Here is a 72089-nt window from a genome sequence, read left to right on the forward strand (position 1 = left end):
CGACGACAGAAGATTCCTAACACACCTGGATGACAACTTTAAGGAATAGATCCTAAGGGAGACAACTTGCAAAGATGCCATCCTTGATCTGCTTCCTGTCAAAGGATCTTGTGAGCTAAGTGGAGATTGGCCACAGCACCCATGAAGTGGTCAAGTTTAAAATCTCTTGAGAGGAAGAAAAGTGCCAGCTAAACTTTAACCCTGGACATGAGGGAAGCAGACTTGAGGCTGCTCAGGAAACTAGTGAGTAAAGTACCCTGGGAAAATATTTTTGCAGTGCTGCTCTCTTTTAAAACATTGCCTCTTAAGGGCAGAGCAGCAGGAAATTCCAAAGTATCAGATGTCAAGCAGATGAGGTAGAAGACTGATTTGACTGAACAGGAATCTTCTTTTGCAGATTGGCAAAACCAGAATGTCTATACCCAGTGGAAGCAAGGTCAGGATGTCACTGAAAACTATGCAATAAACTCACTGATAGAAAGTTGGTACTTCTTTATTAGCAGTGCTAGAGGCATGTGGAATTCTCCTGATATCATGGATGCTCAGTAACCTAAAAGACCAGGCTATATTCCTGAAACTAATACACATTTATCGAAATTCCAGAATATCCATATGCATATGTGTTGATTTTTTTCTATGGACTTGTTTGGGTTTGGTTCCAGATATTATATTCTGATGAATCTTTTCTCCTTGAAAATATTTCAAATATGTTGTCAAGTCATAATGTACTTCCCTTACCATTCTTTGATGACACATCTCTGTTCTCAAAACTAAGATGTCAGCTAGTATATATGAAACTGATAGAATTACACAAAGAAAAATCAGCCTACAACAAGACTTAATAGTCACAGATGCAGGGAGCTAACATAAAGCCACATTAATCTCTGGCATTTTTACCAAGTACTGTATGGTACAGAACTAAGAATTAACGATGAATGTAGGGATCATACACTATTGTGCTAAAGTTTAAAGGGTTTTCCAACATCTCCCCTCACTGCTGTGTAGACTTCTTCTTACAGAAATATAAGCTGTTCAGTAACAAGGTGATTTAAGAAGAATACAAAAATGCTGATGCCACTGTACAGAGAAGATTCATATGGCCAAACTGGAGTGGAACTTAGCCAATACTGTGGAGGACAATAAACAGAGGTTTTTTTCAATTGTGTCAGTTACAGAAGGCAATGCAAAAATAATATTGATCCACTTCAGGATGAGGATGGTCACCTCACACACAGAGACAAGGCAGAGGTGTTTAATTTATTCTTCAACACAGTTGATAAACCAGGAGGGTCTCAGTGCCTGAGCTGGAGTACCATGAATATTAACATGGGAAAGCGCTGAATTCTGCACCTAGGACGGGGCAACCCTGGTTGTGTGTATATTCTAGGGAATGAGAGGCGGGAAAAGAGCATTGTGGAAAGGGATCTGGCAGTCCTGGTTGATGGCAAGTTAAATATGAGTCAGCAGTGCCCTAGCAGCTAGGAGGGTCAACCATGTATTGGGGTGCAATCAGGCCCAGCACTGTCAGCCAGGCAAGAGAGGGCATTGCTCTCCTGCTCTGCTCTGCACTGGTTGGCCTCCAATGCTGGGAACAGTTTTGGACACTGCAGTATAAGAAAGACATTAAGCTATTAGAGAGTATCCAAAGTTGGGACATGAGGATGATGAAGGGTCTAGAAGGGAAGCCGAATGAGGAGCTTTTCAGAACAAGGGGGAACCTCCTTGGGGGTCTTCAACAACCTCATGGGAGGAAACGGAGGGGCAGGTCCTGATCTCTGCAATCTCTTGACCAGTGACAGGACTCAACAAAATGGCATGAAGCTGAGTCAGGAAGGTTTCAATTGGATACTACTAAAAGGTTTTTCACCTAGTGGGTGGTTGGGCACTGGAACAGGATCCTCAGGAAAGTAGTCACATCAGCAAGCCTATGAGATTCAAGAAGTGTTCTGACAATCCTCTCAGGCCCATGGTGTGATTCTTTCAGTGTTCTGTGCAGGCCTAGGAATTGAACTTGATGATCCTGAAGGGTTTCTTCAAACTCAACCTACTCTATGAGTCTATCATTTTTATCTATGAAACACCCTGGTGGCTGGCATCCTGTGAGGAAACAAGCAGTTAAAAATATTTGATGAGAACTGTAGGCCATACCTACATGTTTTCCATAATTTCCATATCATTTTCTGAACTAGTCAAAACACATTACAACACATCACAAATCAAAAAGGAAGGTTTGTTATCCACTTGGTTTTTTGTCACTCACACTAGCTATCTCACTTTTAGACAATACAAAGAAAATTTACAGTATTTTATGTAACTTTTCCCTATTCCTGTATTTTTATAGGAATTCCTAAAACTGCTATATCTTTTTGTGTCTGTATGAATGGAAATAAGTTGAAAATAAAGATTTCATCTTAATTTATTCTTAAAATACATTTCATTTTCAAAAATTAGTTTTGAAGTATCACTTTTCAATTTTAGTTAGTGAGTTTTTCACTCTCTCCTAATTTACTGCCTGCATTTCAATCTATTCTTGAAAGAATATATTTACAAACTATCATTTACTGTCATTGTGCAAGCACACCAGAGATATCTGATTTCAGATGCATAAATATAGCTGAAAGAATCACCAAATCTTGCAGAAGTTGCTAAACAATTAGGTATTTTTTAGAAAAAAATCAGTAGCATGCACAAAAGAATTCTGGGCAATTTATTCATGACATAACAGATCTTCAAATATCCCAGCTCAGCTGTAGGAAACAAACCTCCAAAATCTAATCATAGAGTCACAGAATAGTTTGGGTTGAAACAAACTTGAAACATCATTTGGTTCCACCCCCATTGCCATGGGCAGGGACAACCATCCTCAAGACCATGTTGCTCAAAGCACCCCCAAACCTCCCCTTGAACATTTCCAGATGTTCCATGCATTAGAACTGCACAATATGCCAAAAACCAAAAAGATAACCATGTCTCTTAAAGGGAAAAGAAAACCAGGAAAGCAGATGTCAATATAGCCATTTCTTGGAAACCTGCTGCTTCTTTAGTTAACAAATTTTCTCTGTTTCAGATGTCTTATCCACAACTTGAAAAGTAATCCTATCATCTTTTTTTACCTAGAATCTCAAACTCACTGCACCCAAACCACAAATTTTCTCAGATTAGATGAAAACATATCCAGAAGCTAACACTCCAAGGGCTGATGATCTCCATGGCCAGAAGAAATAATTATTTCTGGCCATTCCTGAATGTTTTAAATCATCTCTGCATGCAGAGACTGGAAATCCAAAATGATATATGAGCTCAGAAGATTAATCTGCCTTTTACACAGTCTGAACCAATTTCAGTAGGGCATCTTACTAAAGTGTCAAGTGAGACAAATTGTTATTGTCTTCATCTACATCCCTCACAGGCTGTAATATTCTTAACCTGCCTCTAAATGGCAATAGGTAAGGTGTTCTTCCCTCTAAAAGGCAAACTTCTCTCAAAAATGGTAAAAATTGCAAAAAATGTCTGAGTCTCTTCCACCTGGTTAAATTCTTGTCAACCAGCATAAAGGAGGGAAAAATCCTGACAGGATTGTCAGGTTAGCATTAAACCAAGTCAGGTTGGATCATCAGAAATGAACAATCAGTGAAATTACTTGTGTGTGAAATTTGTGCTGTTGTATAAATATATGCTAATATCAGAATGATCAACACTGACCAAAGGGGACTAACCCCATTGCTCACTCTTTGTGTTATGGGAACAAAAGAGGTCTCTGCTTTCACCAGGTCTTAATTTATACATTTCTAAGGAGTTTTCTCTGACATTTCTGTACAGTAGCATCTCAGAATTATTTGAAGGTGGCAGAAAAATAGTAGTTTGCAAAGTGTCATCTGAAAAAAGAGAAGATCTGGCAAAGAGGAATCTGTATACTAGATGGATGGAAATTTGGCACCAATATCAAAGATATAATCCTGAAAAATATTGTTTCTAACAACAAAGATGTCACATTAAGTTAGCCTAAAAATAGAAGTTGTCCACTCTTCCACTTCTTTTTGAGCTGAAAATGCAAAGCTTTGTCACTCTAGATGGATGCCATTATCACAAGGCTCTTTATGACCTCGCAGACTGAGTAAATACAAACCCCAAGAGCAATAAGCTCCCAGCCAAATTCACAGCTTCATTTGTATAGGTGTGGTGGATAACAGCTGGCCTTAAGGCCTCACAGTTATAAATAATCCTAATTTTATACGTGAAATATAACTAATTATATAACTATCTTAATGTAACTATCTTATGTAACTATCTTAATTATATAACTTAACCAGTCTGGACAACTGGGGAGCGGGTCTAGGCTGTTGGGGACACAGGCAGCTATTGGCCAGTTAGCTGGATGGCAACTAATTCAGCCAATCAGGACTAACTGTGTGGACCTTCAAAACTATATAAGGAGAAGAGCACTCAATAAAAGTTGGCTATTGTTGCATGAACCTCGGTGTGCTCTGTCATGTACCTGTCTCCAACATCAGAGACAAGTGGGGACTGCTGATGTGACACAACAAGCTGCTGTGGGAAATGTTGGGAGACAGAGGGCAGTGGGGATTGCTGCCTGCAGCCTATAGGGCCACAGAGAGCAGTGGAGAGAGCCACCATGGTAGCCCTGGCAGAGCACTGGGTAGAGATGCGATTAGTGAAGAGAGTTGCGGAAGGCAGTGTAGAAAGCTGCATTGGTCCAGACTCTTTGTGAATAGAAGACGCTGCCAGGAAATATGGAATCATGGGCTTCAGTACAGGAACATCCTGGCGTCAATGTATGGACTCTTTAAAGAAATGAGGGATAAAATATGACGAACAGGCTTTCCTAGCCTTGCTAATGTCCAAGAACCCTGGATTTAATGCGACTGAAGGAGCCTCCCTGGACTTAAGAACATGGGTGTGGGCTGGCAGATTTATAATTGAAGCAGCCTCCATAGACGAGGAGACCTCCATTAATGTAATAAAGACCAGGAGGCACATTCTGGAATTATTAGGTAGTAAAAGACCATGTGACATGAGGATGGGGGAGGCGATGCCACAGGTACCGCCTGCCGAAGCAAGTGGTGAGGATGGGGCACTGGGTGGGGCAGCAGGAGGTGTGGACAGTGCACTGGGTGTGCAGGAGAGGAGGATGGGTGAGACAGCCTTATGAAGCCCTGCCTCTGCCCTGTGCCAGCACACATCGCCCAAGGAACGTCCTGCAGCCACGTGAAGCTGCACCGCTGGCCTGTGCTGGGACACATTGCCACCAGCTGAGCCAAGCTGCTGCGATGTTGCACCTAGCTGTGGCGAAGCTGCATCAAACAGTGGAGCCACGTATGCCACTGAGCCCCACCAATTTCTCAATGGTACATTGCTCAAGTATTATCATCAGTAAGAGAACAATTTCCAGGGGCATACTGTTACCATTACATGGATGACATCTTGATAGCAACCCCAACCAAAAAGAGCTTTCACAGATTCAGCCAAGCCTGATGCAAGCATTAAGAACATTTGGGCTGCGAGTAGCATGGGGAAAAGTGCAGCAGCAACCACCCTGGACTCAAAATAATGGATCAGACCATACAGCCACAAACAATTCAACAAGTCTTAACAAAAATTCAAACTTTATGCAAAAACTTTTTGGGTACCATAAATTGGCTCAGACCCTATCTAGGATTGAGCATCTCACAGTTAGCACCCTCATTTAATATCCTAAAAGTTGATCCTGATCTAAATTCTCCCAGAAAATTAGCCACAGAGGCAAAAGTTGCTCTTGAAATAGTAGAGCAGGCTATCACAAACAGACAAGTCCACCAGATATGCCCAGAGCTGTGCATTACCGTATTTATTTTGATAGTCAATTGTGGGAAATACAAGCACAGAAACCTCCCAAGGTCTCAAACATACAAGCTCAGAGATAGTGGTGGATACAGTGTTTGACCTAGGACCTTGGAGAAGGCTTGAAGCTTTAGAATAGAAAAGTGAAACAGACATGAAGTAAGAATAAAGATTTGTAGTTTAAGCAGAAATATGTTTTAAGCAAGTAGAAATATGCCTCATGTAAGTGAATAAATATGTTAAGCAAGATAGTAGAAAATTTTGAAGTCTAGCAATAGAACTTGTTAAAGAGTTAGTAAAAAGTAGAAGATGCAGCAATAAGTTTCTGTAGAGTTATATGAGTGGATAAAAAGAGCTGCATTGCAGAAAAATCATATAATACATAGCAATTGATGACTGGTTTATGGAGGTGCTAGCGAGCTTTGTGGAAGTAGCTGATGGGATAAGAAATTTATAAAAGACATTGTAACTAGAATTAGAATGGCTTCTGATGTGATCGTGTTGAATGTAACCTTGAGGTCTCACCCTTCCATGAATCTGATTTTGCAATAAACCGTCTTTGAATCACCTCATCAGTTGACCCCATCCATTTTGTATCCTGAACAGTCAATATTCATCCTATCAGGATTATTGGACAGTGGGATATTCAGTGGTCTGAGCCTTTACATGTTTTAGAGTGGCTGCTCCTACCTCACAAATCTAAAAAGATGGCACCTGCCATCTTTGAGTTAATTGCACAATTAATCATCAAATGCCATCAGAGATGCTTACAATTAAGTGCAAGAGATTCTTCCAAAATTATTATACCTGTGCCACAAAACAATTTGAATGGTGCTTTGCCAGCAGTACAGCCTTGCAAAGTGCCTTGCAAAATTTCTTGGGACAGATTAGTTACCATCTACCAAGCCATAACTTACTGCAGTTGAGTGGGACCATTGAATTATCCCTAAAACCACTGAACAGTTGCACATCCCTAAAAGGTGTTACAGTATTTACTGATGGTTCTGGGAAAATGGGAAAAGCCATTGTAACATGGAGAGAGTAAAATGAATTGCAAATATTGGAAGGTTGTGAGAGTTGATCACCTCAGCTGGTAAAATGCTGTAGTTATGGCTTTTCAACATTTTCCCCATATTCCTTTAAATATTGTCACTCACTCTGCCTACGTTGCTGATGTCACATAGAGATCAGACTGAACCCTGTTAAAATAAATTGACAATGCACAATTATTTGACCTACTAAAAACTACATGGCATACCATCCAGGCATTAGAAGTCACACAAATTTACCAGGTTTTATTGCAGAGGGTCAATGCTGAGCAGGTTGCCTAGCTAGTCCTGCTTGGACAGCACCACAGCCTTGCACAAGCAAAAGCATCACATGCCTTCTTCCATCAAGATGTTTGAGCCCTGCAGCAACAATTCCTGCTGTCAAACACAGAGGCTCATAATATGGTTAACACCTGTACTGACTGCCAAGGCCACACTGCACCACTGCAGATGGGAATTAACCCTCATGGTCTGAGAGCCTTACAAATCTGGCAAGCAGACATCCCTGAATCTGGACATCTAAAATATGTGCATGTGTCAATTGACACCTTCTCATCAGCCATATGGGCTTCAGTACATACAGAGGAAAGGAGCTGGGATACCATCACACATTGGCAATCAGTCTTTGCTGCTTTAGGTATCCCCCATACCATCAAAACACACAATGGCCCTTGCTTACATTTCACAGAACGTGAGACAATTTCTACAACTCTAGGGTGTGTTACACCACACCAGTATTACCCACTCAGCAACAGGATAGGCCATTGTGGAATGTGCACGTGGCACTTTAAAATGTATACTTGATAAACAGAAAGGGGGAATGAGTGGTGAGACCCCACAGAGTAGAGTGGCTAAAGCTGTATATACTTGGAACCATTTAACAGTATTAGAAAATTCCCAGAATCCAGTAATTTTTAATCACTTTTTATCATTGCAGTCATCTAGTGATGCCAAATCACCTAAATCCAAAGTAATGGTGCAAGATATTATCACTAGGAAATAGGAAGGTCCATGGGATCTGCTTATGTGGGGACGTGGCTACACTTGTGTTTCCACAGACACCGAACACAATGAGTTTCTGCCAGCTGTGTACACCCTGCTCTACATCCTGCTTGGGACCAGAAGCAGCACCTTCCTGATGGCCCTCCAGCAGATGTCATGGAGCAGTGATTTAAACAACTTGTAGACCTGCTACATGGAGATCTGGGACAATCTATTTAAGGATATTTTAATCTATTTAAGGATATGAAAATTTTATCTAGTTAAAGATACAAGGACTTAAGGATTTTATCTATTTAAGGACATGAATTGCAAACCCAAACTAAGACAGATTGTTTCTCCTGTTAGTTGGCTTTCTAACAGTTCTACAGAAAGTTGTAAAATTGTAACTTCTAAGTAGTGAGCCTGCACCATGCCATTTTGAGAATTTATATTACTGGTAATCCCATTTGACAGCTCCTGGATATGAATGTTACATCTCCAATGATACATGGATACATATCACTACTTGATAGGGGCTAGGCTTGTTGAGTTGGGTGGAAATCCTCATTCAACCTAGGCTTTTGTTTGTGTCATCATGATTGTTTTGTACACTGTGCTGTATTTGTAATCCTGAATGCAAGGGCCCTGCAGAGGATGACAGACTTTGTATTTAAAAACAAAATGGGGGAACTGTGGTGGCTAACAGCTGGCCTTAAGGCCTCACAGTTATAAATAATCCTAATTTTATACGTGAAATATAACTAATTATATAACTAATTATGTAACTACCTTAATTATATAACTCGACCAGTCTGGACAACTGGGGAGCAGGTCTAGGCTGTTGGGGACACAGGCAGCTATTGGCCAGTTAGCTGGATGGCAACTAATTCAGTCAATCAGGACTAACTGTGAGGACCTTCAAAACTATATAAGGAGAAGAGCACTCAGTAAAAGTTGGCTGTTGTCACATGAACCTCGGTGTGCACTGTTGTGTGCCTGTCTCCAACATCAGCAACATGTAGATACACACCTGAATAGCAGGTGTAAGCAATCTCCTGTCACCCTAAATTATGATGTTCAAAAACCACTGAACAGAAGATAAAAACCTGTTTTCTAGCTGAGGAGCAGGTACTTTCAGAAGCAGCTATTTACTAAAGCAACTGCTGCTTTGTTTCTTCAAGACATGATTGATCCTGGTCTGTCCAGTGTAGGATAGAAAATAAGAAAAAAACACATTGTCTTTATAAACTTTTAAAAATCCCTATTTTTTGCTGTTTTTCTGAAAGTCAGATATTATATGCAGTTCAGTCAGTGTTTTCTGTATAATTTCCAGAGTTGTCACACCCTGATCATCATCTTTTTCACATAGAATGATGGGCTGGCATGAGGAGCCAATTTAGTTTTGAGTTGTCTCAACACTGGTTATCAGGGATGCACATGTGCCACCTGCAACAGGCAAATAGAATATAGGAAGAAGCCTTGTCTCTGGGGAGATTTTACCTGGCAACAATTCACATGGGACAAGCAGTCAACAGGAGAGACTGTACTTACTCCCCAGAGAGGCTTCTCCAATTAGATGATGATAGGTCTCCACCAATGGACTGCCACTGAAGGTTGGACTGGACCAATAGTCTCCTGTCAGGACGCAGACTTTGGGAGGGGCCAGGGAGCATAAAAGCAACTGCACGACAAGCTCTGGGGGTTTTTGCACCTTGTGCATTTTGCTTTTTGGCTTGGTGGCTGGGGCTTTTTTGTGTCTCGTCTTTTGGGCTTTTTGAGTCTTGGGGCCTCTCGGGTCTTGTGTTTTTGCTTTGGCTCCAGCCTGTGGAGGCTCACTTGCTCCTTTGACCTTGCCCTAGCCTGTTTTTTGTCCTTTTAGACCTGGTCCTAGCCTGCCTTTTGGCTCTCCTGCTCTTGCTGGCTCTTGCTTGCCCTCACACCTGTCCTGCCTCCCTGTGTCCCTGACCACCACTCTGTTGTTTCACCCCTACATCCCTACCCAAGCCATCAGCATCCAACCCCAGCTGCCTCCAATCCAGCCCATCGCCACCATCCCCACTGTGACCCTGTCCAGGGTTCTGGACCTCCTGCCCATGCACGCACTCACCATGTGCCCAGCTGCTCGTTGCCACAGCAGCTGTGCCTGTGGAGCTGTGCATCTCTGAGAGCTGCACAGGCTGAGCAGCAGGCAGAGTGCAGTGCAACCCCCCACCTTGTGGACATTGACAGCACTCCCCAGCCCTGTTAGTGGTAACACCCACTTTTTCCCTCTATCTCCCCTCCCTTACTCTCTCTCCCCCTTTTTCCTTTTCCATTTTTTCTTCCTCCTGCTCTCTCTTTTCTAGTCCTCTTTAGTAGGGTAACTCCATTTTTTTGTGTTTTGTTTTTCAGTATCAATAAATGGTACTCAGATACAATGTTTGTCTCAGTTGACTTGGTTTCATTCCTGAACATCTACTTTTAAAAGAACTCCCCACAGTGGATGAGACATTTAAATTCGTGGCAGCAGTGGGGTGGTCTTGAACAAAAGCCTTGTATCTGTTCTAATCATTTTGTATGTATCTTGGGGAGAGATTTCATTTGGGCATTAAAGAAAAAAAAACTGTGTGACGCTCCCTGAAACCTTGTGCCTGCTGATCTAACTGATCTAACATACATCCTTTCAGAAATTGTTTTTTCTCTCTGGCAATTTGGAACTCATTACAGTGTGACCTTTTATAAGAAGGATTTTGTCCTGTTATCTGTAACTGCTGTGATATTTTAAGGTCTGTCCTCTCAGAAACTATTTTTCCTTGGGGCAATTTGGGACTTCTATGGTGCAGCCCTGTGGGGAGATATCACGAGGTCTCAAGATATCGCGAGGTCTCAAGATATCATGATGTTACACTTAGGCGGAACCCCTCCCCTTTTACCGTTAACTGACTGTTACCCCCTGTTATAAATGACCCTGTCTAACTGTTAATAAAGGCCAGTTACTGTCCACCACATTGGTGTATGCGTGTGCTTGGCCCGTGTGGCAGAGACTGAACTGTCCTTGACCCAGGACGCCACACCCTAAGCGGTGGCAACAAGTGGTGCCGAAACCCGGGATCGATCCGGGAAGCGGGAATCGCAGGCGAGCAAACGGTGGCCGGAGCAGCAGGACTGTCTCCGGCGGGGAGGATGCTCCCAGAGGACTGGCAAGAGGGGAGGGTCCAACACTGAGATTCAGCAAAGGAGGAAGGCTCATTCCAGGAGCTGGTGAAGGAGGAAGGTTTGCGCTTAGGACCGATGAAGGAGGAAGTCTTGTGCTGGAAAATTGGCGAAAGAGGAAGGCTCGCGTTGCAGCCGGCGAAAGAGGAGGTCTTGCGTTGTGATTCAGTGAAAGAGGAAGTCTTGCGCCAGGACCTGGTGAAGGAGGAAGGCTCGCATCGATAGCCAGAAATGGAGAGGATGGAGCCCCTTGCTAAGGTTGTTTTTAAAATTCACAGAGAAAGGGGCATAGATTGTGAGCCAGGAGATTTTTTCCTCGCAGTGTCGAGGCTCCTGCGCATTGGGGCAATCAGGCATCCAGAGGATATCTTCTGCCCGGAAGTATGGGATAATGGTACTGGGGCCCTAGCGGAGGAGCTATGTCCTCAGGCTTGGGGCGGAGTCTAAAATCATGGGGCAGGGTCATGTGGGCTCTGAAAAAGGCTCAGTCGGTCCAGCGGGAGTGGGGAAAGTGGAAGGCCACCCAGGACTGCTTGTGGGAGGAGCCCCGGCAGGGTGCGGACGATCGTGGGTCCGCTGAGTGTGGGGATTCGCAGCCGTGGGAACGCTCTTCGCAGCTCCTGAGCCCAGGCACCCCATCTACGGGGAAAAAGTGGTCATTTTGGGACGGGCTGCTTGAGGCGGCGCGGAATGCAGCTGTTAAATCAGAGGCACAGAGCGCGGCCGTCGTTAACTCAGAGGCACAGAGCACAGCCGTTGGTTAAGAGGCACGGAGCCCCGCCGTTAGATGCGAGGCAGGGGGGCTGCCATTGACTCGGAGTCCGAGGGAGCCTGGGCGGGGCCTCCGCCTCATGCGCCACAGGGTGATGAGCCCTAGAGTGGGGGGGGGGTCACCATGGCGACCCACAGCCGGCGGGGCTGTTGAGGCGGCGCGCCAGGGGTTGAGCCACCGGGCTCCCAACTGGCCGCACCCAACAGCCGCCGCCTCCAGCGGCTGCGCCTATGCAGGGCAGGCGGGCAGCCTGGGCGGCGCAGGACGGCTGGACCGTTCTGTGGGCTGGTGGCGAGCGGAGCCGGGCAGCACAGTACCGACGTCGGGGCGATGCATCGCACCGGGGAGAAGGGCCGTGTGGGGCGGCGGGAGTCCTGCCCCCCTGCCCTCCACAGCAGCGGCGGCTGGGCCGTGCTGGGGGTGCTGACGGAGAACGGCAGCAGCAGCAGCAGCCCGGCGGTCAGGGTGCTGCTGTTATCAAGTGCTTTTCTGGCTTTGAAAACACCATCACTTCATGTAGAAAACATGAAGTGCCCAACTGCATCATCAGTGCTGCATCAAAGCAAGGTTTTGCTATCCACATAGATGATTCAGAAGATAAAGAAAACTACAGCTGCCAAGTGTCTAAAGAGCTGGAATTAAGCAACTGTGAACTGGATACCAGTGCAATGACATCCAGTATTCATCGGCGGCTGGATCTGAGTTCAGGCTCTCCTATGGTAGTGGAAGATGTTGTAACTCTGGCTGGAGAGTATGCAAAAGAAATTCATCAGTACCTCCGAGAGGCAGAAGTAAGATTTAGGCCCAAGCCCTACTACATGAAGAAGCAGCCAGATACCACAACAGGGATGCGTGCTATCCTGGTAGACTGGTTGGGGGAAGTAGGGGAAGAGTATAACTTCAGACAGAGACTTATTACTTGGCAGTGAACTTCCTGGAGAGGTTTCTTTCCTGCATGTCTGCTCTCAGAGGGAAGTTACAGCTTGTGGCAACAGCAGCAATTCTTCTGGCTGCGAAGTATGAAGAGATCTACCCACCAGATGTGGATGAATTTGTCTATATAACAGATGATACCTACACAAAGAAGCAGCTGCTAAGAATGGAACACTTGCTTCTCAAAGTGCTGGGTTTTGACCTAACAGCCCAAACTGTCAACCAGTTCCTCCTTCAGTATATTCAGAGACGTGGAATCTGTATGAGGATGGAGAACCTTGCAAAGTATCTTGCAGAGCTGAGTCTCCTTCAAGTTGATCCTCTTCTGGAGTACCTTCCTTCACAAATTGCTGCAGCAGCCTACTGTTTGGCAAACTATACAGTGAACAGATCTTTCTGGCCAGAAGAACACCTTAACATTGTGACACTGGGCCACCCAAGCACTTGAGGAAGGCCCACAGGTCATAATTAAAAATGAACTAGGGGAATGGGAACAGGGTTGGAGACTGGTACTCACAGGGCAAGGGTACGCAGCCGTTAAGAAAAATAGTAAGATCAAAAGGTGCCCACTTAAGTCGATAAAACCAGACCTTCAGGGCAAAAACTAATGAAATTTGTAAAGTTTGTTTTTGCAGGACTGAATCCTCAGACACCCCTGCGGCCCATATACCCCGCTTGCTAAAGACTGTGACGAATCATCAAGCAGCCTGATGGCAGACCATACCGGGGTTGTGAAAGAACTCAGTGACCGAACTAAAGGAGAGGCCAGTGCAGAGAAAGACGGGGGAAAAAAAAAAAAAAAACAAAAAAACCACCTCAGCAAAAATGTTAGGAGGTATCCATCAAGTGGAGTTCAAGCTCTGGCCAGGTACCAGGTTCTGGCTCTACTTGGATGGAATGCCAATTAACCCACAGTTTTTCCTGTGTCAAAGGGTCAAAGGGCGATTTGGAGGGGACATAAGTCCGGACATGAACTCTCCAAATCCTCTCTAGTTTTAAGATCAAACAGGTCACAGACTGTTTGAGAGAATAATTCGGTGCTATGAGGTCAACTAAAAAACTGAGGAGGTCCTGCAGAGATATTCAAAGTCATGGTTCAGTCAGTCCCCATGACTGATCACCTTACATTTTAAACAAGTTTGTGTTGTTTTTTAGAAAAAACCAGTTAGAGATAGTTAGCTTTTCGTTTGTTAAACATTTGCAGATTACAAGTTTATTGCAGTTGTGTTACATTGTTCAAGCTAAGTGCATTTTGCCAGTTACACGTTTCCTACTTGTCAGTTTTGTTTTAACCTTAGAATTTTCTATGTTTTTAGTTGGTCATAAAAGCGGGGGGAAATGTGGGGAGATATCACGAGGTCTCAAGATATCGCAATGTTACGCTTAGGCGGAACCCCTCCCCTTTTACCGTTAACTGACCGTTACCCCCCGTTATAAATGACCCTGTCTAACTGTTAATAAATAGTTAATAGTTAATAAATAATAGTTACTGTGCACCACATTGGTGTATGCATGTGCTTGGCCCGTGTGGCAGAGGCGCTGTCACTGAACCATCCTCGACCAGAGATGCCATGCCCTAAGCGGTGGTAACACAGCCCTTTCTGAGAAGCATTTTGCCCCCCTTTCTGTAACTCTGTGTGCAGCTGCCTTTGTGATTTAAAGTGTGGTCCCTCAGGAAGCATTTGGGGCATTTTTGGGTATTTTTATCGTGTGGCCTTTCCTGGGAAGTAAAATGTCCCATCTCTGCAGCCAGTTGGCTTGTTGCTGTGAAGTGCATCCTCCTGGGGAATGCTGTTCAGGGCACCTGGAAGTTTTAATAGTGTGACCTTCTTCAGGAAGCTGTTTTGCCACTTCTCTCACAGTGTGTGCTTTTTTAAAAACAAAACAACACAAAACCCCCACAACCTTTTGTGTAGTTTTTGAGCACATAGAGATTATAAGGTGTTACCCTCCCTGAAAGTTGTTTGCCCGAAAAACAGTTGTGGATATTCTCAGTTAGTCAAAGAAAGAACAGAGATAATTTCTCCCAGGCCAAGCCTGGGAAACTTCAAGAAAATAATTAAAACAATTATTATCTCTCTTTCAATAACTGTTGTTTATAGATATGATTCTCCGGAGTGTGCTATTCATAGTTCACCAATAGTGTGAGAGGTTTTTCCTTTGAGACCAACCAAGTTTCCCCTTAGCGAGTCACATTATAAAAGACACACTAATTTTCATTAAAGCCTTCTGATTGACCTTCTGAAGACTGGAGTCTTTTCTTCCCATCCCTGACTCAACAGCATCAAACAGTAGTAATAAATGTAGGTGCTGTAAAAGGAGAGTGGGGCAAAAACCCATCTGCTCCCTTATTGGATTTCTTAGGAGGTTTTAGAGCAAGACCCTCTGTGTCTGGATTAGAGTGGGTTAGGGACCACTGGCACAGCATCCAAAGTGTTATAGACCAGGTCTTGGCTTTGCAGGCAAAAGCAAAATCCAAGCCTGGGAATGAGAAAGCAGCCATGTGTGTGGCATTGGGGGTGCCTCTGATGGCTACTATACAGGAGAGGACTGCCCAGTGTTGCCAGGAGACGACAGTGATTGAATCACTATGCTAGTGCGATTCCTGCAAATCCGTATTGTGGACTTGCAGAGAAATTTTGAGGAGAAAAAAAAAGCAGAATGACAGCTTGTGGCAGGTTTTGGGGGACGGTTTAGCAAGGGAAGCCACTGGTCCATGCACTGCTGGTCTGTGCACCCTTGGTCTGGTGGCTGCTGGTCCCAGAGCCTTCGGTCCTGTAGCCTCTGATCCCACAGCTGCCGGTCCTGGAGCTGCTGCGGCTCTCCTGAATGATGTCACGGCCAGAGCTGTCACTCCCTCAGAACCCAGAAGAGAGCCCACAGCAGCAGGCCAAGCTGAGCTGGCACCACAGTCTGTGCTTTCCCCTTAATAAAAATGGATTACACATATGAGAATGATCAGGATCAGTCCCCCCTCCTAACAACCAAAGACCTGCCTTTCACAGCTCTGGAACTGGGTAAACTGAAGATGGAATTGGGCTGCCATCCTGGCAAAACTGAAACTGAGTATGTCTTTTGTATTTCCTTAAGCAGAGAAGGCCAAATACTGCTTAAGGAGAAGGAGGCAGAAGGTTACTGGAGTCCAGGTGTTTTACTCATCCCTGAAGGCTGCCGGGAATCATGGAATTTGACCCAGAGGGCTGCATATTGGGCTGGTGGTGTAGATCCCTTGGAAAGAGGTGACCTCCTCACTATAGAAAGGACCGATTATCAGAGACATAAAGCAGCCTGTCTACAAATGATGTACAATTGCAAACTTCTGCCTTTCCAAGAATCCCCCATCTTGCTCTCAGTAGATCCTGAGAGAATGACTTCTCTAATTTGAGGGCTTCTCAGCTCTCTAAAACTGATAGGAATTCAGTGGCAGGGAAAGTTACAGGCTTTGGCCCCCTTAAAGAGAGTAATTGCTGGTCTGAGAGGTACCACCTCCTCCCCTACAGGGGATATCCTGGCCCAGGAAGGCAAAGTGTAGGCCTGGGGAGACATCACCTGGGAATGAATCAATTTTTCTCAAAAATACGGTCCTGTAAAAACAACAGTAGACCAACCAGGAACTTGTGTGGTGAGACATTCCTGGCAGAGCCCCAGACTATGATCCAGGATTCCTCCCCCCTCCAGTCTAGGTGGAAGAGAGCAGCCACTGACCAGACAAACTATATGAGCACAAGGTTGGCAGAAGGGAGGACTGAAAAGAGTGATGGACTGTGGAGGTCCAGCAGCCTGGCCTGGCCAGTGAGTCAGCCATAGCTGCGAACAACCCAAGGCCATGGAAAGCAACACTCTAAGTTTGGGGACGTGGTTTCAAGTTAGCGAGTGAGAGTTCATGTTTGTTTGAAAGGGATCATAGGAGTTACTATGTTAATTTAGGTTATATTTTTTTTTGTGATTGACTAGAATGTTTCTAGAATGTTCCATAGTAATGTATATAAGTAGGGATTACCCCTTAGTCTTGGTCTTAGAGGTCGGGTGCATTCAGGAGTGCTCCTGTGATCTCGGCATAGAAGAATAAAGGACCCTCAGATTTTCGATCTAAGACCCACTCTTTCTTCTGCACTGACCCCTTGCTTTGCCTATGCCCGTCCTTGCAGATGTGGACAGAACAACACGAAACATGACAAGTGGCACCTGAACACAGACCCTTGAACAAGGGTCCTGGAAGGCTCTCCAGCGATGGACCTGCAGGACAACTGTCACTGGACATAAGTCCTGGTCAGGAAGTCTACTACCCTGAGAACATGAGTCCAAGTTTTATTGGACTTGGCTGCAAGGGTAGACCAAGCTACTTCTGACAGGGGGGAGGCAGTCTGGTCAGCGGGCCCCATAGGACTTTCGAAAAGTGCTGCCAACTGGAGTTGGACAAGGATTGTGATCCACCCTGCAGAGGAGTGCAGGTGAGCTATAGTAGAGGAAATGTATTGTACTTAAATATCTGTATATAGGCTTTGCCCTGGGAGGTCCCGGTTGTCCTTGATGGGCTGCAGCTGTGATGTGCTTAATTGGGCTGCAGCTGTGACTAGTGAAGATAACTGGGATAAAAGGGGGCAGGTTAGCCAGTCAGGGAGAGCCTTGAAGGAGGCCTGAACTGGGAAAGGACAACATGCAGAAGAAGGAGTTTGTGCTGTGAAGATCTGCAGCCATAAGAACATGCTGAGGAGGTATGGACTTTGGAAATCTGATAACAACAGTATAGGACTCTAGAAATAGAACAACAAGAATGAGCCTACAGGAGAAAGTGTGGTTTTTGTTTTAGCCATGGGACTAGGGCTGTCCATGGCAGAGTGGGACATATACTTGCAGTTTAAGGGGCTTTTAGTTAAGCATGGGGAAAAAATTTCTAAAAGAAAGCTTAAGGCAATTATTAGGTGTGTCTTTTGTAATCTTCCTTCTGTTACAGAGGATATTATTTTTACTGTGGGGTTTTGGAATTCTGTTGGGGACAAGATTTATGATTTAGGTTCCAAAAGGGATTTTGGGCCTTTTTGTTTACTTCCAATATTCCAGGTTGTTTATAAAGTGGTTGTTAGAGGTTAAGCCCGATCCCCCTGATAACCCCATCCATTCTCTACCCTTGGTTCCTGGGTATGAGCCAGTCCCTTATTCTTCCCTCAACCCTCCCACATGGGGTTCGGCCTCCACATTGGGTAATGCCCCTCTGTAGTGTTCCACCCCTTTTGTCACCCTACCTCTTCTGTTTGCACTCCCTCAAGCTTCTTCTTCTCTACCCCTGACTCCTCTGACCCTGGGACTGGTACACCAGAGCAAAGCCTGCTGAGTGCATGGCAACCCATGCCTTATAGAACTCTCATTCTTTCATGCCCCTATCCTTCTTGTCCTTTGCACTACCCTGGAATGGGATATGGAGCTGACATTGCCAGCATGCTTGGAGGAAGTGTTGGTTTGCTGCATTACTCTATTGCCCCATATCCACCACCAACTCCTCCGCAAGGGCCCAAGATGGCAATGGTGCTTCCATTTTGAAACTTTCCCACTCTGACCCTCTCCTGCCTGAATTCCCTTCCTCTTCTGCCAACCACCATTTTGCTGCATCCTCTGCCCAAGCCAACACGTTACAACAAAACCAAGGTCCTTCCCCTGTCTCCACTTCTTCCACTTTAAGCTCCACTGTGGACCATGACCCTTCCATCTCAGGCCACACCCCTTCTGGGAGAGCCAGAACCATGCCCACCTTGGTTTCTGAAGTGCTGCCTTAAAACATGGCAATGCCTATGCAGCCCAGTTGTCCCTCCTCCTCAGAAAAGGATCTCACGGGTCTGAAGATCTGGAAGGAGGTGGTAAAGGAGGGAAACTGGGAGGTGATTTCTAAGTTTACTGCCTTTCTAGTGCAATACAGAGGGGGGGGGGGCGCAAACTGCGATAGAAGCCACTTGCATATGGGGAGGTGAAAGAGTTATGTGTCACCCTGAGTTTTTAAGATTTTCTAAGCCTTCTGATGTTGACATTCTTGTGGTGAATTTTCTCACACACTTTCTGTAAATAACTCATTGTTTTGCATTCCTTTATGGAGGAGGAGAGAGTTGATGGACTGTTGGTTTGACCAGTGGCATTGGAGAGGTGCCACTGTCACCCTCCAATCCACTGTCACTTTTGGAAAACTATAAATGTTGGAGTCAGAAAATAAACGGCCCTTTTTTCTCTTTCACCTTGAGAACGGTGTGAGCGTGTGTTCTTTTGTGTCCTATAGCGACATTTGGTGACCCTGCCGTGTGTATTGCAGCAGATTGCGGTGAGGTTTCCCCCCCGCCTCTCTTTGGTGCTTTGCCTGCGGTTCTTGGGGTAATGGCGAGCGCTGTGGGTTTTGAGGAGGATCTCCTCCTTTTGGATCTTTGGAGGGGAGTCCTGGAGTGGAAACAGATTTCTGTTTCCTGGGATGATTTTGAGAGATTGTTTCTGTGGGCCCGGGAGCGAGGGTTTCTTTCGGGTCCTGAGAGGGTGTTCTCCAGGGAGGAGTGGTCTCGTGTGGGGACCCGCCTCATGGAGGCCCTTTTTGACGATTGCACGCTAGATGCGGGACCGCTGCTGGTGCAGTGGAAGAGATGTGTGGAGCTTTGGGAGGGGTCTGGCTCTTGTACCCCTCGGAGTTCCCGGGGAAGCTCTTCTGCCTCGGACGTGGAGGAGGGGGAGGTTGAGTTTTTGTCCGATGTGGAGTCCCCCTCCCCGCCTCCGGACGGTGTGCTGGGGGGCGGAGCCCCGTGGGTTTCTGCGGGCTCTGTGGATTCGGCGGGCCGTCCTCGTCCTGCTTCGCCCGGCGTGGGCGGTGGGGTGGGGGACGGGCTGCCTTTTCTTTGTGCCTTTCTGGTTCTTGAGGACCAGCCTCCGCCTCGGCTTGAGTCTGGTTCGGTGACGACCTGGTGTCCTAATTGCGGTGTTTCCGCGAAGTTCCCCCTGGCCACGGCGGGGGCGGGGTCGCCCACCTCCGAGCCGGGCTCATCGGCGGGGGGGGCGACTTCGCCCGTCCCTGGGCCTGCGCAGCCTGCTGGGCATGCGCAGTCGGTGGAAGCACCCGGGGGCGGGATGTCACCTGCCCCTGGGCCGGCGCAGCCCGCTGAGCGTGTGCAGTCGGTGGACGCAGCCGGGGGCGGGGCATCAGTCGGCGTTCTGTCCGGCCCCGCTCCGGTGGGCGGGCAGCCCGCCCCTCTCTGCTCGGTGGGAGCGGTAGCCGCTGGGCCGTCTTGTGGTTTGGGATGGACCCTCATAGGGGGCTTGCCGGGCTCCCTGGTGCCATCCCGCAGCGACGCAGCTGCGCGGACTGCGTCTCTCTCGGCGTCCCGTCCCTCCCCTGTGTCGGGGGTCGGGGGCCCCGCGCCGGTCTCGTCCCGGCCCGCGCCGGATTTGCGGGCCGGGACGGTACCTGCGTCCGCCGGGGCGGCCCCTGCTGGAGCTGTAACACGACAGGGCGCTGGGGTGTTTACCTTTAGCGCACCTGTTGACACGGCCAGCGGGAGGCCGGTGGGTGCCTGGGGCCACGGCACTTCCTCGTCGAATTTGTGGACGCTTCCTGCCTGTCAGGTGACCGTGCGTCCCAGGCATCCCGAACGTTTTTGGCGAGAGGCGAAAACCAAGACTGACGAGATGAATGAGCCTGTTTCCTCGCGGCACCTGCAGGGTCGCGGGGCGGGCTCCTTTGGCTCTGCCGGTGCTGCGGGGGGCCCAGGGCCGAGTGGTGTTGGCCTGGCTCCCAGGCGATTTTCGTCTTTTGCCCCTGTTGGGCCTGAGGACCAGGGAGCGTCAGGTGCGGTGGCTTTGCCAGGGGATCCTCAGGTTTTCCCTGTGCTCAGGGGTGTTGCTCATAACACCCATGAACCCCTTTCATATAAGCTGGAGAAGGAGCTCCGTGAGGCAGTTGCTCAGCATGGTTTGGGGTCCGCTGAGGTTATGCGGACTCTCCGGAGGGTTGATTCAGATAGGCTGAGGCCTTACGATCTCCGTCGTGTGGCATGTTCTCTTTTTGACCCTGTGCAGTATGGTGTCTTTGAAACCAAGTGGGCTCGGTTGGCGGCCCACACGGTGTCGCGGAATGCTACGCTGGGTCCGCAGGACCCCAGGCGTGGGGTTGTCGCTGACATGCTGCTGGGAACAGGGCTTTATGAGAATGTTCAAGGGCAGGTTGGATTTGATCCCCTTGTGCTTGAACAGTGCCACTCGCTGGGCATGGCTGCGATTGTTCAGACCCTGGAAATGGCTGCTCCGAGGCCGCCGTTCCCGACCATTGTCCAGGGGGATGACGAGCCTTTCATGACGTTTGCGGAAAGGCTGATTGCATCCGTGGAGAGGCAGGTGCCTGATCCTGTGGCAAGGAGCGTTACGATTACGAACCTTGTCAAGTGCAATTGCAATGCTGCTTGTAGGAAAGTCATAGTGGCTCTGCCTGGTGATCCTACTGTCTCTGAGAGGATCATGGCGGAGGCCTGTGCGGACATCGTCCCCCAGGATCGGAAGTTGGCTGCCGTGGCTGCCACTGTGCAGCCAGTTTGGGCGGCGCCGCAGGGCAAGTGGCTGCAGCGGGGGATTGCACAGGCTGGCAAGAAGCAGGGGAAGAAAGCGCAGAAGGTGAAGTTCCCCATGTTCTTGTGTGGTCGGTGTGGTAGGCCAAATCATATGTCTGATGTGTGCAAGGCGACTGTTCATGCTAATGGCCAAGCTTTGCCAGGCTCGGGAAACGGCAAGCGGAGCGCGCAGGGGGGACGCGTGCGGACACAAGCTTCTCTCCAGACCCCGGTGCCGATGGAGGTCTCCTTTGCCGGCTTGCAGCCAGCACCCGTGGATCAGCAGGAGTGGATGTCTGCACCGCAGCAACAGTTGTGTTAGAGTCTTCTCAGATATGCAAGGTTCCCCTGGATGCCTTTGGTCCCTTGGGTGGGGGCATGAGTGCTCTCCTTATGGGGAGGTCTAGTGCCACCCTTCAGGGCATCATTGTGCACCTGGGGCTCATCGATGCGGATTTCACGGGGCAGATTTGTGCCATGGTCTCCACACGCCCCCCCCCCCCCCCCCCCCCCCCCCCGTGACGATCCCGAAAGGGATGCGGCTTGCTCAACTTGTGCCTTTCAAGTCCTCTGTTTGCAGGTCAGCTGATCAGTCGCGTGGAGCTGGCGGTTTTGGCTCCACTGGGCCACCTCAAGTTCACTGGACTGCTGTCCTGACCAAGGACCGTCCCGAGATGCTGTGCACCCTGTCTGTTCCTGGTGCAACGCCGCCAGAAGTCCGCGTCCGTGGGCTTCTCGACAGCGGTGCTGATGTCACGGTTCTCTCCCTTGTGACCTGGCCCTCAGAGTGGCCCTTGGATCCAGTGGGGACATCTGTCGCTGGCCTGGGAGGGACGGCGCAATGTTATGTGAGCCAACGGCCTGTGTTGGTCACGAACCCAGAGGGACAGGTGGCCTGGGTTAGGCCTCATGTTACTTCTACTCCTGCCAACCTTTGGGGGAGGGATGTTCTGTCTGCTTGGGGGGTGCGCATTGGGACGGATTTTTGATGGGGGCCACTGCGGTGAAGGGCGCAGAGTGTCCGACGCCTCCTATACGGTGGCTAGTTGACAAACCTGTATGGGAAAAGCAGTGGCCCCTCCCTCAAGAGAAGTTGAATGCCCTTTGGAATCTGGTGCAGGAGCAGTTGGACCAGGGTCATCTGGAGCCTTCCACCAGCCCCTGGAACACCCCTGTCTTCTGCATCAAAAAGAAGTCTGGGAAATGGAGGTTGTTGCAAGACCTCCGAAAGGTTAATGCCGTGATGGAAAGCATGGGAACATTGCAGGCGGGCATGCCATCGCCTACCATGCTTCCTGCAGACTGGCCAGTCCTCATTGTGGATCTGAAGGATTGTTTCTTTACAATTCCTTTGCATCCCGATGACAGACCGAAGTTTGCCTTCTCAGTGCCAGCAATTAACGAGGCTGAGCCTGCACAGAGGTATCAATGGAGGACATTGCCTCAGGGCATGCGCAATTCTCCGGCCATATGCCAGTGGTATGTGGCCCGTGCCTTGTCTGGAGTTCACAGGCAGTTTCCTGATGCACGTCTGTATCATTATATGGACGACATTTTGGTGGCCGTGTCCACCCAGGATGAGCTGCTGAGGATTCAGCCTTGGTTGCTTGATGCTTTGCATGCTCAGGGACTGCAGGTGTCTCCGGAGAAGGTCCAACAGCAACCACCTTGGAAGTATTTGGGGGTCAAAATTCTGGAATGGACGATCCGTCACCAGGAGGTGCAATTTGTGCATCCTGTGAGGACACTGAATGATGTTCAGAAATTGGTGGGTGTCATCACTTGGTTGCGTCCATATTTGGGAGTAACCGATGCGCAGCTGTCTCCTCTGTATGATTTGTTGAAAGGAGACAGTGATCTAAAATCACCTCCCACACTGACCCCTGAGGTGCATAAGGCGTTGGAGGTGGTTCAGCGAGCTGTTTCGGCTTGCCAAGTTTATCGCATTGAACCCTCCGTTGATGTCACTGTGTTCGTCACCACTCCGGATTCGTATCCCACAGGTATCATTGGCCAATGGAGTGACAATTGGTCTGATTCCTTGCACATTTTGGAATGGGTTTTCCTGCCCCATCAGCCGCAGAAGACGGCAACTGCGTTGTTTGAATTGATCGCTCGCTTGATAATCAAATGCCGGCAACGGTGTTTGCAATTGATGGGTGCGGATCCCGCAAAGATCATACTCCCGGTGCAACGGGAGGATTTTGACTGGAGCTTTGCAAACAGTGTGTCCCTGCAGAGTGCTCTGGAAAATTTCTCCGGGCAGATCACTTATCATCTGCCCAGCCATAGGCTACTGCAAATGGCAAAATCCACAAAAATCTCTTTGCGGCCCAAAAATAGCCAGGAACCCGTGCAAGGACCCACTGTCTTCACTGATGGTTCAGGGAGGACTGGGAAGGCCATTGTTACCTAGAGGGATGGATCTGAGTGGCAGGTTCTGGAAGGCCACGAGGATGGGTCAGCCCAGTTGGTTGAACTGAGGGCTGCTGTCATGGCATTTGAAAGATTCTCCCAGGAGCCCTTCAACTTGGTCATAGATTCCGCCTATGTGGCTGACATCGCACAGCGGTTGGGTCATTCGGTCTTGAAGGAGGTCAGTAATCCTGCCTTGTTTCACTTACTGAAGACCTTGTGGTGTGCCATTCAGGCCCGGGTTCATCCATTCTATGTTCTGCATGTGAGGAGTCACACCACTTTGCCGGGCTTTATAGTGGAAGGTAACGCGAGGGCTGACAAGCTGGCTAACCCAGCGTGGGTAGCGCCTCAGCCTGATACACTTGCGCAGGCCAAGGCATCGCATGGGTTTTTCCACCAAAACGCACATACCTGCAGAAGCAGTTTCAGCTGACGCCAGCTGAGGCTCGTGACATTGTTGAGTCATGTGATGACTGCCATGCACTTGCCCTGCCTTTGCCAGCAGGGGTGAACCCCAGAGGCCTTAGGGCCTTGGAGCTTTGGCAGACCGATGTCACCCTGGTTGCCGAGTTTGGCCGGCTCAAGTATGTGCATGTCACTGTGGACACGTTCTCCTCTGCGATGTGGGCTTCGGCTCACACTGGGGAGAAGGCCCGCAATGTCCTTGCCCACTGGAGGCAGGCCTTTGCCGTTTTGGGCATACCTTCTGCGGTGAAAACCGACAATGGTTCTGCTTACGCATTGCAAAAGGTGCGGCAGTTCCTGCAGTTGTGGGGTGTTTCGCACAAGTTTGGAATCCCTCATTCCCCGACTGGTCAAGCTATTGTAGAACGCGCTCATGGTACTCTGAAGTGGGTTCTTCAAAAACAAAAACGGGGAATGCAGGGTGAAACCCCGCACAGTCGGTTGGCAAAAGCTTTGTACACAATCATCTCACTGTGCCACAGACCACAAATAACCCTGTAATTTTGAATCACCATCTCTCGTTGCAGGCTGCGGACGAGGCACATCAGCCTCGAGCAAAGGTTCGGGTGCGGAATTTAGTCACCAAACAGTGGGAAGGTCCCTACGACCTTATCGCTTCGGGGCGCGGGTATGCTTGTGTATCCACAGATACTGGGGTACGCTGGGTACCTTCGAAATGTGTTCGCCCTGACCTGCGACTGCAGAGGCAGAATCCAGCCGATGAGCAAGACGGAGACCATGACCAACCTGAAAGGGGTCAAGCGGGCGGATCATTGAGTGATGACTCAGATGCAGATGACGGGAGTGATCGCTCTGATGATTCGTCCGCAAGTGGACACTGAGCATTGTTCATGTTTTTCCTTTTTACATTGTTCATTTTCTTTTCTTTTTCTTTTTAAATGGAAAAAGGGTGAGATGTCACCCTGAGTTTTTAAGATTTTCTAAGCCTTCTGATGTTGACATTCTTGTGGTGAATTTTCTCACACACTTTCTGTAAATAACTCATTGTTTTGCATTCCTTTATGGAGGAGGAGAGAGTTGATGGACTGTTGGTTTGACCAGTGGCATTGGAGAGGTGCCACTGTCACCCTCCAATCCACTGTCACTTTTGGAAAACTATAAATGTTGGAGTCAGAAAATAAACGGCCCTTTTTTCTCTTTCACCTTGAGAACGGTGTGAGCGTGTGTTCTTTTGTGTCCTATAGCGACAGTTATGCAGTGTGGCCAAAGACTATGGGAGAGGGTCACAATATTTTAATGCAGGCTACCTTCTCTGCACATGCCTTGACACCCCATGACATGTGATATGTGATGACTATGACTATATATTCTGTCCCCCATGGAATACACCCTATAGGAAGGGGGGGTGGAAGAGACAATTGAACCAACTATTGAGTAATTGTGCCAGGGACCTAGCAAGAGCACTACTAGCCATCAACCACTTAGGAAGAGAAGGACCATATAGCCAGCGTGAGGACCAAGCTGAAATCCTCCATGGACAAGTGCTAGAGGACATTTAAAACATGGCCAGAAAAGCACTGATTCAGGTGCCTGATGGTAGTACACCAATTCTAGACTTTGCTGACATAAAACCAGGGCCTGATGAACCATACCTGAAATTTGTGGACAGACTCAAAAACAGGTTGCCAATGAAAGGGACATCATTCTAAAGAAGCTGGTGGTGTCAAATGCATCCCCAGAATGCAAAAAGGCATTGCATGCTCTCCCATTTGAGCCAGAACCATCTTTGACCCAGATGATCGAGACTTGCTATCGGCCTTGGGACACCAGAGCATTTCACTGCCTCACAAGCACAAGCCATTGGACAAGGAATTGCAGAGCCTTAGCCACCATGCAGGTCACCCTACCAAGGACATTCATGTCAAGCCCAAAGACTGTGCTTTGAGTGCAGAAAACCAGATACTTTATAAAAGACTGCCCTCAGTGAGGAGCAAAACCTGCTTCTAACACCTGTGGGTGTAAAGGACATTACAAGAATAGCCAGTATCACCCAAGATAGGGGACCCACAACAGACACCAGTAGGAAACTTCCATTGGAGCATGGGACGACTCCACGTGATGTTACAAATTACCCAGCTATTGATGCCTACCATCATTGAAGGGCAAGTGGCCCAGAGCTTCAGTGCACCATTTCAGGACTCCCGGCAATCATGCCCCCAGGTGCCAAACTGGATGTGGCAAGTACCAAGCCAGTAATGTTAACAGATGTTATGGCCCAAACTATATCTATGGGTCAGCTTGGGCCCAAAGATCGGCTATAAGAACTCCTAATACTAGGTAAATGCAGGTCAACAACTGAAGTATTTTTTGTCCTGCTTCCAGTTTTGTCTGTAATGTCTGGACAAGAAATGGCGGTATTGGTTATGTGTCCCGATCCATCTTGCTTCATCTCCAAAGGACTAACAATTGCTCAGGCAATCCTGCTCCCTACGCATCATCCCTGGTGATGTCAACCAAAATAATTAGTAAAAGTCAGCCTAGATTAACACTCAAACTAAATAACAAGAAGATCACCCTCACAGGACTCATAGATACAGGCACAGATGTGACAGTAATTTCACAATCTCAGTGGCCTCCTGATTGGATGCTAACACCTGCTCCAGGAACATTACTGGTGGTCGGAGGCAACAGTGACAGCCTGAAGAGTGTGCAGCTCATCAAATCTCAGGTACCCAAAGGCTGCATTGCTACCACCAGACCCTTCGTAGCGAGACCCCCCAAAATTCCATGGGGAAGGGAAATTCTATCTCAATGGGGGATGAGGCTAGCAATGGGTTTTTAATTGGAGGCATTGAGCAGCATGACACCCCTAAGTTAACTTGGAAAACTGACAAACCCATATGCATAAATCAATGGCCCCTACCCGCGGAAAAGCTTGTCATGCTCGAGTCTCTAGTCCAAGAGCAAGTCCAAAAATGACACATCACTCCCACCATGCCCGTGGAACACACCCATCTTTGTGATCCAAAAGTGTGACAGTGACAAGTGGCATCTCTTTCAAGACATATGGAAGATCAATGATGCAATAGAGGACATAGGCATTTAACAACCTGGCTTACCGTCCCCTGCAATGATTCCCAAAGATTGGAAATTGACTGTCATTGACTTTTTTCATATCCCTCTCCAACCTGATGATGGTCCACGGTTTGCATTCTTCATTCCCAGTATCAATCGGCAAGATTTGCTTCAGTGAAACTACTGGACAGTGTTGCGCCAGGGCATGAAAAATTGTCCAACCATCTGTCAGTGGTTTGTAGCCAAAGTTTTAATGCCTGTTTGCAAAGAACATATGCAAGCTATCATTTACCGCTACATGGACGACATCTTCATTGCAGCATAAACTGAATCAACACTAGATGTTGCACTACAACCTACTATCACAGCTGTCCAACAAGCAGGGCTCACCATTGCAGGCTCACCATTGCAATACAACAAACATTGCCTTGGAGATACTTGGGATTTAATATCCTCTCCCAGACCATCCAACCACAACCAATACAATCAAATAATCCAGAGATGCTCTATGACCTATAAAAGTTGCTTGAGACTGTCAGTTGGGTTAGGCCTTTGCTTGGAATGACAAATGGAGATTTGGCGCCATTATTTAATCAGCTAGAAGGAGACAGATCTGAATTCACCCACACACCTGACCAATGAAGTAAAAGAGGCTTTAGAAAACGTGTCTCAAGCCATTTCAACTTGACAGACTCATTGAATGGATCCCAATTTGTAATTCTTGTTAGCCATTCAATGTGAGAAATGGATTAGTAAAGGATTCTTAAAACCTGACGGAAAGCTCACACAGTCTTGTACATCTGTATGCGAACTCTGAGATAAAGTGTGCTGACTTAGGAAGGCCATGGAATAGAGATGATAGTATTGAGAGAGAGATTTAACTAGAAACAAGTTTCAAAAGCTGGCCTTGCAAAAAGACCAGATATTTTAGAATATTAGAACTGTGAACGATGCATTTTAACAAGATCATATGGGTATAATAATAGGTGATTGGTGTTAGAAGTATTAGCAGCATTATGCGGCAAAAGTTAATAGGCTGAAAAACATTTATAAGACATTGTAACAAGAGAATAGGTTGGCTTCTGATAAAATGGCACTGAGTTTTACATCTTTTATGTCTCACCCTTCTATGAGACTGATAATGAAATAAAATCTTTCAAAACACCTCTCAGTTGCCCCATCTCTGTAGAGCTGTGATTTTCCAACACTCCCAGACCATACAACCAAAACCAAAACAGTCAAACAACAATCCAGAGATGCTCCATGACCTACCAAAGTTGCTTGAAACCGTCAATTGGGTTAAGACTTTGCTTGGAATTACAAATAGAGGTTTGGCACCATTATTAAACTGCTAGGAAACACAGACCTGAATTCACCAAGACACCTGACCAATGAAGTGAAAAATGCTTTAGAAAACATGTCTCAAGCCATTTCAACTCGACAGGCTCATCAAATGGATACCAATTCTTGTTAGCCATTCTAGGAAAGGAACTCCAACTTTATGCCTTAATTTTTCAGTGAGATCCTGGTTTACCTGACCCTTTATAAATCTTAAGATGAATTTGCTTACCACACAAACTGGGGAAAACGTTTTCTACAAAATCAGATAATGACCCAACTTGTTATAAGAGCTCAGTCACATCCAAATCTTCTTTCAAAGATTTTTCTATAGTATTTTGAAAGAAATTGAAATTGCGTAGACCCTTTTTATTCTCTCTCTCCCCCTCCCCTTTCCTTTTCCATTTTTCTTTCTTCTGCTCTGTATTTTCTAGCCCTTTTTAGTAGGATGATTCATTTTTTTTCATGTTTTGTTTCTCATTATCACTAAACAGTTCTCAGATACAATGTTTGTCTCAGTTCACCTAATTTCATTCCTGACCATCTATTTTTAAAAGAACTGCTTGCAGTTCCCCACAGTGGAATGCAATAGCTGGTTCCAGCTAAGGCTTACTAATTTTTTCAGGAAATCATCTCTAATTTTAGTGAATCAACTGACAGATTCAAGTAACATGTTTAATATTAAACCAGAAAACTTCATCCTGTGAACAGAATATAGGTAACATATTAGTCTTGTGTGAGGAGAGATAGGCTACAATTGAGTTACAGGCTGTGGGACGCATCTGCAGAATGCCATGGCACCACAAAGAAACTTGTCTCTGCCTGACTTGGGGGGAACATGGTGCCATGTGGCAGAACCCTGCAGAGAGGAGCTTGGTGGAAGCTGACAGGCCCCTGAACAGTGCGTGATCACCCCATATAAGAACATAAAGAAAGTGTGTTGCTGACATTGTGATGTGTGATAGGTGAGAATTACCATATAAAGAAATATTGAGTCTTAAAGGACTGTACAAAACCAGCTTGTTTCTTTGAATAAAGGATTCAGATTCTTTGCCAGTCTGACTCAATGCCTCTGTTGTTCACAGTCTTGTACTTCGATTTTTAGCCTAACTTCAAGTGTTCCTGGGAAAAACAATATACTTGAAGGATATCTGGTGTATCTAATCAAAATCATGTGTCATTTAAAATCTATGAATACCGGGAAACCTATGCTAGAATTTGTCCATGTTATTTATTAGATGTTAGAAGAAGAATAATCTATTCTGGAGTGTGTTGCTATCTAAGAAATTCCTTCTTTATTGTATAAATTTTCTTGCATAGAATTATTTTATTTAACTTTACCAAGTGCAGTTCTAAACTTTAAAAGTGAACAACCTCTCTCAAGACAATGGTAATGCAATCAGGAGAAACAGAAAGAAAATAAATGGCTTATAAAGAATTGAATTTTCATTTTATGTCTAAATTCCACCACATATACAAAATGTGCATCTCAATCATATCAGTCTAACATATCAACACCACAGCTAACACAAACACACTGAGATAATGGACGGATTTATAAATATAAATAGGCAATTACAGTACTATTCCACTGGATCATATAACTATAACATTCTTAATCAAAGCATTTGGCATGACAACAAAAAATATAAAAGAACCTGTAATACATTCTATGAAAAAAATTACAGCATTTGAAACAGGTATTTTTAATAATTTAGTCGTGACACTGATGAACTGCAAGGTTTTATGTTTCTTCGTATGTTAACATGAAGCATTATTTACAATCAATGGAGGAAACTAATGAAAGTGTTGAAATAGCACAAGTATATTAGTGTGAAAAACTATCATAGGGACCCATAAACTCTGTTTTATCTTGTGAAAAGCTGTGGGAATCCTTAAAATTAGAGGATTTTGGGAAAGTTGCAGAAGGCAGGCCTTAGAGACAGCAGAACTGTGATTGGAGCTAAGTAGTAGCCATAAGATTTGTCAGCAGAAAAATTATATACAAATTAAAAAAATAAGGACAAATAGAACAATGGTCCGTGTATTAATACTTGTCTAGAATAACTCCCTAAGCTACAGAAAAGTATATCTAGTGAGATACTAGGAAGTTCTAAGCTTAATAATGGAGCTCTGTGCATTTTGTTTTAAGGCTCACAAGCAGGTATTGTATTCAAAATAAGCAAGAATTGTTTTGACCAAAGGTAGGTGTGCTTGTAGTGGTTGGATAGAACTACAGTCATTTTGCTTTCACTTTGTGTGATTAGTCAAAAAAACTTTTAAAATAAGTTGTAACATTAAGGTTATTGTCTGCAGCTTGGGATGTGAGCTGCTGGCATCTTCCCATCGTCATAAACATGTAATGAGAATGATCCTAGAGAATAAACAGCTTGAGACACGTTCCTCAGCAGTCCCATCCTGTTCATGATTTGTACATAGACAATAAACATAGACAATAAATGGTTCTCCTCAGTGAGGAGGCCTAAATGAATATAAAAAATTTTAAAAAAGACCATTTCATAAGATTTCACTTCTTACTTTCCATCTTATATTGCAGGAGCAAGAAAAGACCTGGCCCTGCTCTGGCTTGTTGCAGTATTGTCATAGATACACCAGCATGGTCCATCACTTCCACCAATAAATAAACAAGATTCTCAAAGACTGCTTGGCAGGATTTACTAGCTTTGTAGTATTGTTAGCTTCACAGATCTTTAAATAAGTAAATGCTTTTTAGCTTAAGAATAATATTCAGGGCTGCACTGAGCATGCATATATCATATCGCAGAATCACAGAATCACAGGACTGGAATGTATGTATTTTCCATTGGAAAAATCAAAGGGTAAAACTGCTACAAATCTTTACTCTCACCACTTTTAAAGTCAGTTAATATTTTAATTTTCTTTTTCAGAGGGCATTTGTAAATTACACAAGTGATCATTCTATTATGTAGTAAGGAAATTGATATAGTCACCTGCTAAATGCTACAACAAATGAGTATCATTACATACCTGAGAAATAAAATGCAATTTGTCCCTTAATTAGAAAAGAGGTTCTTTTAATGTGACACCTCAGTGTTTGGTGGTATTGTCAAAGGTGTTACTGAAACAAAATCCTCTCTCAACACAAAGACCATAAAGATGAAATTCAATCTGAATAACCAGCCCACATGTCAACAGCTACAAAATTTTTAATTCTAAAAAATCAGCATTTATATTGATGAAGAGATGTAGACAAAAGCCCCAAGCTTCTGTTTCAAGATGTAAAAGCACAGATAATTAGGAATGCTCTATTTAGTACTTTTTGTTTTCCCTCCTCAGTGACTTCATTACTAATGTTCAAAACCTGTACTGAATTCATCTGTTGCCTGGAGAAGTCATAAACTGCTGTACCTGTTCTTTTATTTTTGGAGCTCAAAGGTGTTTGATTTCAGTAAGAGCTAGAGAATATTTCAAGGATCTGGCCCAAAGTACCTTATAATCAAGCACAGGTATTTTCCTGCTGAGTTCAGGACTGTCCAACACCTCCACCAAGGATGGGCACCAAGTTTCTAGCAAGCAGACTTCTTCTCAGTATATGAAATTTGATTTGACAAATATTTTGCCATTGGCACTCAACTGTTACAGCATTTACTGAAAGCAAGTAGCAGTAAGACATGAGCTCAGTGAAAGTAGATTGCTATAATGAAAGGCTGTTTGTGAATCTGGGTGTTTGTTTTTACTGGTTGGGCTTTGCTACTTAAGAGGTGGCATCTCAAGTCCCATGTCTTGTGTGTGACAAGCCATATGAGCTCCTACAGGCATTGGCATCTTTCCTGTTCTTAGAAAGCAATTAGCACACTGGAATGCTCAAGGAAATAAAAAATGACAACAATTAGTGCTATCTTCTCTTTTATCAGTAACTCTCCAATATGAGAGAAGTCACAATGCAGTTATACCTCTAAGGATTACCAGTGCAAGAAAAAGCTCTGGGGACATACTCAGCTGTTGCAGGCCTTGGTTCTGAAAAATACAAATATCTTGTGTCGCTAATTTATGTGTTTAAACATTTGAAGCTCCATTTCAGGGGAAAAAAAAAAATTGTGAAGGCAGCCAGAGAGCCAGGTGTACTTGCAGATAAAAACAGCAGCAAGTATTGATTTGCTATTTTTCTCCCAAATTAGAGCTGAAATCCTTACTTTTTTTTTTTTTAAAGGGAAAGAAAAGAACAGAAGAAAAAAGATCACTGCCACTATGCCTTCTAAGAGAGAACAAAGTATAAAGATACACCTCAGAAATCAGCCTTTTTAAGGTAATAGACTACTACTTTTAAGGCCTAATCACAGGTACTATTTCCATCCTTTGCAAAAGAACACTACAGTTGGTGATCAGGCACCACTCCTTCTCCCTCAGACAGCATGTATGGTCTGCAAAGCTATGCTTCAAACTATGCATCCTGTACTGAGAGAGTTAATTTAAATTTGATAACAAATAGCTCTGCTTTTGGAATGAATGTGGCCTGGCAACTTCAACTGAGAACCATTTATAGGGCCTCAATTCTGAATGCAACCTCGTTGCGAAATAGTTTCACGTATCTGACCCAAGGCCTGTGAGGCTGTTGCCATGAAATAAAACTGTACATAGGCACTGGTTTATTTCTGTGGAACCTTCTTGTTTCTCTATTCCCCTGCCCCAGGTATACACATAAAAAGACCACACAAAATTGCTTATTCTGGACTGGAATTTTGCATTTCTTTAATAATCTCATCCACTATCATCTAAATAAAAATTTAACACACCTTATTTTTGTATCAACATTTAACCTGCATGCTCAGGTTTTATTTTTTTAGGAATTCCAGCCAATCTGCCTGGCTACTTTGATCAAAATTGCCACTTGAAACCAATGAGGAAAACAATGGTTTAAACACCCACACCATTTCATTTAACTTTTTCCTCTCTCCCCCAAAATGGCTGCTTTGTCTGCGCACGCACACCAATAGCAAATGTCCCTCTATTATTGTACAACCAATTTGATGTGTCAAGTATTCATATGCTAATGGGGGTAAAATTTCTCCATTTTTCACAGATAAATGGCAAGAATTGCTACAGACAGTGAAACACAAGAATAAACAGCTTTTATTTCAGATGTGATAAATTACTTTTCATTCAAATAACATGCCACACATGCTACTGATTATTATTAATTGTTTCTATTAATTGCAAGTTAGCCTTCTGTTTTTCTGTAAGAATGGTTAGAAAATGTTTAGCAGATATAGCTAGAGTTGATGAAAATAATTTAATTTCCTTATTTTGCTTTGAACTTTCATGATGCAAAGATAATTTTTATTCAGTGTTCACTGGTTATGAAAGTTTTTGGGTATAATAATTTTTCCCTGTGAAGCATATATAATTTTTTAAAGTGCAATAGATGAGGTTTCGAAACTTGGCTATTTCCCTTTACGTGTCAACAAAATATGCTATAGTATGGATGCCTAAAATCCATTACTTTGAAATAATCCTGGCAAAGGATTCCCTACATATAGCACAAAGCATGAAGAAAGAAAATAGTACCCAACATCTTTTTATTCTGTTGAAAGATCAATATCTATTCAGAACCCCAAAAATTATAATTTAATTATAATTATATAAATTATTATTTGTAAATTATAATTAATTATAATTTATAATTTGTATCTTACACCTGGAGTAAAAAAGTAAAATTTGTATTTTATAACTGGAATAAAATACAGCCTCAACTGTTTTTAGAGTCTGTATTTTATAAATATAGAAAAAAATATTTGGCATGGGAAAAAACCAAACATGTTTGTTAAGCAAAGACTATTCTTTAAAATCATAAATATTGGTTTGCATTTTTACAATTAAATATATGTGGGTTTATGTAATATAGTGAAGGATTACATCTGTGTCCTTGATTTGGACATGAAAATACATTTATATAATTATGTTGTTCCACAGTCAATCCATAAATGTAAGGAAATTCTGAGTTAAACACAAGTGAGAGTCCAGATGAACATCCTTAATTTAATTAGCCACTGTCAGAAACCTGTGCCACCCTACTGAAGTCCATTCTAAGTCAGTGTACCCTGCCCCAGCCCAGAGACAAGAGTATGGTCACCTGCAAATAAATGACATGCCTAGGAGCTGTGTATGTTGGGAATTTTCCTTGCCTAGGAGCTTTGTGTGTTGGGAGGTAGAAGGTAAAATATCAATTCCAGCTAAATGTTCACAACATTAGGTCACTGAAGACATAGAATAAGGAATTAGGCAATGCAGAAAATAAGGTCCTTTTATATGCCATCAGATAATTTATAACATGTCACTCTGTGTGTTTATGGAATAATTTTAATCAAAGACTAACTTTACATTGGATCATTTCTTTGTAATACAAAACAGTGTGAAATCCTACCAATTCATAACAAGCAACTGTTTGCTGGGAGTTTGTGCAGTAAAACTTCATTTAAAAATACATGAAATATTTAAAATAAGAAATACATTTCTTATTTTAAATATACTTTATTAAGATTGCACTAATCTTGAGGATCAGGCACTTCATAAAAGAAATTATGGACAGGAGTTGGTCAATGTGGTAACTGAAGAGGGATATTTCATGTCATACTTCAGGCAAAAGCATTAAACTGACAATCATGAAAACTGCAAAATTACAAGAGAAATGAGGATGAAAGCCTTTGCTGATCAGTTGACATGTAAGCCGCTCCTTTTCTGCTTCATAACAAAGCAATCCTCACAAAAGATCATTGCCTAGGCAGAACCCTCAAAATTAAATATGTATTTGTGGAGAGATGCCTCCATGTACTTTTAGCCTTCCAGAAGTACAGACTCTCAGAGTAAGCTCTCCTGTTCTGCCTGCCCACAACTGGACTTTTTATAAATACTTTGGTGCTGCTGATATCCTCCAGGTGTTACCCAAAAAGAGTAATTTTCTGCAACTTCCCTTTATAAAGCAATTGTGCTGATGTAATAGGATGTCAGACTGAGAAACTAATTAACCAGACCACTCCTAATTTCCTCTGAGAAATTTTACAGGTGTCTGAAACCACAATGGTCAGAGCACAAAGAAATGTCATAATGTCAGGAAATGTGAGGAAAGGAATAAGAGAAAAGGACATTTGGAATTTTGGTGTCTGACCATGTTCCAAGCAGCAGCTGCAGAGCTATCTACACTGCCCTCAGGGTGTAGATATGACTCATTTTTTCATTCCATGCTCTTGCAGTCAAGCTTATTAAAGGGCCTGGTTCTGCAAATACTTTCGCACTTGCTTGACTTTGAGTATGCAAGCAATTTTATTGGGGTAGGTATCTAGTAGGTACTGTAGGTAATTAATTTGGGGAGCAACAAGATTGCCAACATTTTGAGACTAATACGAGAACAAGAATGAAAATCCTAAAGCCTTAAAACTATGTTGAAAACTGCTTTTCAGCATTTGGAGTTTGGTTCCCAGCTGGGGTTAAAAGAAGAACAGTTACAAATGGATTTTTAAACTCATGCTGAAACTTTTTATTTTATTAAGATGTAAGCATTAACAGTAATGCTTACAGTAAAAGCAGTAACTAGTGATACGAATACCATGGATAATATTTTTTTTCTGGAACTGGTGAGGGATCAGCTCTAATTATTAGGTAACAATTAAACAAAGTAGCACATGCAAGAAAATATTTTAAAATCATTAAATTTTAATTAAAACTTCAATTAGCTATTACATAACAACATGAAATACCATAAATTCAAATTTTCCAATTTACTATGTAAGATTAATTAACAGCTTCCATTTTTCTTAACTTTTTTTTCTGCTAGTAACTTCTTGTTATCTATTCAAATGCACTTTCACACGGTCCATAGGTTTGAACTCTCAGTTCTCTGTGTTCAAATTCCTGCTTCATTGCAATTAGCCTCTTATTGAAAATATGCAAATGTGCACTTTATTTCCAAATACAGCAGTTGTCTTCTATTCTAAATCTTTTTATCTCTTCACATTCAAGGAAAAATTTGTTGGCTGTTGGGACTACCTTTTAAAAGGAATAGTTTAATATGTTATATTGAACATGAAACAGTGGCTATGAGGTATCTTGAGTCATCTCTATGAGCTATTTGATCTCCCATATTTAACTAATGTATATGAAAACCAAGCAAAGTGATCTGTGTTCATGTAACAACACTCTGTCCTCAGCAACAATATTTTTGTTAAAAGTAAGGTCTCAATTAAAAGGAAATAAATTGAGACCAAAGTGTACCAAAAGACAGGTAATGGACTGCAGCCTTTAGGCCTTCATTCTTTTTTCAAAAAGGTGCTGGTTCTGCGTGTCAATTACAAAACATGAGAAACTTACCTTGGAAGTAAAAGTTTCCACTCATTGCTAAATACAAAAAAGGAAAAATACAAGAAAGACATATGGTGTTGGATGGCCTTAGAGAGTCTTTCACCTGAATTCAGATTTTATAAACCATACATCTAATAAAACAAGAACCAAAGTTTTCAGCTAACTTCAGACATAGTAATGCCACATGTGACAAGAAAAAAAATGAAAGACGGGATGTTAGAATGGGAAATGAGAAACACTGAACCTCTGGGTCTCCCCAGGAGAAATCATTCTCCTTGAAATGTGACCACTGTTAGCATCTCCCCCACTGCTCTGTAAGTGAGGAGAGAAGACAAAGGACTCTGGCATGATTCAATGTGAATCAAGCAAAGGCCATTTATTGTGCTTCTAAACATTGTTTATATTTAGTTCTTATCTTGGTCTACACAATCAAGCATTGTTTCATTGGTAGCTCCACTTTGTCCACATGTCTCTTGATTGGCTCTGCTTTGTCCATGAGGCAAACATACATCTTTTTCTTAATCTAATTAGTAGATGCTGTAAGTGTCATTTTACTCAGGTTGACACCCCTATGTTTGTCAGCAACTTTTCTACTTCTTTCTTCTTGCAACATCAGCTTTTTTATCCACAAAAATGACCTCGTTCCTTAGTTCCAGAAGATTAGGCCAGTTCATTTAGTACATGACTGTGGGATCTCAGCACATCGTTCCCGATGTCCAGAGATGCCAGGAGAACCCTTGGGGGTCTCGAAAACCCTGGAATGTTGCCAAGAGTGTTTGGTGGCTTGATTTTGATCCATCCACAGAAGTAACAAGAGTTTGAGGACAAGAGAATCACTTTAGAGTACAAGGTGTAAAAGAGACACAATTAGAGGGTGAGATATAGACTTTAAGGTTTTTGGTACAGGGGGGTTATGGAGACAAGATGGAGGGATCGGGGCGTGTCTTGTCCTTCTTCTTTCTTCTTCTTGTCCTCCATCTCCTGTGATGATGTTGGCACTTAGAGATTGGTTTATGGTGAAGGTGCACTTGCTAACATGGGCGAAAAGCATTGGGAAATAAAGGTAAATATTGTATACGTAGGTTTTAGTATAAAAAGACATGACCACCCCGTGGGTGGTCAGAGAGTGCCTGTGACTGCTTGCAGATCAGACCTCTGTTGGGCAGACAGAAAAATTTTGTAGATAAGAAATAATAAACAACCTGAAGACCGAAAGCTGAAGAGTCCAGACTCGTCCTTTGCATCGTGTGCCACCCAAGAACCACCCTACCCGTGTCGGGGCAGAGACAGACAGCCGGACCCGACACATGACCACTGTCCTGTAAATATGATCCTACCCTGTAGCATGTAAGGATGCTACCTGAATGATAGGTAAGTTCTCTTAGATTACTTGTATTCACCTTTAATTTTGTAAGCAAAGATCTTTGGCATACTTTTGAATAACAAGAAAACTAACAAAAAACCCAGTGCACTACTTTCCTGAAGGCCAGACATGAAAGGGGCGAACTTATGATTCTAGACTTTTAATATTGCTTTTTCCTAAGCAACAGGAAATAGTGCTAAATTGTACTTCTCAGTATTTCTCCAGCATGTAAAACCATTGGTGTAATATTTATAAATTACTGGCAAAATTATTAACTTGGTCTTTCCAAGTGAAAATATGAACAATCTAAAGTAATTTTCCTCAATTTCTTCTAAACAGTATTTACACTGTGGCTTTAGAAAATTAGTTTGGATGCTTTAAATCAACTCTATAGATATTTAACTCTTTTCATTGACTGCAGAATCAAAATACTGCCATGTTAGGTGTGTTGATTTATGTCTGAACCTCATGTTGTATGAGGCCTTTTCTTCAGAATCTACCAGCAGTGTACCCCAATAATTCTGTCTCTTTTTTTATTTAGTAGATTTAAATCCAAAATTCAGATGACCACAACAACCAGGACATATAGTATCTACTTGAGATACAGACCTCAGTGAGGATCTGGAGCCTGACCCTAAGAGGTGGGTGGACCTAATCTGCTGTAATGATTTGGGACCCATTCTTAACCCGTTTCACAACCCACAGTAGATTTTTTGTACTTCAGTCATCTCAAGCTTGGTGCCACTGGAAAGGCTTGTGGTATGTACCTTCTGTAACCCACCAGGAAAATGTCTCCAAGGGTACCATTTGGTGAGACTCAAAATAATTAGTTTCATTTTCTGTTTGCACTTGCACTGCAGCTGCTGGAAGAATGGTAGCACAACTTACCTAAGATTGAGACTGGCCATCAGCACTTGCTTGGCAAGTGCTCTTACTATAGATAGTAATAGGTTGCTTTTCAACCAGTTACTAGAGTCTTGTTATTGGAGATGAGTAACTAAAAATGTGTATATAGCATGTTCATATGGGAAGTGCAATATTCCTTTTTTAATGACTATAAGTGAAACTATTTTGTGTGTGTGCCTGATTTAGCTCATTGATTATTCTTATAATGTGCTTTACTGTGTTTCCATGATGTTTTTTTTTTTTAAAGAAAGAAAAATACCCCCCCTGTTTGATGATTTAGAATTTCATCTTTTGCTTAGAAGCTGCTGGTGCTGTTGGAGTACACGGGTCCTAGGCGACAACTGTTACAGATCATCCTCAAATGAATGAAACTTGGGACTGTGCAAGGTGTATCTTGCAACAGCAGGTATACCTGCCAGGTCACTCCTCAACAAAGTCCTCATTTATTTTTATTTACTCAATACAAGTAACATTTTTGCACAAGATGTCTCAATATTTGCTGTATATATTATGAAAAGCTTTTGCCAAACACATCTGTTCTGTCACATTATCAAGTTGCTCTCCTCTCAGTCAAAAATGATGAAATTTCCAACTTAAACATCACATAGTTGAGGGTCTCCTCCTGGGAGGAAGCAGACACTTTGCCCATAGATTGTCCAGGAGTGATTGCAATATGCAATTAATACTGCTGCCATGAAAAAGGCCATAATTAAGCAACAAAGTCAGAATTCCATTAAAATAATTGCAGAACCTCACTCCTTTTATAGTGGTGTTGTGACAATTCTGGTATAGGAAATACATCCAATATAATCTGAGTATGTAATTTTAGGTTGTAAAGACTAATTTCAAAGAAGAAAATCAGAACTTTTTTCCCCTAATCTTCTCCTAAGCTTCATCTTATAATATTTCCTGCATTGTATTCATACCTGAATTTTATTATTTCTGTATTTAGATCCATTTCTTTGTTCATATTCATGGGTGGCAATGGAAGATCAAAAGGTGAATATTTTGAAATACTCATTTTTCTTGCTGCTGACAAATGGAGTCTTTAGCAGACTGCAGTATGATGTAAATTTCATGAGCCAATTCGTCCCATCAGAGTAGTTTGAATCTAGCCTAATCTAATCTAAGCTAAAGCATCCCACATAGCTTCATTTGTTCTCTACTGGCAGAAAACCTTAATGCTTACAAGGACAGTCAATGTACAATACGCTTCAAAAAAAAAAACCCAACATGGTTAGTATAATGGTTAATATAATGGTTAGTATAATGGAATCTCTGAGAGCATGACACCATAACTAAAGATATTAATGCATTTATGAAGTGGTGGTAGTTCTTCATCTATGCATAATTTTATGACCCAAATTGTTACCAGACACTTGAGTGCTGTAGAGAGAGGGGAAGGAAAGAAAGAAGGAAAATAATGTCATTTTGCTCTATTTATCTTGATCTACTTTTATTTTTCTTATATATACAGAATGTACATTTTCCTAGCTATAGAATATCAACTCTGCAAATTCTGGATGGAAAAATAATTTCCCATTTTTATTTAGTTCCCATGCAATAATATTCACTGTATAAGGTCTGGAGCTGAGACCAAAACATTCAGGAATTCTGGAAGGACCAGAAAGGTAGATGGAGAAAATCCTTTCCAGCAACATCTCCATGACATGTTTTGCTGCCACTATGTAGAATGTTCAGCCTCTGAAAACAGAGAATAGTACATACAGTGCAATGATATCACACCGGGTACTTGCAGATGAAAAAAAAAGAAGAGATTTTCAGCACTGTCATCCTTGTTATGACCCACTTCCATGAAAAAGGAATCAGGATAAACCAACAAAAAAGTGAATTACTAAGTTTCACAGGAAGTCTGTGTAATGTTTTTAATCTTATTTCTTCAGTTTCAGAAAACCACATAATTGTAGTTCTTCATGTATCTATAAAACTGCACAGTTGTCTTTAAACAATCATTTTGAAATTGAATCTTCCTTTTCATTGGAAATATCAATTCTGCTGCTCACTACACAATTGTCATGGTTAAATGACAGAAGGAATAACCTGGAAAAATTGAGTGATTCTTTGCTTCAGCTGACAGTGCACCTTTGCTATTGAAAATCTAGATTTTATCTTCCTGAAAAAATCACATTTTTCTACTACAGGCAATCTAGAAATGGAGCTCCTGAGTCTACCCTGGCTGAACGCTTCCATTATGCAACCTATGGCTTAAATTTGATTTGCTAAGCTTCTCTGCAGTTACATTTTATTTTCCTTTAAATCTTTTCTTTATCCAGCTGGTGTACATATGATATTAAATTAATATAGAAAATTATGTTGCTATCTCTGCTATTTTGTATATATATATGTCCAAAGAAAAGTAATGCATGTCAACTCTAACAAAAGACCTGTCCCTGAAAAAACTGTGTTTCACCAGATAAGTTCTCCTGGTCCCTGGCATTTTGTGGGATGCACTACTCCTTTTAGGTGGTATTGGAAAAAGGAAATAAAAATATATGTCATACATTTGTGAGGCAAAAAGACAACTCTTTCCTTCCAAGAAGATTCATAATTATTCCAGATTACGTGTTTCCTACTTCACTTTATTCTCTGGTCAAAATACCCCTCATCTTGCTGGATTAAATTTCAGAGATGTGTTTACTTACCTGTGTAGTGATATCACTTTGTTTCATGAGCTCAATAGGAATGGAAACACTGATTCCTGAAGTGAGAGGAGAGATGTAGATGTGCTGGGGATGGGGACAACATGCATTCCCGACTTTTGGACTGCATCTGGAGCTAAATTGTCCTTATTGTTTCCTTCAGCATGGCCAACTGATGTTAAATGTTTCCAGTAACCTGACACTACCGTAAGTGCAATTATCCCATGGCAGCAGGATTTATCCCCTGGTCTGCACATGGCCAGGGAATGCAAGGTGATCTCTGTGCCAGACTTGAGCTGTGATTTAGTGGAAGATTACAATGTATGACCTATCCATATTGATCATATTCATATAGATTTTAACTAAGAGCCTGATTTGTGATTTGCCCGACTCTCATGATTTGGCTGGCTTTGGACAATATTTCAGGCACTATAGAAAGAAGTGCAATTCTGGAAACCAAGTGACTGTATGAAAATAAGAACTTTGGAAATTACCAGAAGAGACAACCCTTTTTTTATCTTAAAAAAAAGGGTTTCTAGTCTTTATGGTTGCAAGGAAGAGCTGGATAATGTACCCAGATACAGTCTAGTAACTTGAACTCTAGATAGAAAAAAATTGAATTATATTTTTAATTCTAAATTAATCTTTAAGATCTTATAATAAGGAATTAAGAGATAATTGATTCCTGAATTTCAAAGTATCCATTACCACTATTGGCATGTTTTCTCCACTTCACAATTTTCCAGAGACTACAAGAGGATTTGAAGAATCTGCTGCAGATTTTCAATAAAAACTTCTCCAGTCAGTGGAGAAAGATGACCCAGTTTTAAGTGTGTCCTTGCTCTGAAGCACCTCCCATATCCAGGGCACAGACAAAACCAACAAAGGCCATATAACAAACAAACAAACAAACAAATAAACAATAAATAAATAAACACACAGCCACTCCCAAAGTTATAATTCTGAAAAGAGTGGGAAAACCCAATATTTCAGATTGGGTTTACTTGTTTTAAAGCACTTCTATGCACATATTGTCATGGATGAACCAGCAGAAGACAGATATCTTTATAGCCTCCAGAGAGAGGATGGTATTGACTCTTAAGAATGTCACAGGCATCCTTTCATGAAAATCCTTTCCTTAGGATTTTTTCTTCCTAAGAAGCTGAGAGGCCTCAGGAACAAAATGTAAACAATGGCTATCTGCTGCTGTGGAATGCAACAGGTGGATCTTTGACTGGCCCATCTTGGATGTTTATAATTAATGGCTAATCACAGCCCAGCTGGCTCAGACAGAGAGTCTGGGACAGCTGCCTTTGTTATCATTCTTTCTTTTCTATTCTTAGCCTAGCTTTCTGATGAAACTTTTTCTTATATTCTTTTAGTATAGTTTTAATGTAATATATATCATAAAATAATAAATCAAGCCTTCTGAAATATGGAGTCAGATCTCCCTCTCTTTCTTCAACATAAGACCCCTGTGAACACCGTCACATAAGAATTAAGTGCAGGGAACTAGATGTCCTTTGCTTGATCGCCTGGCTTGACCCACAAAGTTTCAGGAGGCTTGCCAAGGCTGTGCTGTAGGTAAGGAGAACTAGACTGAACTGAACATGAGCAGTCTCCATGACACAAAATTACATCTAGATTTCTTATCACTGGGGAAAAATTGAACTTCATCACCCACAGCACCAGATCAAATAAGAGCATGTAGTCATGCTAGCCATGTAGCTCTCATCAGAGAGCTGAAATTGCTCTACAGAAAAGGTAAGAAGGACTGTGATTTTTGTCTCCTCAGTATCACTATTGATGATCCTCAAGGACTAGACCCTTCATGAGAGAAGCAGTGGATGTCCTGGCTTTTCAGGACATGGGGAACTGTGGGAATCCTTAAAATCAGAGGGTTTTGGGAAAGCTGCAGAAGGCAGGCCTCAGAGACAGCAGAACTGTGATTGGAGCTAAGCAGTAGCCATAAGATTTGTCAGCAGAAAAATTATATACAAATTAGAAAAATAAGGACAAATAGAACAATGGTCTCTGTATTAACGCTTGTCTAGAATAACTCCCTAAGCTACAGAAAAGTTTATCTAGCAAGATATTAGAATTAATAATGGAGCTCTGTGCATTGTGTTTTAAGACTTACAAGTAGCTATTTTGTTTGAAAGAAGCAAGCAGTGTTTTAACCAAAGGTAGGTGTGCTTATAGTGATTGGATAGAACTACTGTCAATATACTTTTGCTTTGTGTGATTAGTCAAAAAAACTTAGTAAGTTGTAACGTTAAGATCTTTGTCTGCTGCGGGGATGTGAGCTGCTGGCATCTTTCCATTGTCATAGCCATGTAATGAGACTGATGCTAGAAAATAAAATAAGCTTGAGACACGTTCCTCAGCAGTCCCATCCTGTTTGTGATTTGTACATAGCCTCCCCGGCCGGCTGTGATAACATATTTTAAGAAGAGAAAAAAATTATTGTGCAGTTACAGATATGCTGAGATAAGAGCAGAGTGAGAATATATGAGAGGAAAAACTCTGGAGACACCAAGGTCAGTGAAGAAGGAAGGGGAGGAGGAACTCCAAGCACTGGAGCTGGGATTCCTCTGCAGCCCATTGTGCAGCCCATGGTGAAGCAGCTGTGCCCCTGCAGCCCATGGAGATCTACCTGCAGCTGGTAGAGGAGCCCCACACTGGAGCAGGTGGATGCCTGAGAGGAGGCTGTGAGCCTCTCGGAGGCCTGTGCTAGAGCAGATTCCTGGCAAGGACATGCAGACCTGTGGAGAGAGGATCCCACACTGGAGCAGGTTTCCTGGTAGGACTTCTAATCACATGGGGAACCCAAGCTGGGGCAGGCTGTGTCTGCAGGACTGCACACTGTGTAAAGGGACCCATACTGGAGCAGTTCATGAAGACCTCCTGTGGAAGGGACCCCATGCTGGTGCAGGGAAATGACTCCTCTCCCTGACCAGTGGCAGAAACAACCTAGGATGAGATGAACATAACCCCCATTGCTGTCTCCCTGTGCCACTAGCAGGTGTGGAAGTGAGCCCTGGAAGGGTTGGGGGAAAGGTGATTTTAAGATTTGCTTTACTTCTCATTTCCTGTTCTGATATTGATTGGTAATTAATTCAGTTAATATCCCCAAGTCAAGTCCATGACAATAATCTCTATGTGAATCTCTCCCTGTCCTTAGCTCAAGTCAGGAACACGTTTTTCCTCTCTCCTGTCCACTTGCAGAGGGGAGCCTAGAGTGGTTTTGGTGGGTATCTGGCATCCAGCCAGGGTCGGCCTACCACACCAAGGCAATTACACCCTCAAAAACAAAAAAAGAAAATCCCCACTTGTGAGTTTTACTTTGCAATGGATTTCAGAAGGTCCAGCTTCCAGTGAAAGATACTAAACTTGAAACTAGCTCCAGTTTTAGCATAATTCCTCTGTGGGTAGTTAGATATCTCAAAAACACAAGCCCAAATTACTTCCCCATGTCATAATTCAAAAGCATGCCTTTCCTCTGACGTTGCTTTATCTGTGATTAAAAAAGAGCTTTTCACTCTAACATAGGGTATCAAATATTTTAGTTAAGCATCTGTTACTTTCTTAACAACAGTGTATTGTAGGTAATTCTCAACACAGACATGGTTCAATCACCTTACCCCACTTCCCTTTTTAAAAATCTAAAGAACAGTAAATATTTGGAAAAATAAAGAACTATGCACAAACTGAGGAGAAGGAGAGGAACCAACAACAAAAAATTAAATATGTTTCATGTAATTAACAAAGTTATCCTCCTGAAAAGTTTTTAACTAGCTAAAGATAAATATTTCCTCTGAAATACCATTTTTATTTTTGACAGAATAGTAATTCTTTTCCAGTAAAACAGAAAATAGTACTCAATCTCAATCATCTGTTGTTTTCTGACCAAAAAGTTAAAAAAATAAGTTGCTTTTTCATGTGCATGATCATTCATAGTACCTCTAAAAAAGTTCATATGAACTATGACAAGAAGAAGAAAATATAAACAATTTATAAGATTGTGGAAATAAAAAAGATTACCCCATTCAGACAAATTTCAATTAAAATCTTTTTCAATAGAAAGGGAAATTGTTGTTTCTGTATATTTGCATAATAGAGAAATGCTATTATACCTAGAAAAAAAGTTGTAGTTCATATGGAATAAACAATTTATTTTTAAAAGTTTAATAATTCAGCAAAAAGTATACAAAGTTTTAAATTTTGCAACTAAAAATTTCACCCAGAAGCAATTATTTTAAAAGGTACAGAGACCTCACTGTATACCCCGGCATGTATAGATTGCCTTGCAAAAAATTGAGCTGTCTGCTCAGGTAGGTTGATTGAGGTAGGTGATACCTCAATTGCTTTCTTTTTGTTTTAACAGCTACTTGAAGGATGCTGAAAAAAGTTTAAAAATACCCTCTTCTACACGGCTCAAAGAGTTATTGCAAATTAAACATTATTTAAAGAATTTATCAAAAGCATGAAAAGATTTCAAGATTTTTTTCATTTTGACTTCACTATATTTTCATGGGGAAATATGAACTCATAGAGGAAATACCAAAATATAGGCAATTTTAAGAGTAGCATCTATTACAATTTTAATGTGCTTACTAGTTGTTGGGGGGGTGGATGGGTTTCTTTCTTTTTTTACTTATAGATTTTTTTCCCATAAGTTGCTGGGAAACTAACTACTGGGTACTTATGGGTACTGAAGAAAAAAGAAGTGGTCAAGGTTGGGAGGAGAGTGTAGCATCTGGCTACACTTCTTTTTCTTTGGGAGCTTCTCTCCGAGGAGTAAGATACCACAAGATTTGGGGCAGATAAAGGATGGGACTGGGGGCAGCTGAAGTCTCATTCTCTCTGCGCTTCAGAAGATGATGGTCGGACCTGCGGCTTGGGGAAAGGAATTTGCTGTCACCACCATAACCCAGCTGGGAGCTGCCTTTCTTCTGTTGCTGGGCCCGGCATCCCCTGCCCTGCCAGGACGCCCCACAATTCCAACTACTGCCACAGAGTTTCTGAGAGATCTTGTCCACCAGTCAGGGATTTCTCCTCATTCCTGCCGACTCAGCTTGCTGCTTCTGAGAGTCCTGCTGGGGCACCGGGACCAACTGCCCCAGGGGGTTTGGGAAGCAAAGCCTCTCCCCCATCCCTTTCTTGTCTAAGACAAAGCTGCCATTAACGCGTGCCTCCCAAGCCGGCACTGGAGCGCCCCCTGCAGCCATGTGGGGATCACCGCACCTGCCCTGCCCACCGGGAGCCACCAGCGCCCCTGCCGGCTGTGACCGGAACTGCACCAAAGGGGAAAGTGCCGGTGGCCAAGGACGCTGTTACTGGGTTTCTGGTTCTGTTTGTTGTTAGTGACATAGTCATTGTTGTTTTGTTTGCCTTCTTATACATACTAGTAAAGAATTGCTCTTCCTATCCTCATATCATTGCCTGAGAGCCCTTTAATTCAAAATTATAATTCAGAGTGAAGGGGTTTACATTCTCCATTGCAAGGGAGGCTCCTGCCTTCCCTAGCAGACAAACCAAGACAGATTTTGGCACCCAATGTGGGGCCCAAGGGCACTGAGAGAAAAAGGGTGACAAAGGAGTAACAGTTCCTGAGTAACCTATTTTTTTTGTGTGCTGGATATAGAAATCTTGTTAGGTGGAGCCATGTGGTCTAGCTTACCCTGGTTTGGGTAGCATCTGGTCACGGCTGTATTTCTCCCATTTGCAGCCCCTTATCTAAATATGGGTCCTATAACTAAGGCTAGTGTGGCTGTTATCAATTTTGTTTTATGGTTGATAAGGTGAGGAATTTGTGGATTTTTAACTTCCTCTGGAAGGTGGGCATATAGATACATGGCTGCAGACTAAGTGTATGTTTTTGGGATCAATTAAAGACTGGTAGCTACTGTGAGGAAATGACAGTGGGGAAGTTTTCTCCCAAGCCTTCAAACACTTCTTTGTGCCTACTCCACCAGCTTTTGAAGGGTTTGATTTTCCTCTAGATACTAACCAAGTGTTGCCGATAGGCCTAGTCTATTTAGCATTCAGAGACAAGGTGAGGTCGACTTGGTTAACTACACAGACATGTTTTGACTATTTAGAATTCAAAGAAGAAAAATAATAGAATATAGGAGACAATTGTATATCAGGTAAAGGACATAAAATGTTTCACACATAAACAGTTTTATCTAATCTCACTTAATGTAACTCCATATATATTCCCCCATTTTATTTTTAAACCTGACGCTTCAAAACACCACGAGCACGTTCCAAAAATTGCTTGGCCTATTGAAACATGGGGAATGATCAACACCTAGGCCCAGAAAAACATCTGCAGTTTTTGTGAAACATATGCCGAGCCATTATCTGTCCTTATATGTGATGAAACACCTACAACAGAAAAGGCATGGCAGAAATGATGAATAATATCCTAAGCTGTTTCACCTGCCAATGCTAATGCAACCCATGACATGAGCAAAGATGTCAACTGCAGCATAAACAGAATTTAAATGGCCAAACTCAGGTATTTTTATAACATCTGTTTGCCATTCTTACAAAAGGAGTAGGTCTCTAAGACTGGTACCATAATATTATGAAATATGAGTCATATAACAATCAGGACAAGAAGAAATAATTGATTTTTCTTCACTTTGTGACAACTTAAGTTATTGCCATGGTGCCTAAGCACCTTGGAAAAAAATTGATGAAATAACACATTAGGTACCATTTTTATTGCCAAAGCAGCCATTAGGGAATCCACATTGATCAATTAAGGAGATCTTTGTGAATCATAAATTCATATTCCCAACAATCATCCTTGTTCCAAGGTACAGCAACTTTTCCAGTTTTTCCCCAATCCATCTGTGAAAACTGTTGTACCTTCCACTGGAACAGGAGAACAAATTTGTTTCCCCTAAAAAGGAATGTCCCTAGTCAAAGTCAAAATAGGATGAGAAGGTAAATGATACATTATTTAACCAGTAAAATAAGATAAAGCAGATTGCAATTTAATATTATTTTGAAAATCCCATTCAGAATACTATTATTATACAGATATCACAATATTTACAGGATCATGGCCTAAGATTTTATGACAACATCTGACCCTTGATAATGATATCTGCAAAAACCTCATAATCCCGAAACTGTTTTTTGAGATCTGAAAGATAAATATACCCATTCTAAAATATATAATTTATCTTCCCAATCATCATTCCATTGACACAATAGTCCACATTATATTTTTGTTCTTTCACAATAAATAATTACACACCAACAGAAGTACTTAACCTGCCAACAAGTTTTCATGTCAAGGCTAATTCAACTTTTTTCATGACCTTTTTTTACTACATCAATCAAATATCTCTCATCAGTAGAAGTAATCCCTGACAATAATTCAAACCAAGGTTGCATCTGATAATAAATTATTCCTAAATATGACCTAATCCAAGCTATTGCATCAACCAATTTTTATACATCAGTAACAGTTTTTACTTCAACGTCTAATTTTACAGATTGAGACATAATCCAAGTATTTGTTATTATCAACCCCAAGTATTTCCAGGGCATCTATTTTCATACATTCTCTGAGGTAATAATGAAATCCAAAAGTTTTCAAATTTGTTACAGCACATTGTTCAAGATCTCACAGCTGTTGTTTATTATCAGAACCCAACAAGACATAATCCACGTAATGATTGCAATAGTAATCACTAAATTGCTCTTGCACTTTTGATAGGCCTGTGCCACAAACCATTAGAACTTTCTATTGATGTTTTTTATTAGATTCAGCATGATTTAAACAGACATGGTAAAAACAAATTTTTCCTTATCTTGTTCAGCCAATGGAATGGTAAAAAAGCAATCTTTTAAATCAATGATAATCATCTCCCATCCCTGTGGAATCATTGTAGGTGTTAGAGGACCTGGTTGTAAAGATCCCATTGTAACCATTACAGCATTTATCTGCTGTAGATCATGCAAAAGTTTCCATTTTCCTGATTTCTTTTTTATCACAAAAACAGGGGTATTCCATGAGCTAAATGACTCTTCAATATGTCCTCACTCTTCGATATGTTCTGCTACTAATGCTTGCAGGGCAATAAGCTTTTCAATAGGAAGCGGCTACTGGTCAATCCAGACAGGTTTACCTGTTAACCATGTCAAGGTTACAACTGGACGCTTAAGGCCTTGCATCACAGTGGTCCCTACTAAAAATCCATAGTAATTTTAACACCCCATTGGGATAAACAATCTCATCCCCATAAGTTACATGGGGCATTGGAAACATAAGGCCTGATGTTAGCTTGTTAGCCATAAGCATTTTTTACATTAATCACAATGGCAGACAGACCTCCTGTAGCAGAGCCACTGAGCCCCATGATTCCAAAACCTGCTTGAATGAGAGGCCATGGTTGAAGCCAAAAAAGTTGTGAAGGTCTAGTTACATCTGCTCCCATGGTAATAAAACCTGTTATTATTGTGGTATCTGGATAATGTTCCTTGGCTATAATAATGCATTCCTTTTCCAAGCATTGATCTGTCACTTTTTGAGTCCTAAATACTTGAGGTAGCCCTGTAGATCAAAGACCTCCTTGGTCCAGGTTCTTCTACGTGGAGCAGCAACACAGAGCTCTGAGCAGCTCCCAACACTTTTGAGAGATCTGAGAGAGGTTGAAGGCAGCCATCAGCCGATGTGGGGGGCAGGGGTTGGGGGGGTGGGTAGAGAAAAGGCACAGGATGGCTCCAGCCCTCCCCACGGACTTCCTCCAACTGCAGCAGACATGGCCCCCCCCCCCCCCCCCCCATCAAGGTGCAGCTCCCGCCCCCTTTGCACAGCTTCTGGAAGGGCAGCAAGGATGAGGGAGAGGTCCCAGGGGGTTTTGAGGGGGTCCCGAACAGAATTGTTTCTCCCTCACACCCACAGCACCCTGTCCTGGGTGTCGGCAGCCGTTCATCGCAGGGTGGGGAGAGGGAAGGGTAGAGGCTTCTCCAGAAAATCTTATCACCGGCATTTCAGGCAACAAAAAATTACAGATTTAAAGAGTCCATTCTTCTGTTCAGTTCAGTGGGGAGTGGGGGGACAAACATCTCAGCTTGTTCTTCAACTTGTCACTTCTGTGAATGCATTTCGGCAGAAGTAACATGTTTTAACTTAGCATTCAGTTCGATTAATTGTTGTGCCAAAGAAAGACACACAGGCTTAATATAGTCCTTTAGAGGCATACCAAGGAGCACCACCTGTCTCCCATGACAACAGACCCCAGAAAAATCCCCACAAAAGCAACTCCATCAGACTCCTCTGGGAAAAACACATTCTCAAGCTGAATCCCATCTTTCTGCTGTTCCCCATTAACTCCCATTTCTTGTTCTGTCTTCCATATTCTGACACTTAATATTAAAGACAATACTAGCATCAGTTTCAAAGTCCTATGATTTTTCCACAACAATACACCATGAAGGGCATGATTAAAAGCTTGAAAATCCTTCTTCTTCAGCAAAACTTTGAAGAAGTTTCTCTTCCCTTATTAACTGATTCTCCATTATGTTCCCCAGTGACTCAATTTTATTACAGGTATCAAAGTTCGGTCTGGACCTACAGCAGCTCCCCATGCTGCTTTACTGGAGCTCCCCATTGTTCCCAGTGGCTTATCTGCATTCCAGGTGTCAAAATCAATTTCGTCCAGACTAACAGCATCTTCCTGCTGCTCTCAAAAGCTACACTGGGGCCCTGTCTCTGGCTGTGCCTCACCCCACAACCCAGCTGTTGCAGCTCTCCCGGATGCCATCAGCCCTTCTCAGCTGCTCCCGCATCACTTTGGCTGTCACCATTTGTTGTAGCTGAGACAGTCATAGTTGACATGGAGACAATACAAAGCAACACTCCATTTTCAGAAGGCTTCAAACCCGTTTTTGTTCTAGCATGCATGCTTTTTATACATTCTTAAAAAAACTCCTAAGTTTGCACTTTACTCATTGGTCAGAAGAGACAAAGTGCTTATTGGAATAGACAGTTGCAGGTTTCTCTTATTTACCCTTCTTTCTTGGTTTCTATGTCAACAACATTGGTAGGAAATTCTTTCAAGGGTAAACATGGATCCTCTTACCAAACTTCTTTCTTGCTCACAGAAGTCGCTGTAAAACCTCTTTATACACCTGGATTTGGTGGGGGTTCTGCTGAAGGAGATACATGAGATGGGACTTCAGCAGGTCATGGGAAATCCTCCCCTTGCCTCGAAGAGGGAGAGTGTAATGGTGGAGCAGTGGAACCCACAGACATTATAACCATACAGGTTCCAGCTGTCCCGCAAGAGCAGTCGCAGCCAGCTGCAGTCGCCCCTGTGGAAAAGCAGAAGTCTAAGATCAAACCAGCACACCCAGTTAATAATGATGGGAAACGAGGGAGCTCACAACCCACAGGGGAGCAGGAGTCTGAGATCATCATTGGGTCCCTGTTGTATGACAGTCTCTGTAATATGTGAAAAGACATTGTACAATGCGGACGTGAGGCTTATTCAACCTGGTTACTTCAGGTCTGGGACCTTATGGATACAGGTGGGCAACTGAATGGTGGTGAGGCAAAGAATTTGGGACTCTTGACCCAGGACTCAGGTATGAATCAGATTTCTGTAAGGGAGCCAGGCTCCCTTTCCCTCTGGGAGTGGCTTTTAATGAGTATAAGAGAGAGGTTTGTCTACAGGGAGAGAATGCAGGAGCACCATCATAGAATGTGCTGGAAGACCCTTAAGGAAGAGATCCAACAGCTGAGAGAAGTGGCAGTATGGGAGGTACTCTTTGGGAGGGAACAGGCAGCACGATAATGACCCTGACAAAGTCAAGTCACAACAGGGCAAATGTTGTGTAACCTGGCAAAGCTAGGGCCTTCCCAATACACCACTTCAACAATTACAATTAATGCCAAGGACAACTGAGAGACAGTGGATTCTGTCACCAACAGGCTCAGAAATTATGGGAGTATGATCAATGGCCCGATATAGGTTCATGTCTCTGCTGTGGTTAAAGGACCTCAAAGCAAAGATGAGGGAGATGCGGGAGGAGATGAGGGAGATCAGTGCTGCACCAGGGCAAGTTACAGGCCCCAAAGTCAGAGCCCAACATTCCCCAGCTAGAGACACAGGGTACACCTCACAAGCTAACCTGTGGTTCTATCTGCGCAACCATGGGGAAGACATGAGAAGGTGGGATGGGAAACCACTTCTGTCCTGCAGCACAAGTGTGTCAACTCAAGGAGGGAAACAGTAACCAAGAGAGTTCCACTGAAGTGAAGGTAGCCTCCACCTCCCATGACTGAGCTGCCAGGTATTACAGAAGGGAGGATGATCTCTTGGATCCCCTTGAAGGAACCTCTTGAATGAATGTTGGAAGTCGAGGTGAGCCTGACTGGGAAGGAGTGGCAGAAACATCCTATTGTGACCGGCCCAGAGGCCCCATGTATTCTGGGCATAGGCTTCCTCTGGAATGGCTATTACAAAGACCCAAAGGGACTTAGGTGGGCTTTTGGAATAGCTGCTGTAGAGGCAGCATTTAGCAGTTCAACACCTTGCCTGGACAATCAGAAAACCCATCTTCAGTAGGACTCCTGAAGATGGAGGAGCAACGAGCACCAATTGCCACCTGAATAGTGCATCACTGGCAGTACTGGACGAATCGAGATGTGGTGATCCCCATGCACAAAACGATCTGTGAGCTGGAGAGCCACAGATGGGGTGGTCAGCAAAACCCACTCACCCTTCAACAGTGGCATTTGGCCTGTGCACAAGTCTGACAGAATGGAGACTGACTGTGGAATATCATGCCTTGAATGAAGTGACTCCACGGCTGAGTGCTGCTGTGCTGAACATTCTGGAACTCCAGTACAAGCTGGAGTCCAAGGCAGTAAAGTGGTACGCCACTATTGACATTGGTAAAGCATTTTTCTCCATTCCTCTGGCAGCAGAATGCAGGCCTTAGTTTGCTTTCACCTGGAGCGGCATGCAGTACACCTGGAACTGACTGCCCCAGGGGTGGGAACACAGCCCCACCATCTGCTATGGACTGATCCAGGCTGCACTGGAAAAGGGTGAAGCTTCAGAATATCTGCATTACATCATTGTGTGGGTGAATGCCATAGATGTTGTTGTTTTTTTACCTTGCTATACATACTAGTAAAGAACTGTTATTCCTATCCTCATATCTTTGCCTGAGAGCCCCTTAATTTCAAAATTATAATAATTCGGAGGGAGAGGGTTTACATTCTCCATTGCAAGAGAGGCTCCTGCCTTCCATAGGAGACATCTGTCTTTCAAACCAAGACACTGGTGTAAGTTTACCAGGATTTCTGTTGAAAGGATGTCTTTTCAAAGATTCTTTGTTCAGAAATAATACTGGATTTGTAGTGTGTCTTGGACACGATATATTATAGCACTTTTGTAGACCGTAGTGCTCTTAGTTATATATTGAAAGCTTGATTTCTTTTTGATACTTTGACAGTGATACTACATTTTTATATTATTCCTAGTATTTCACAGATTTTTTTTCCTGGAGCTGCCTAAATGCAAGCAACTCAAATCACTGGATCAGAGCAAAATTTTTCGAGCTAAAAAGCTAAGATACTCAGGCATGAATTCAAGATTTATTTTTCAATTCCAAAGCAGAAAATGCACACAAAATGAGCATAAAAACTGCAGGAAATGTTTCACTTTCATAACCCTTTGTTAGATCCCTTCACAATTTAGATTGCTGCATGTCTTGCCTCCATGAACCAGCACTTAACAAATTCAAACAAGTTTTGCTTGTGATCCTTAAAAGCTTTCTACTGTGTTTTCTACAGGCTTTTTTTGTCTCCCTCCCTATCATGCCTTTCTGCATATTTCAGGTTCAGACCTGGTTCACTGGGGCAAATGGAAGAGTTCAGTCACATGGAAGCTGTTGCACAGTAGTTCCCTTATTTCCCTCACTGTTTGAGCTAGGCTGGCTTAAAAAGGAGCACACCTTAGCTTTTCAGAAAAAGATAATTGAAGTTCACCTGTTTTTTTTTTTAATATAACTGGACCCACCCCAACTTTTCATTTTAGACCATCTTAAAAAGGCACTTACACTGTAATTTCTACATCAGAAGATGAAAGCAGTAGTTTTCACTCATGTCACTCATTCCTATTTTTGTGCTGTTTTCCAGGAGAGTATGCTGTATTTCATTATCAGTGATACCAGTTAATAGAAAGGATTCCTTTATTGTAGGTCAATTAACATGCTGTCAATTTTAACTAAGCAAAAAAAAAGTTACACAACAGTGAGAAAATAGGTTTTCAGGGATCTCCTGAAATTAAATTCTTCCTTGAAGCAAAGCTATCTTCATCCATGTCACTGGTGAATTTTTGTTGCACAGAGAGCCTGTACAACATCCTGAACACTTACATACTCCTTATTTTCTTCAGTAATATGTTTATTTATATTTTGTATTTGACATGACCTAAGTTTCTTTAATCATTTTTCCAGGTGAGATTCCTTGTGATGTTTCATGGCCAGATCACTGAAGCCTTATGAGTCAAGGACTGCTCTGCTCCAACTTTACCTCTGAAGGAATACTGTCATCCTCAGCAGGCTGGATAAATACAACAATTTTTTTCACCTACTTTTTACTTCAGGTTTCACAATTTCTTCTTCCCTTCTCAAAGAGAAGATGCCCAACAGCCCACGACCTTCTGTTCTTTCTCCTCTTCCTTGTGTGAAGAAACCTTAATTCCCAGTCCATTCCTGAACTAGATCTATGAATTTTAACAGAGGTACTTTCTCTCCTCAGCACCTGTCAGAATAGACTGATGCAAGAAAGCTGAGACTCATACAGAAAACGTGAGGTACATGTGCATCTGTGTTCTGGTAGGATGCTGAAAGTAGGAGGTCATATTCTTATTAATTGCATTTATAGCAAAATGATCATTACTGAGCAAAATTATTATTAAATAGTCATGTTCCACAAGTCTGTCCACAGTGATTTTGTGTTTATCAGGGCTTGACACTGGCTAGAAGACAGGGACCCATGAAAAACCAGTCACTCATTCTCCTCTGCTATAGCTGAGCAGAGAAGGGGGAAAGAAAAACCAAAAGGCTTAAACGGCTTATGGTGTGAGATAAGGATTAGGAGAAAACACTCTAAGGGCAAAACAGGCTCAAAACTTAAAAGGTATGAAGCAAAATTTATTAAAAGAATTAAAAGAGGATAATGAGAACTAAAATAAACCTTTAGAACACCTCCTCCTCCTCCCCCCCCCCCCCCCCCCCCCCCCAGCCCTTCTTTCTTTCCCACTGGCAGTGCAGGGAGACAAAGCATGGGGATTTTACTCAGTTTGTCACTTCTAAAAATCTTCAGTTTGCTTAGGAAGAGGAGTCTCTTCTGTTATATTGTGGAGAGACATGGGAGACAGTTCTTTGTGAACTTCTCCAATGTGGTTCTAATTTTCAGGAGTAGCAGTCCTGCCTAACCTGCTATAATGTTAGTCACTCCTATTGTATTGTATTTTTGTATGTTTCAGTTGTAATGGTTTTTACTTTGGTTTGTTCCACTTTCCCCCTGTTATAATGGTTCTGCCCCTGTTGCATCCACCCTCTTTAGTGTCAATCACCCTGCCTCCTCCCCCTGTTCCCTATAAACTGTGTGTCACTCCTTCAACCCCTCCCCAATGTCCTGTCTGTCACTTGACAGCCCATCCCCTCCCTCTAGAAACTTCTACCAAGGGCATCAAGTGATAGGTTCTAGCACTGGGGCCCCTCCCCCAGATTACCCCCATTGGTTTCCCTAAATGCCTGTTCCCCTGCTCCCCACACCCTCCTGTAACCCCACTAGCAGATGGGTGAGTCCCTCCCCTGTTCACTCTCCCCTTTATAATATCGTGCACAGCCCAGTCCAGCATCTATTGTTGACTGGACCCCTTGGGTTGTGCATTGATTTGGTGCTCTTCCTCAATTAACCCAGACTGAACCCTCAACAGAAGTCCACTCTTTCTACCTTTCGTTGCATAGAGCCTCGCCTGTGCAAGGCGAAAACCTTAGTCGCCCTCCTGAGGAACGGGAGAGTGTTCCCTGCTGCTTGCTGTGTCGGAGCAAGCCAGGGTGACTCCAAGGGGACACTCAGAGGGGCGCAGTGACACACTCTTATGGGCAAAATAGTCTTTTTGAACTACGTGGTATGGGTCAGTTCATGGGGTGTAGTTTTTTAAGGATGAATTGTTCTGGTTTGGAAGCAAGGGTTCTCTTTCTCTTCTCTCTCTCTGTTTGAGTTTTCCACTAGATTACAGCTTTTCAGCATCCATGTGCTTCAGCATGAACACCTTTCCTTAAGGGCTGTGAGTGCACCTCTGCATCCCCACATATACTTCACAAATCACAGGGAAACGTTTTGTTATAGTCCTTACCATGACTTGTAGAAGAATCCCAGCTCTGATGCCTGGAGCACCTCCTGCTCATCTGTCCTTTCGCTGATCTTGGTGTCCCCATGTTGCTCTCATGTGTCTTCACCTTTTCCTTTCCTCTGACATAGGAAAGAATTGGGGTCTGTAGGTTTGGTTGTTATCAAGTTCTGTGAGTTGAAAGATTCTTACAGGATTGATCCCATCCAAGCTCTGCATTGGGGAATTGCTTGTCATGACTTTTGCTACTGGCCACGTGGTCCTCGCCAGCACAGCACAGGTGGCACCAGCTGCCACAGTGCCAGCTCCGTTCAGCGCCTCTCTTCATGCGGGGCACTGAAAGGAGCAGCTGCTGCTGCTGCCTCTGTCCTTATGCCCTCAGCATGGTTAGTTAAAACAGCCAAGCGAGCACAGTTTGCTGTGGACTGTGCTGAGATAGCCCTGGCCACATGAGCTCTCCCAGCGCTGGCTCCAGCTGCATGGTCCAGGCTGTGTGGCAGCTTGCGGCACCAGGATGGCCCCTGTTGGCATGGCCCCTGTGGCCACATTGGGAAGGGCCCTAGTGGCTGCCTCACCACCCCTTGGAGGAGAAGAAAGAAGAATTGCATGGGATTTTTTTCTTTCTTAAGTATGTCATCACAGAGGTCTTACCAAGTACTTTAATTGGGTTAGCAGCATGGTTATTTTCAGAGCCAGCCTGTGACTGACTTTGCCAGGCACGGAGGAAGCTTCTAGCAGCTTCCCACAGAAAAAATTACTTCCATGGTTGGTTTCTTCCCTCACAAAAAAACCAAGTCATGCAAAACCACAACCAGTGTGCTACACCACCATTTGCTATTTCTTATTGTAGGAGTGGTTGGTTAGGGAGGAATCATGACCAGACAGATAAGGCAAGGTAAAATACTTAGGTATTTCCTTGATCTTTACCCAATGCAGGGGTTCCCACTGGATAGGCAGAGGTCATTGAGATCATCTTCAGGCTGATCTACGTCATACCAAACCTATTACAGTCCCCAGACAGTTTGTAGCTGGGGCTGTGCTAGGCTGCCTTATATTTTATTCTAAATTTGCAATTGCTGCAGTTGTGGAGATCATACCCAATTGTTTCGTTTGAAGAAAAGCTGAAATAGGAAGTGCCATTCAAAGTGTGACTTTGAAGGAATCACTATGCAAATGGTAAAACGGCATTACTTAATGAATTAGGAAAAAGGATTGGAGACTTAAAGTCTACTCCAGGACAGGGAGAGACAGACCATTAGCATTTGGATGTCTTCCTCTTCAATTATTCATGAGTAAATAGAGGAATTAATCCCAGAGGGTTGAGGTGGTTAGATGTTGAAGTGCGCTGTACCACAGTAAGAGTCCTGGCCTGGAGAGGAGCACAGGAGGATATTATAAACAGCTGAGACAGTCCTCCAGAAACTCCATTCATCTTGTCCATTGACTGCTGCCCAGCCTCTACTCCAATGAGAGCCTATCATGGGCCTGAAAATGGCAACGGGATAAGAGCAAAGGTTTTAGTAGAGCAAAGATTTTAGAAAACAAGATGAGAGCACAGCAGGGAAGAACATGACTAGGCATGATGGAGAAGGAGGGAAGAACCCCCAGTGGCACGGGGGTTATACCTAGATGCTCTTTAAGGTCCCTTCAAATTCAAATTATTCTATGATTTCATAATTCTAAGAACTTGATGAATCCTCACATGGAGTCAACAACAGAAAGACATGAAGCTGCAGAAAAGGCAGAAAAGACTGTAAAATCAGCACTTGAAAAGGGAACAGAAGCACAGTAATACTAAAGAGGTAAAAAAATAATATTTGAAAAGACATGCAGAAGAGAGAAATCACTTGGCCTTCTTAATTCCATGGCAAAAAGAACATGAGACTTCAGAGACAGAAGATAGCGTTTCTGATCTCACAGAAGGCAAAAACTAATGATGAAATAACCAAGAGTTTACAGTATAAAAGACCCTATAACTGTAGACAATAATCCAAATACATGCTACACTGTCAGAAGTAAACAGTAAAAGCATTGCAGAATTGAGAGACACTGTCAAATTGCAAGTCTTGGGAGGGGCACAATTGCCAGGTGGCAATCAACAGGGAAAAGAGATTTGGTGTGGAAAATCACAGAGAAGGATAAGTTCCAAGTGGAGGTGAGGTTGAGAGCACATCACTGGAGTAAGATGTGAGAACCAATGAACTATTTTAGGACAAATGATAATATAAGGAGTAGGAAATAAGAGGCATTAAAATGGAAGTGCTAGCTGACTTGATGATTATAAAACTAACAAAGGAGATATTGGAGGACCCAAAATTAAAGGGGGTGTGAGCAAATCAAATCAAAGAGGAGTTAGAATAAAAGATGTGTAGTGATGCCAGCCACAGTGGAATACAATCAAAACAATTAAAATTCAGTCTTTACAAAATTATATTTTCTGACTGCTTCTGCAATAAATGTTTTAATCCAAGTCACTCTTTTACATTAACTGAAGATCACAACATCTTATTCTTGTTTGACAGATAGACATCTAACATAGACAGGTTGTCAGAGCTACTTAGAAGGCAGAGAGGTTTGAGGTGAAAGTGGAGACTGGCTGGCTGAAGAACTGAGCACATTGGCCTGGAACTCTCATTTTTTTAAAAAACTGCCAAACAGTTTATCCTTGTTAAAAGGAGATAATTTAAAAATATATATGTTTTGTTTTGAAATGCTAAATGTATGCTAATTTTAACACAGTCTTTAAAATTATCCTTATTCTAGGATTTTTACCCTATGCTAAACTCAGATCTAGTATGAGATGCAGAGAATAATAGAGAAATCTAGGTTGGAAGAGGCCTTTAGAAATCACCTGATCCAACTTCTTAGTCTTTAAATTAGGTTATCCAGGGCCTTGTCAAACTAAGACATGAATATTTTCAACAAGGTGGACTCTACCATTTCCCTGAGCAAACCATTCCAATATTTCAGAGTGTTCTCTGTATGTTTTTCTTCTATCCAGGCAGCAGTTTGTACCCTTTCCCTCTTGTCCTGTTACCATGCATCACTGTGAAGCAAGAACAACTTTTACTCTATAAATACCTGTTAGATACAAGATTCTTGGATCTTAACTTCATCATGCCCTGGCAGAGCAAACACAATTCCTTCAACCTTTCACCATATGCCAAGTTCCCCAGCACTATGATCATCTTGTTCCCCCCCAAACTGGATCTGCTCCAATTTTCCAGTGCCCCTCAAAACTTATAAAAATCCTTTTGAATGTGAAAGTGGGAACAGATTGTCTGCTGTGAGTTGATGAAGAAAGGATGCCTTTGTATTCTAATCCTAGTAATTCTTTTTGATATCTCTGGTAGCAATCTGCTTCTTCATTTTTACCATCAGCTGTGAAACCCCATAGCTTTTCCATGTCCTTTCTGAGTTTTTTCTCCTCTGATAGCACAGTACATTGAGGTTTCCTGGCACTGAAGTCCCCTCAGTGTTTATTTACATCATCATACCCCATTCTTTACTCAGCTTTGTTTCGCATGTTCAGCTAAGATGCAGCATGTGCTGAGTCTAATGAACAGCATGTTAGCTTTCTTATTTCCTAAGGGGTACAGAGTGTTTCTTTTCTTTGCAGAGAACTGTTTGCTTTAAGAGTTTGGAGAAATAAGTTCACACTTGGGAGAAGATTCCTTTCTCAAAAGGTTCTTCATTGGATAAATGTAAAAATGTCGGCAGTCCATGAGAGTTAGAAATTAAAAGGTTAAAGGTGAAAGTAAGAGAAGACAGGAATGGTGGAATTCTAGCAGAAAGCACATCTGCGTTCATAGCAGCTAAGAGAAATTGTCAGCAAGAATCCAAAACTATAGTTCAAAAAATATGATATCACGGGATACTTGTGTCTATGATACTAGTCATAATCGATTGCTCTTACTGATGACCTAAAGAATATGCAGAAACCAGGACAAAAATAAAAATAGAAAAAATGGAAGATGGGGGCGTGTTCTAGGTTAACCTTCAGCAAGACTTTCTTTTCTTTCATTATTTTCAGAGCTGAGATTTAGAAAGAAAAAACTGTGCACTGGGTACTTGAGTGGACTTTGAACGGAAGTAGGTTTTCTTTCCACCTTTTGGGCATCTTTGTTTAAGAGAAGCTGTTACAGCTGTCATTAAGCACAAAATGTAATGCCAATGTATTCACAGGGCTGTTTCCCAAGACAACTGAATGCATTTGTTCCCCATATTTGGCACAATTTTAATACAGATAGGAAATCTAGGTTTGTCCTGGTTCAGAGCAAATTTGGGAGAGAATCCCCAAAGGGGCTCCTCTAGGAAAGCAGATTCAATCGGTCCCTCCCCGGGTTGCAGCTGAGCTCACTCAGTCTCTGATCAGTCCCTCTGGTGCTGGAAATGTCGCAGGCCAGGCCCGGCCTGGTGGGCCATAGATGCTAGCTGATGGTGCTCTTGTGGGTGTTCAGTCCAGAGCAGGTTTCAAGAGGTCCAAAGAAAAGGGGAAAAAGAAAAAAACCCACAGTCCAGGGAACTACTTTGCCTCAGCTAGCTAAACTAACTAAAAGCCAAAAGAGAGCTCTATCCCGCTGTCTTGTCCATCCGCAGACAACACAGTCCAGGAGCAGGATTGTGGAGGAGTGAGTACAGTGTCTGAAAACAAACTGTGCCCTTCTTCTCTCCCCCCTTCACTCCCTGGAACAAGGCTTAAAGGTGCAAAACTTATTATTCAGCATAAACAGAACAAGATGACTGGGGATAAAAGCATCATATAGCCAGCCCAGGACAAGGTTCAATCAACACAAGGTTGTCAGCCTACAGAGGAAACAAGAAGTGATCTGGAACTGGATAATAAAACAGACTAAGATGGAAACGTAGAACTGTGTATATCTGGAATGAGAAAATGTAATTTAAGATATGAACAACTGAACAATACAGAGTTTCTTCTTCCTTATAAACGTGTGGTTTTACAGGGAGAGTTACACCACTTTAGTAAGCATACCAGGTCAGAGATCTTCAATGCACAGAGCGATGCTCTTATCTAATACTATGATCTTATAAGAAGTGACTAAAGGCTGCTGTGAAAGTAGGTAAGCCCATATGCTGCCACCAAACTCAAAAAATAGACAATGAAGCGGAAGGCAGCTCCAAAGCCAAAGAGGGACTTACAGACCTCTGATGTCCTGGAACATAGAACAAGAGAGTTTTCAAGGAGTGTAGAAAAAGGCATTTAGAGTGACTGCCTAGAGAAAAAGAATGAGGGTATTTTTTTCTAGGTTCTAGGAAAAAAACATATCAAAAATAGAAGAATCATGTGAGACAGAACGTTTTTTTTTGTGGATTGTTTGCTTTGTGATGAACTTACACTACATATCTGTATTAAAATTCTGCCAAAGCAGAAAAATTTTAAAAGGCTGAAGGTGGAGATGTGAAAGTAATATATTTAGTGTAAACAAGAGTAAAAAAGAAACAAAATTGGAATATATGGTAGGATAATTCATGCTATTAATGTATGGTATAAAAGTTTGTAAAAATCCAAACATATGTCTCTGATCACCTTGGCCCGAGAGCAGCTGTCTATTCAGATTACAACAAATTCTCGGACACAAGCTAAGATAATGATCGATGCTTTAATGTAAGAACAGAAGCTTCCAGGGCGATGATCACCGGTATCTTGAGTCGTTGGGAACCACCTAAGAGCGATTATCGCCTTGCCAATTGCATCAATCAAGAGCCAGCAGCGCCAAACTTACATATCTGAATACACTGCTTCCTTGGAGCCCACTAACGCTGACTGCACACCTGGAACCGACCTTTGTCCAGCTCTGCACATTGAAAAGAACAGCGATGAATGTGAAGAGTTACAAAAGAAATTTGGTCACCTTTGCCTCAGGCACAATAAACTGTATAAAACCTCACCACAGGAAGAGGCATTCGTGAATGGGGGAGACTCTGACACACTAGGGGTCAGGTCCAGGTTCACCCAGCACCAATCCCAGGCTCGATGTTGTCTCTTTGGCTGTGGAGGTGTTGGAGACCGAAATTTGGTCGTGCTGATAGATTAATAAATCCTTTTGAAATTTTTGATAATTTGACTCATGATTGATCATTTATAACAAAATGACCACTTTTTACCTCCCAAAACTGGGAAGCAGTAGATTCTGTCCCCTATTCCTGATGGTTAGTAACTTACAGAAGGTTTTCTGTTTAAGTCTTAACTTATCATCCAATGTAAATAAAGATGGCAAAATTAGACCATACTGCAGTATTTTCCTAGATTTAACCTGCAATCCTGCAACTACTGTACTCATTCAGGTATATGTACTGGTGTATGAAGAGGGCTGTGCTGGTGAAACCATGGAAAGATTTGGTGCATATGAAAATATCTCAGGATTGTTGGTAGAAGGAGAATGAACGATCTTCACAGTGAGGGAAGATAGCTGAAGTGTCTGTTTTAGAAGCTCACTGTGTAGCAGAAGACAAAACATAGGGTACTCTGGATATACAAGCCTGACATTCTAAACTAGGCTTCTGCAAGATCTAAAAATATTTGACTGTGCGCTTGAGTAATATCCATCTAATATTTTTACCAAACTAGGTAACTGTCTCAGTTTGAAAGACTGTCTGTAAAGGAAGGCAGGAGCCTCCCTTGAAATGGAAAACATAAACCCCTTCCCTCCGAATTACTTTAATTTTGAAATTCAGGGGCTTTCAGGCAGACATGTGAGAATAGGAACAACAGTAATTTACTACTATGTATAACAAGGTAAACAAACAACAACAATGGCAGTAACCACAAACAGAACCAGAAACCCAGTCCCAGCCTTCTCAGCTGCAGGTACTTTCCCCTTGGGGCAGTTCGGTCACAGCGGGCAGGGGCGCTGGTGGCTCCCGGTGGTCAGCGCAGGGGCGGTGATTCCCCCACGCCTGCAGGGGGCGCTGTGGTACGAGCTCATGGAGCACGCTGTAATGGCGGCTTGGCCCAGACAGGAAGGGACAATGGCGGCTTTGTCCTAGACAAGAAAGGGGTAGAAGAGAGACTTTGCTTCGCAAACCCCTTGGGTCAGTCTATCCTAGTGCCCCAGCAGGACCCTCAGAAGCAGCAAGCTGGAACAGCAAAAATCCCTGGGGACAGTAGCTGAGATATATCAAACTCCCCAGCTGTATCGGGAACCACTGGACGTCTTGGCAAGCAGGGTGCGGGGCTACAGTATAGTGAAAGCCTGGAGCAGTGGCAAAGAAGTGGTGGGGGCTGACCAGTGGCAACCCAGCTCCCAGCAGGGCAGGGAAAGGCTAGCTCTGGATCCCGGGATTTTCCCCTGATGCACCTGAGCAGATGATGATAAGTCCCTCTTTTAGTGAGGCAGGCTGTTAATAAGGTTCCAGTACAAAAGCTGCTTTTATGAGCAGAGCTCCGCTCGTGGTAGAAGAAAGGCAGCAGGAGACGGAACCCTGCAGTGGTGACGAATTCTCCCCACAGCGACTGACTGCAGCCTCTCTCCCCTCTGAAAGCTGAGAGCCAAGGGACTGCACTCAGCCTCATTTTCCCAGTCCAAATCTCGGGCCTGAGCTCTGACAGCTTCTTTTGTCTCTCTTAAGTATCCAGTATCTCATTATTGTCTCCTAGCAACATGTAGGAGGAAAATTCCTTAAGAGGGAAAAAAAATCAACAAAAGTACAACTCCTGAAACCCAGCAATAACATAATATATGACCACAAATGATTAGGGACTTCTTGAGAAAGGAGTTTCCCCATCTAACCCTGCATTAAGCTAAAGTTTGCCTCTCTGGAACTTCTACATACACAGCACCAAACAGTAAAACAAATGCTGTGAAACCGTAGCTGTGCTGGGATTCTGCTGTCCTCCAAGACATAGGCTGGCATGCATTAACACGTTGACATGTTTAATGTGCTTGTGCTGACACATCCAGGGAAGTGTATGACATCTGTGATTTTAGCCCTCCTCACCAGTTATTTGCATACCGTTGTCTGAGGCCATCAAGAGTGTGCATGAATTCTATGTATTTGCTGGAATATACAACACACATAAGGCTTCTCAGATGCACAATGGGGAGTTCACCAGCTACACATGATTTTACATTTTTTGTACCAATTTTAGAGTTTCAAATAAAACAAAATGGATTAAAGAGGACACTGGATCAATTTGTGACTACAACTGAGGAACCTGGGATCCATAAACCAGTGAATGGATATCCCTCATCCATATGCAAATTCCGATTTCCAAGTTTCTGGGAATATTTCCAATGATAGTCCCTCTTAAATAACACCAATGCAAGTATTCAATACAGGTCACTAATAGCTACTAGAATTTGCATTATTTTTAACTCCTTCAATTAATTGTTGTGTAATTTCAATTAAAAGTCAAAAGTGGAATTGCTAGGAGAAAACAAAATGCAAGTTTTTCTTTAAAGCAGTGTATCTTTCAGTTAAGAGGAAAGAATCCCATTTCAGTAATGCAGCCTTTACTTCACTGAGCATTAATAATACTTGACAAAAATCCTATGAATCTGATTCAAGTTTTGGGTCATGGATATTAAATCATCTATATATCTGCCAAGTTACACCAGGATAAAAAAAAAATCTCTAAAACACACAGAAGGAGCAAATGTGTTTACAAGGTGCAGAAACATAAAGAAATTGTATAGAAATCCGATCTTATGAGAGATTTGATATGCAATGTTATTTCCCAAATAATCGTAAGAAAATTCTGATGCAAATCTGCCATGCTATTCACCTCACTAGAAAATTTAGTCCCTGAAACAAACCAAATAATAATTGTATGTGAATACAAAACAATTGAAATTGTTCACAGATACTTTGCATTTTTTCAAAATAATTTATTGTGAGAAGAGTTAATATTTTAATTTCTTCTGGACAATAAACTGACCAAATTAACAGACAACTTGACCATAGCGTTCTTTTAAAATGCACGGAAAGATTGGTGACAAATGTATTTACTTCTTCATCTCACATGGTGATGAAATAATTTCAGCAAACACTATTTATTCTGAGATATTATGTTGCTTTCAAAGTCAATTTTCATCTATGTTATATCTAATATGCAGAGGACAAGGACCATTTTCCTGGGACTGGATAGATCAAATAATCCATTCATGAGTGGAACACCAATAATATACAAAGTCTAACAGTGTACATGGTACATACAGAGAGTTACAGAATTTGTAAGTTCTTCTAGAGCATCAGCAAAACTGACATACTTCATAAATTTCAGCTTTTTTTGCACTAGTGCAAATTTTCCTTTCTCTTTAAAGGTGTTTACCCTAATAAAAAGCTAAAATTGTATCTTGCTGCTCTGCCATATGCTTATTCAAATGTAAATCAAGCATTATTACCTCCAAGTTTAGTTTTACGACAGTAAAAGTGTTGAAAGGAACACTGAAACTTCCCTAAAAATATTTTTTCTCCATCAATGTGGCAAGGACATTTCTGGAAAAATGATACATTCACATCAGTGAATACAACATTAATATAAAAATAATATTTTTCTAATAAATCTGGATAAATCTAGATAAAATGTATCTATTCAAAGTCTTATCTTTGAAATAATTCTGTAAGGAAAAGTGAATTGATTCCAGTTTAAATTAAAAGTTTCTCATGGGAATGGAAATTGATACAGTAAATTGAGACAGCTTATTGTTGTTGCTCCCCAGTCTTTGACTTACACAACTAGAACTGTTTCTCTGAGCTCATCTCTCAGTGCTTGTGCTTAATAATCTTTCAATGTTAAGGCTTCCTTTTGAAAGTTAAGGCTTCCTTTTCAGTTTTGTGTTCTTTTTAGTATGCATTAGATCAACTAAATGAGAAAAGTCTCTAAATATATTTTATATGGACAAACAAAGCAAAATCAGTTATTACTGAAATTATTTCCTGTCTCCACCCAGTAAAAAGTAGAGTCTCAGGCTCAAGCGAAAGATGAAAGAGAAATGCACGTTAATCAATTATGAAAAAGAGAACGTTTCTTTGAATGAGGAAAAGCTGATTGGAATTAAGATAGGCTTTGTTCATATCTGCAAGTGGCATGAAGAATACTTTTCAGTGGAACAGAAAAGGGGGATTTGGGAGTGTTTGCCTGCTTAATGCTATAGTTCTTCAGAGCCCATGTGAAAATTTGCTGCTAGCTATTAATCATCATTGTGTCTCTGCAAAGGAGCTGCTACAATGATGACTGTATGTCATTATATTTCCACTCTTAAGTAACGAATCAGAGCGCTGGGAAAGTTGGATAAGAGTGGCTGGCAAACTTTTAAGCTGTGGAATCTATTTAAATAAATTTACATCACATTTGCTATTTTTGCTGGTATGGGAATCATACTTGAACATTAAACAATATGCTGTGTTCATAGGTCCTGGTCTTTTATTCTCCTGTCTCTGAGCCTACTTTCCAGGTCAGCTTTTGCCAGTGCTGGCAGCACGTTTTTCTCATAGCCTCTCATTCTCATAGCCTTTAGTTGCTTTCAAGTTGAATTAATCACAATGAAGGATTTATGCATGACAGTTTGGAGAGCAGAATAGGTGGTGTCTGAGCCTGCTGTGTTGCTGCAAAATGGGTTCATTCTCTGCAAGCCAGCTCAGTTACTGAAGCCTTACTGGTGGGACATTACAGTGAACATCCAGATGATCCCATCATAATGAAAACAATTAGCTTCAAACCGCAAGAAGCCACAGGGTCACCTTTTGTTTCAGTGAGACTGCACCATTTAATGTGCTGCAGTGGATTTCAAATTTATGTTGATTTATCCTGTTGTACTCTTCTTTTATGGTCTTTATTTATAGATGTGTAAAGCAATTGGGAAAGTTTGAGTCTCAAACAGTTCAGGAATTGTATGAGAATTGTATGAATCTAAACCATTGTCTTATGCTTATTCTGCAAAGTACTAAACTTGAAACATGTCAGGCTTAATTCTGTTAGGCTGAACTGCCTAAAACAGAGCCCTGAGGTTCCTCAAACCAGAACCTGAAAGTTTCTCTTCAGCTAACCATCAGCAACAAGCCAACAATAAATAACCCCAAAAATGTTCAAGATGCCAGTATTAATGTCTATTACAAGAATACAGAAAACTGGTAACCATTTATAAAAGGAAAATTATACAACCATTAAAAATTAGTTAATTTTGAGCCTGTATCGAGGTGCTGCAAGTCACCTATTCTTGCCAGGCATAGCTGGTCGTGTTCATTGCTAAGAACCTTGTAGGCCACTGAATTTAATAGTACAACACAGCTGCTACTCCTGCAGGGTAAATATTACTGTATTTTGGCATTAACTTAGCTATTAACACAATGATAGTTTCTTATTTTTCCTTATCAGGCTCTCCTAGCACTACTACGACAAAACAAGCCAGTTGCACACTACCTGATTTTACACTAAGAGCCAAGTACCTGTTTTTCAGATTACCCAGGAAAAAAGATTCTGTTGTCTTGATTATATATTTTGGTATTTAGTAGATAAACCCATCAAATAATTCTTATTCTAGATCAAAACTTATGGCAAAGATTATTTAGAATAATATGATGCTTCCACCCTCTTTGTCTATTGCCTTCCTTTCCACTGCCCTCTTATTTTCTTTCTTATTTTTTCTGGTTTTAATCTGCAGGAAAAAAATATTATCAAAATTCCTCCCTTGTAATCTGCTTGGTGTGGCTTTGTGTTTTTGAAAGGTAAAATTAAATTGTGCCATCAGGTCTTTTATGTCTTAAAATTATTTCTGTTTATCAAAGGACCAGATAATGTACTTAAAATGTCTAGTTTTGAACAACATAAAATGCATTTATTACAGATACAAAAAACATTACAAAATCTGGACTAATTGCAGTTTGAATTTCAGAAGTCTATTTTTCCCCTACTGTTTATTAACCTTCCTTCAACAATGCATGAGTACAGCTTGGTGCAATTAGTAGGCTACAACAAAAATGAAAATAATTAGTACTACATTTAAGGCCAGGTATAGACTGCTTGGTCAAAAAAAAGACGGAATAAGAATATTTGACTTCTGGATATAATTTATTCAAATTATATAGGACATTATATATTCAAATGTGCAGTGCTATTCCTAACTATTGGATACAGATTTTTTCCTTATCATGCATTCACAAAAAGGCCAGACATTATTTTTGCAATATTGCCACAGCTAGACATTCCCTTTATCCATGAGTGATCTCATGCAAAGAAGTTGTGATACATGATGGTGTTTACTCCTTATTTAAGTAGAGAAGTGTAATGAGTTTTGGAGGTAAGGAGGCAAGTTAATCTGTTAAGAAAGGGTTGCATGAACCTGCCTTTAAAATCACATGAAGAACCTTTACTTCATGTATTTTAGTCAAGAAATATGGCTTTGTTGTACTTCTTCAACCACCAGTGACATAGGTCTCAGTGATTTTATCAGTAGAAGATTTAGGTCTACAAAATGGAAAAAAGCCACTGAAATAAAAGGTTTCTCAGGACAAAATGGAATACAAAAAGAAAAGAAAATAGAAAGAACCAGAAGAGCAACACAGCCTTGAAGCCAGTTTAGTTTGAACACATGACCACTATAAATCATGAATGTCCTAAGCAAGAATGTACCTGGTTGTGTCAAAAAACAAAGAGCCTAATTTTAGGTCAATAAAAATAAAATATTTAAATTCTCTTAAGTCAGTTTTATAATAATTTTATTGTGGTTATCATGGCCTCACTGCAAGAGATATAGTTTGCAGGAATTTTGTATCTCTTATGTGACTGGCATGTTAAGAAATGTTCACAAATTTGAAAGCTTCCCTTTTCTTTTATCCTCTCAGTTGAGTTAACAAAAGATTTTACATCTCCCATAAAGCTGTGTAGGGGTTTCAGAAAACGTTTTGCTCCTAATTATCCTGTTTATTATATAAATTGACTCTTGCAAAACCTACTGATACCAATAGGGATTGCTGGCTTGACAACACATCCAAACCAGGCGAAAACAGACTCAGAAGTCTTGAGAGTTTTGGTATTTATTAGCATGGCCTTGTAAATCATCCATAATTACGGAGAGTGATGTTAGAACAATATCCATACTTACGCTATCTAAGTAATGTTGCAATGTTGTAACATATTTGCATTTGCATGCACATGCATACAAAGTGGTGGAAAATTTCTTGTGCAAAAAACCTTACTGTACTACACTGATGGTCTTTGCTGTTGTGCTGTTATTTCATAGTCATTTAGTATTGCTTTCTTTTTTCTTAATTTTCCAAGAAACATAGTGCAAAGAGTAGTGAGAGTAGATTTATGCGGGTCCAAGCCCATTGCTGTCCAAGCATTTCTTGGAGTAGAGTCACTATGTTGCCTAAATCTTGTGAGCAAAGCCAGATGCACAACATAGCTAGTGTTTCCATCTTCTTGGGACTCAGAGGGGTGTTCCCTGTAATGAAATTGATATTTTAATTTTCTTTTGTATTTTGCAGAGTGAATTTGGGAGGGACAAAGCATGAAACATCACTTTGGCAATTAATATCCTCACAAGAATATATGATTTCTACCTGGACCCGGGTTCTATTGAAACCCATGAAATTGGAAACAACCCAGAAAAGACATGCCATTCCAATGAAACCCAAATATCTGGTAAGGCTGAGTTGAAGAAGTTGACTCACTCGTTCTGGAGTACTGAGAACTCAGTCAATGCCTAAATTCAGATATTGAGTTTCTAGCAACCTGCAGGACATCATTGACGTCGTATATACATCAAAAGAACTGGAAGAAGTGAAGGAAAGGTTCATTTAAACCTTTTCAGCTGCATTGGTGTAGTGTGATATGAAGTCAAGTGCTTATGCACTTCTAAACACATGGAAACAAACTTGGGAGCCTTTGGGTGCATGACCATGATTGATTTACAGTAAGTCTTTCACAATACAAGGGAAAGATCACACGAACTAAGTGGAATTAAATAACCTCACTTTAATTTATAAGCATTGCAAAGGAATCATCTACTACTAGATACTGTAGCTCTAAGGAATTTGTGGTTTATCTTTCAGCTGTACATTTTTTGACAAGTTAAAGCTGGGTGTCTGTTCGAGCCATAACATTTATATGAGTTAGGCCTCTGGTTACCAAGGTTTTCCTATGATGGCTGTGACAGAGACAAAAGCTTGTCTGCCAGAGCCAGATCTTTTTGGCCATCACTCAAGTCTCTCCAGACCTGCTGCTAGACACTTTACCAGGTATCTGATCTGGTCATTTTAAAAGCTGCTAACTGACCCAGAAACAATGGAGAGATTGGGATTGTATTTTTCACTGGAGATCCAGATTAAATGATTGAGACATGGGTAAGATCTGGTTGATAAAGTGTAAAGCCAACTGGCGGTAGATGGAACTCTCAGCAGAGAGTAAGTCAGTGGTGTCTGTTACAGACGAGTAATGTCTGTAACATTGGCTCTCACAATTAAGAGATGAATATTATGTGGATGTTAATAGAAATTTTATAGATGTATAATGATGTTATTGGAGAAATTTTGTAGATGTATAGTGATGTTATTGGAATATGTCTTCCCAGAGTCCTCTTTTGCCTTCCCCTTGTAGTAGCCTTGGTAGTCAGGGCATATGGGGAGGGCCGGCCTATTACTAGGAGGCACAGCATAATGACACCTGACCTCTAATCAAGATGTAAGAAAGTAATCTCCAGCAATGGATGGCAGAGTAGGAGTTGACTGACAAAACTTTGGGAATTTGGTTAAGGGTATAAAAGGCAGAGCATCCGTTTTGTGGATGAGCACATGGCTGCTGGTCATGGAGACTCCGAGCGCTGTAATTTTTCTTTATTCAGTCCTTTGTAGTATTTTTGTTAAGGTTTAGTAA

The 72089-nt window shown here is 42.4% G+C and overlaps 1 long non-coding RNA gene and 2 pseudogenes across 3 annotated transcripts; all 3 read left to right on the top strand.

Moving 5' to 3' along the window:
* Positions 1-11630: 11630 nt before the first annotated feature.
* LOC139600442 (cyclin-A1 pseudogene) lies at positions 11631-15011 on the top strand (annotated as a pseudogene).
* Positions 13591-16420, top strand: LOC139600417 (uncharacterized; annotated as a pseudogene).
* Positions 16421-18686: 2266 nt separating this feature from the next.
* LOC139600428 (uncharacterized) lies at positions 18687-43289 on the top strand. 3 transcript variants are annotated; one of them, XR_011682533.1, is made up of 4 exons: positions 18687-19069; positions 24740-24840; positions 32779-32874; positions 38825-43289. It is a non-coding gene; the product is annotated as an uncharacterized lncRNA (long non-coding RNA). The 3 variants fall into 3 exon arrangements; XR_011682532.1 differs by lacking the exon at positions 24740-24840; XR_011682531.1 differs by lacking the exons at positions 32779-32874; positions 38825-43289 and having other exon boundaries at positions 24740-25384.
* The last annotated feature ends 28800 nt before the right edge of the window (positions 43290-72089 follow it).

This window comes from Agelaius tricolor, unplaced genomic scaffold (assembly GCF_023055355.1).
Source record: "Agelaius tricolor isolate 1412-34295 unplaced genomic scaffold, bAgeTri1.0.p SCAF_27, whole genome shotgun sequence".
Lineage (NCBI taxonomy): Eukaryota > Metazoa > Chordata > Aves > Passeriformes > Icteridae > Agelaius > Agelaius tricolor.